Source organism: Prionailurus bengalensis, chromosome B1, assembly GCF_016509475.1.
Source record: "Prionailurus bengalensis isolate Pbe53 chromosome B1, Fcat_Pben_1.1_paternal_pri, whole genome shotgun sequence".
NCBI classification, from domain to species: domain Eukaryota; kingdom Metazoa; phylum Chordata; class Mammalia; order Carnivora; family Felidae; genus Prionailurus; species Prionailurus bengalensis.
The window spans coordinates 98,600,579-98,672,667 of record NC_057344.1 but is presented as its reverse complement, the minus strand read 5'-3'; positions in this window follow the sequence as shown (position 1 = coordinate 98,672,667).

Below are 72,089 nucleotides of genomic sequence, written 5' to 3'. Positions count from 1 at the left end.
GTTTCGCTGTCTCTCTTATGGGATTTGGGGTCTTTGTGGATAGGGAAAAATGGACTCATCTTGATGTTTTCAATGTTATTGAATAACCATATCAGCAAATGACTGGATTGGGGATTCTAATTTAAAAGTCCAAGACCCGGTGTTTCACTTTTAAATTCATATACATTGTAGTAAAGTTTCCAGCCATAAAACTCTTTCCAATAATGTATTTAAAACGATGAACCAAGAGATAAAATAATCTACAATTTACTTCCATAATATATATTCACTATGTAAAATATGAGCATTTTGTTCCTTTAACACGAAACACAAAATCATTTTAAAGGGTCATTTTGATAATGTTATAATGCTATGAGTTCTGACACATATAATATTCAAAAAATATTCAAAAACACAGATAACAGTATATCTACATAGTGCTACATTTAAAAATAAGATTTTATTTAGAACTCTTTTCCCTCAGCTCAAATCATTGTTTCTTTAACAAATTAGGTTGCTTAACAAATATATTTGTCTTAATTTCCAGGACAAAATCACAAATTACTAATGCAGAAAACTTCCCCTTTGTAAATGTCTATAAAGAAATAATGCTTTTCTTAATCACCTAGAAAACTGAGGTTTTAAAAAATGCATCATAGCATTTACAGATGGTAAAAAATTTAGATTTTCAAGACCATCTGTTGATGAAAACTTTAACTTGCTATTTGTTGGCAGTTGTTTCAGGATAAATCATTTCAATTTTGTAACTATTTTTAGCAAAGTAATTTCAAAAATTTAACTCATTTGAGATACTGCTATTAAGGGTTAATAGAACAAACATGAGAATATTATCCCAGTAGTCTTAGAACTGAAAAATGTTCTATGACAGAGTTCCATCTTAAATTTTTACTTTTTAGTAAGGATATTATAATTAAAAAAATTTTTTTTCCATGCCAAGGCTGTAACTATATCATGCCAAACTAACTATCTCAATAATTAATTCGAAAAGCTCAGAACTTAATTGGTGTCTTTTAAAAAATCAATATTTAACTTTAAATTAAAACAAACAGCAACAACAAAAAAGAAAACTAAGCACTCTGTAACCAAAGTTTGAAAATTCTTTTATATCCAACATTAGTATTTCCAAGGTTAAAGTATATTTAGTTTTACTTCAGTTTTATAAGATGACAAATCCTTTAGTGAATATGAATGGCTATTCGCTCACAAGTGACAGTCCACATTTTTAAAAAAAGTATAAAAAATTAAGTAATAAAAACATAAATAAATAAATATAAGTAAATAAATAAATATAAGTAAGTAAGTAAATAAATAAATAAATAAATTGCAATATTTTCCTTCACTTTTATCCTCCTGGCTTTACTACCTCTTTTGATATAATGAAACATCAAATGACATTGACATACAAAAAGTTGTTGGAAGCCATGTCTAAATACCAGTTGTCAGTACTGCATTTGGGCACTGAAAATTTGTGGGACCTTTGAAGTATCTTCTATTACCTATGTAAGACCAATATTGGCTTAGAGATGAGTCTGTTTCAGCATATACTATTCTTTATCCCTCCAAATTATTCTCACACTCACAATTTGAAGAAAATGAAAATGGAAAAATCATTAGGATTTATACCTTCTGAACTTTGAGATATGTAGCACTCTGATTAAAATCTATATAAATTTTCTGAGATGTAACTTTAAATATTAATCATGTAAACACAAGTTTTTACTGGGATTCTATACTAAGGTAGCAATGCAGTCATCTTTCCTATTGAAGGAAATATCTTTTTTTTGTAAAATTTTAATTACTTGCTAAATAATTAAGTAATTTCTTATTATTCAAGCAATTAGAAGTAATGAAATCATTTTCTCATTGTTACATACTTTATGTCTTCATAGCAGTGAATTATTTTTTAATTAAAAAACTACTTTCATTACCATTTTTATAAGAGGAGTTTCCTTTGCACCTATTTTCCACTCGTTTTCTGCCTTCTCTATGAAATCTTATCTGACCATGAACTTCAACCACACACAATTTTTTCTAAGACTCAATTCATTTCAAAATAATAACTTTCATGTCTTTTGAATCATAGATCCCTCTGAATTTATTTCATAACTGTTGTGCAAAAATGTTACGTGCTTTGTCGCCCCATTTTCCTTGTACTATGAAACTGGAAGCTCCTTAAGGCCATAGGCCACGTGGTAAATTTCATCACACTTTGCCTCAGCACCAGCACTGAACAATGTACAGAACAAGTAATTTAAAAATACTTTCTGAATTAACTTATGGTTTTGCTGTTTACTGCAACTAATTTTATGTCAGAAGAACAAGTGCGTGGGGCAGACAGTATTCAATGTCTAATAGGCATTGGCATAAGTGATCGTAACTCTGGCGCACATCACCCTGCCAGTCTAAAAGAAAACAGCTGGCCAAGAACCAACAAATTGAAATTCTCAGTATTTTTTCAAGGGTAAACCTAGGGTAAATTAAAGCTCTGAAGTCTACTAAAACAAGAATAACTAAAACATGTAATTTATACTTTTTTCTCCCTGTCAACTAAATAAGCATGGTTTTATAAGCATAGTTTAATCCAAAAAGCAGATGTAGTTTTTCCTTATGATACTGAATAGAGCCAACTGGCTTGCATAGCACTATTTCCCCCCTGTGGTTATTGGAAGTGGCAGGTTGAAAGAACTAAGAATTATAATTTCAGGACATGGCAATAGATGCAAAGAACTGAGTTCCAATCATTCAGAGGAAATAGAAAAAAAAAGTAGAGAAAGAATAAAAGACATTTAAGGGAAGGGTACTGACTTTTAAAAAAATGATGCGTTATGAAATAAGCAGTGACAATACCAAAAAGCAAGTATTATAAGTCTCTATATAGATCTTGAACATGTATGTAAAGGGCTCTTACATATTAAATAGCTCAATTTCCTTTCAACAAATTTGTTGGATGTTTGCTGTCATTTGATTAGCCTTTCTGATTATATATATATATATATATATATATATATATATATATATATTTATATCCCTTCCTCAAAGAACCCAAGAGATATCACATTTTTCTGGTATGATGGCTTGGGGGTCTATAGTTTTTGAGTGTATAGACTCTTCTGGATAGGCCTATGGATTTCAGCTCCTACATGGGTCAGATGACTTCCAACTCATTTCTGTATTCACACCACATAGGTTAGAGCCTGCTAGTCTTTAGCTACTTTTTGGCATTTTTATGTACAGCAATATAATATTCAGATGCGTCGAGTATATACTTTTGTAGTCAGAAAAACCTCATTCTGAGTCCAACAGTGACACATTTTAGCTGTATAACGTAGTGAAAGTGCATAAATTTTAAGACTCTTTTGGTCTTGAATTTTAATATTTAAGTTGAATTTATGTAAAGCACTTCACTTTATACCTGGCATTTATTAGACATTCAATAAATGGAATTATTATTTATAATAAACAAACCTAAGGGAATCTCAGAATTTGAACTTACAGTGAAGAAGGCTCATGAAATTCCAGTTTTATTCTGGGTCACAAAAGAAAGGTTTTAAAAGTCCTGGTAAATTGAGCATTCCAAGCTTCCTTTTGCTTACAAAGTCCAAAATCCCTAGAAAGAACCACACTGTGGCAGAGTCCTCGATAGGAATTTTCTACCTTGATTGGTGAGGAGCTAAACACCTCCTCACAAAGTTTGGATTATCAGTGAGAGGCTTACACACTTACAATTTACATCAACAGCTAGCTTTAATACAGAATGGGACAGTTTGGTTTCAGTTTAGGGATTCAGGATACCAGTAAGGAAAATGAAAATTTGAACATCTACTAAAGACCTTGTGACTGCAGGCAATAAACTGAGAATAAGCTGAAATGTTTCATAACTATTTCTCTCCTATGCATTGTGTTATATGTCAGGAATTCAACAGTGTTTAATAAGAAACACAGGGTATTTTTGTTGAAATTTGGTTCATTATGTAGCTAAATCTAGTATGGAATACATAATTATATTTAACTGTGGGTGCCAGAAATCACATGTTCTTTGTGCCTCGTAAGATCACAAATGTGCCAGAAGAGGAAAGCCAAAATACGGGACTCTTGTGTATATACTAGAGGCTTTCAAAAGACTCAGTGATAACCATGATAACAACAATTATAAGAGCAACCAAAATGTTGAGTGTTTATCATATATATGCCATGCACTGTTTTGTGTTCTTTACCTATATTAACTCATCTGTCATCACCAGAACTCTATAAATTAAGTCTTGTTATTTTCCTCATCATTCAGGGTTCTCTAGAGAAACAGAACCAATAGAGTATTTACAGAGATATATACGCATAAGAGATTTGTTACAAAAATGGACTCACGTGGTTATGGAGAAGCAGAAGTCCCATGATCTGCCTTCCATAAACTTGAGGACCAGGAAAGCCTGTTGTATAATTCAGTCCAGGTTCAAAGGCCTGAGAATGGGAAAGAGGAGGATAGATGTTATAAGTCCTGGTCTGAGTCTGAAAGCCTAAGAACTAGGAGTGCGAAAGTTCAAGGGCAGAAGACAACGGATGTCTCAGATCAAGCAGATTGAACAAATTAGCCCTTCCTCTGCTTGTTTGTTCTATTCAGCCTCTCGGCAGATTGGATGATGCTCACTTGTATCTTGCATTGGTGAAGGAGATCTGTACTTGGTCTACTGATCCAAAGGCTAATATCTTCTGGAAACACCCTCACAGACACACGCAAACATTTAAGATTTTACTGGCTATTATGGGCATCACTTAGTCCTGTCATGTTGACACCTGAAATTAACCATCATATTTTCCAAATTTTACATATGGATAAACTGAGGATTAGATAGGGTAAATAATTTCCTCAATTTTAACACTAGGTAAATAAATAATAAAAATAAATAATTTTGAAATTATTTTATAAACTTGAACACATCTTGGGGAATAGGAGTAGATAACTGGTCTAGTCTGTCTTGGGAGAAAAGCTTTGCTCTTGCTAAAATGAATTATATATTTAGTTATATTTAACATGATTTCATAGTTCATACTAAACTTTAATAGTTAATATCTGATAACTCTAGATTATTTTATTAATATTACATTTTGATTCTTTTGGATTACATGTTATATCATAAAAACAATGAATCTTTAAAAGTCTTCTTTTAATTATCTAAATTTTAGAGAGAGAAGAAATTTTGGCTTCTGGTAGCCTCTCAGTCATGCATTCAGGAAATGCAGATCACTAGAGAGATATACAACAGAGTATGTAATTTATGGAGACTGATGGATAGTACCCCTCCAAAAACGTCTTGGCTGAGGTCTAACTTAAGAATCCTTAAACATTTGCATCTCAACCTGGGACACAAGCAGGCTTTTCTCCCTAAAGTGGGGCCAGATTATTTCCCATTGCAGGATTTTTCTGATATCCCCATTTCTCACAATCTAGACTCAATTATTCATAGAACCCAGTGAGAGAAAGATGTTATCTTATCTCCACAATTTATATTTTCTTCTGTACGATCTATTTCTTCCCCTAATGATTGGCATGAAGAAAGTCCACTCTCTGTTGAGGAAACCCCAATTGCTACCTGTAGGTATATGACTTGCCCAGTGCTTCAACCAAAGAATCACATAGTTATCACACATAGATCCCATAATATTGTTTTTACATTAATATAATAAAATGTATAAGATTTTAAGAAAAACCAATTATGTTGAAATAGATAGGCTTATACTTTATGCTTTAAATAAATGTATATGACTATGGGTCCAATTAGAACCATATTTTCAAAGACGTTGCAGGGTAAACCGTATTTCAGGTTTTTGTGAAAATTTTAATATGTTAAAGGAAGCCAAAAAGATTGCTATTGTCACAGGTACTGCTACTAGTTTGGACATTAGATAAAATAGAGGTAAAATTGTTTTACCCAAAATTGTTCTACCTTTCCCTAGCATTTTACCTGCAAACACTCTGAGGGTGCTTGCAATCCAGGTTATCAACTCTAGTACAGAGATAAATAAGAGTGTCTAAGTGTCTACATATAAATCAGAGAATAACTGATGATACTGAGAGACAAAAAGTTTTTAGGAACAAGAAAGTCTTCTCAGTAATTTAAATTAGATAATGGCTACAGCATCTCAAAACCCTAAGGAAGCTTAATATTCATATATAAAGGTATAGTTGACCCTTGAACAACACAGATTTCAACTACCTGGGTCCACTTATACACAGATGTTTCTTCAATAAATCTATTAATACATTCTTTGCAAATCTGCAACAACTAGAAAAACCTTGAATACAACATAGCCTAGAAATATCAAAAAAATAAGAAAAAGGTATGCCATGAATTCATAACATATGTATGTAGGCTCCAGTCTATTTTATCATTAACTACAATACACACAAATCTATTATAAAATTTAAAATTTATCAAAACGTAAACATGCAAACACAGACTGTAGATGTTATCATTTGCAGTTGAGAGAAATGCAAACAAATGTAAAATGCAGTATTAAATCATAAAAGCATAAAATTAACTGTAGTACACACTGTACTACTGGAATAATTTCATAGCCACCCCCAGTTACTACTGCATTGAGCTCAAGTGTTGCAAGTGTCAGCTTAAAACAACACGTGACACTAATCTGCTCCACGTGAGCAATTCATCTCTCCAGTAAGTTGTGTATCACAGTAAAAAGGTATATCTTGTGATTCTTGCATATTTCCATCATGTTTAGTACAATTCAATAAATGTGGAGTAATACTGGGGACCCATATGATGTGCCACTAGTGATGTTGGACGTGCTCCCAAGAAGCAGAGAAACGTTGTAACATTATAAGAAAAAGAATGATGTAGTGTGTACCATAGATTAAGGTTTTCAGCTGTGTTTCTTGCCATTTTAAGATAAATGAATCCAGTGTAAGGATAATTGTTAAAATTAAAAAAAAAAGAAATTCATGAAACCATTGCCATAGTTACTCTAGCAGGTGAGAAAACCTTGTATTTTTGCAAAATACCCTCATATCTTATATTGAAATTGTAGTTTTTGTGTGGGTTCAGGATTACTATAAGAAAAATATACCTATGGACTCCAATATAATTTGAGAAAAACTGGAATGATTATAAGACAACTTAAAGCAAAGGGAAGGTGGAGGATCTAAAATTAGAGAATTTAATGCCAGCAAAGGATGGTTTGATAGTTTTAGAACGAGGTGTGGCTTATAAAATGTCAAGATAACAGAAAAAGCAACTTCTTCCCACCAATAGGCAGCAGGGAAGTTCCAAAACACCATTCTAAAAATCACTGAGGAGAAAGAATATATGCCTGAACAGGTTTTTAATGTAGATGAAAGTGTTCTATTTTGGAGAAAAATGTCACACAGGATAATTGTTAGGAAGAGAAGCAATCACCAGGAATTAAGGCCTGAAGGAACAGGCTAACTCTACTGTTTTGTGCAAATGCAGTCTGGCTTATGATCAGGATTTCCCTTATTTAGAAGGCTGCTAAACCCCAAACTTTGAAGGGAGAAGATAAGCAACACTTGCCAGTCTTTGCTGGTAAAAGAACCTGGGCAATGGCAACATTTTCTCTGGATTGGTTCTATTGATGCTTTGTAGCTGAAGTCAGCAAGTACCTTGTTAGTAAGGGACTGCATTTCAAAGTTGTTTTGATATTATACAATGCCCTTGGCCACCCCATGAGTTAAACATTAAAGAAGTCAAAGTGGTCTACTTCCCATGAAACACAACATTTCTGATTCATCCTCTATATCAGGGGTCACAATGACCTTTAAATTTCACTACAGATGACACCCATGAAAAGGATTGCCTAAGTTATGGAAGAGAACCCTAATAGAACATCATGAAAATCTGGCATTGAAGATGAGATTGTTCTTATAAAAAATAAATTAAAAAATAAAAACTGTGAAAGCCATCAAGCCCCAGACAATAAATTCTTGCTGGAGAAGACTGTGTCCAGATGTTGTGCATGACTTCACAGGATTTACATCAGAGCCAATCGAGGCTTGAAAGAGTGTAGATATGGCAAAAAAAGAAAAAAAAGTTGGAGGGTGAAGGGTTTCAATATATGAACCATGGAGAATTCAAGAGCTAATAGACACCACACCAGAGGAATTAACAGAAGACAGTCTGATGAAGATAAGCACTTCTCTGAACCAGTGGTGGACAATGAGGAAGATGTGGAAGAAACACTGGCAGAAAACAAATTGACATTAAACAATCTGGCAGAAGGGTTCCAATTATTCAAGACTTCCTTTATGACATGGACCCATCTGTGATTTGGCACTGATACCAAAACAAATGGTGAGAAAAGGGTTGGTACTGTATAGACACATTTTTGGATGAATGACAAAGCGGAAAACTCAGAAAGAAATTATGACGCATTTCCATAGTTACAGTGGGTGTACCTGCCTCTCCTGCCTCACCTTCCCCACCTCCACACCTTCTTCCTCTGCCACGCGTAAGACAGCAAGACCAACCCCTCCTCTTCCCCCTCCTCCTCCACCTACTCAATGTGAAGATGAGGAGGATGAAGATCTTTATGATGATTCACTTCCACTTGATGAATAGTAAATAATCATCACGACCTACATCACAGCATAAGTTAATAAATTTATCTGTTGGGCATGTGTGTGCTTTCATGTGAAAATGTAATAACTGTACAACCAGAACTGTGCCATCATGATCATCATCATTGGCTAAGTACTCATCACGTACAGCATTATGTGCAAGTTTTGTGTGGAAGGGGATAGTCTACCCTTATGTAGGCACAAGGTCAGCAATATTTACCACAAAATTAATAACATGTTAATTTTCCTACTGTTTTATAACTTTGCTTTCAAAGAATTACATTACCATACAATACGCCTCTCCCTCTCATAAATGGAAAAATTGTGTATCAGCCTGTCACCACAGGTAAACAGTTTTTTTAAATATGCAATAATGTTTCTAATACTGTATTATTAATATTATCATAATACTCTGTACCATAAAATTTTATGAGTTATTTGTTCGTGTATAGCCTAGGCTTCCATGAAGCAATCCTATTAGTTACACTAGGCTACCATAAAGCAATCATATTGCTGCTTCTTCATTATCAATGCATGAATTGTTACACCTGTAAATAAACATGAATTTCTTCTTCACGTTATCTTTTCATTTTGGATGTCTAGTGTGAGTAATACTGGTAACATCTACCATGTTTTCTATTATATAAGACAACATTGACATAAGGTACTGACAGTTTATCTTATAAACAGATGACATAAATTTACAATATCAATAAATACAGTACAGTACTCTACATGTATTTTCTCTTGCTTATGATTTTCTCGATAACATCTTTTCTCTAGTTTACCTTATTGGAAGAATATAGTACATAATATATACAACACACAAAATATGTGTTAATTGATTTTATATTATTGATCAGGATTCTAGTCAACAGGAGGTTATTAGTAGGTGAATTTCAGGTGAATCAAAAGTTATATGTGTATTTTTAATGGCATGAGTTGATGTCCCTAACCCCTGCATTGTTGAAGGGTCAACTGTATTTTAAGAGAGAGAGAAATCAAGAAAAATGAGATGTTTTATTTTGAAGCAGAAAGGAGTGGAAAGACTTGGGACATTATATTATGCACATGAAATTGAAACTCCATTGTAGAAAGGAACTAAGATCCACGGGGAAATTAAAAAAAAAACAATGGAAAACAAAAAATTGGTTGATGCAAACCAATTATACTGAAATATATGGGCCCCTAAAAGAGGGAGATTTAATCTTTTTTGAATCTCAGAGTGAATTTAACTGACATCTGGGTAACATAAACAATGTAGTGATGAACATCTTTGCATAAAACATTGTGTACATCTGTGTATGATAAAAGAATTTCTGGTTCAAAGAATATAGAGTACAGAAAAATGAATAGCATCATGATCATAAAGTCCTCTTGTTTAAGAAATACAAATACCTTTCAGACACTTGCCTTTATGTTCTCCTCACCACTGTATCTTCCAAAGTCTGCCTCTGGACCACTTTGATGGTTTCATTCCTAAAGCAGCCATATCTATTAACACAGCCGCTGAACCCACCACTAAAAGAGTTAAAACCTAACTGGCACTGAAAAACTGAAAATCAGCTGAGACTGAGAATTTAAAAAGTAACCTCAGTATTAACTACACTGGAAGAGCAGACACTTATAATACCAGTTTCAAAGTTAGTAGGAGACATTTTTTTTCTCCTAAGATGATGCAGCAGCTGTAACATGGCAAAACAGAGGCACCTGGGTGGCTCAGTTGGTTAAGCATCTGGCTTTGGCTCAGAGCACTATCTCATGGTTCATGAGTCAAGCCCCACATTGGGCTGTGTACTGACAGTACAGAGCCTACTACGGATTCTCTCTCTGCCTCTCTCTCTCTCTCTCTCTCTCAGAATAAATAAATAAACTTAAAAAAATGGCAAAACAACTGCCTGTAACTACTTTATTAACAGTGATGCTCCAAGACCCATTTTTTTTAGGTTTATTTATTTATTTGGAGGGGGAGAGGGGCAAAAGAGAGGGAGAGAGAGAATCCTAAGCAGGCTCCACATTGTCAGCATGGAGCCTGAAGCAGGGCATGATCCCATGAACCGTGAAATCATGATCTGAGCCCAAACCAAGAGTTGGATGCTTAACCAACTGAGCCACCCAAGTGTCCCAAAGACCCACTTTGTTATACCATCTGTCACTGGGGATACCAAATTGTTAAACCCTCACATCATGGCAGCAGCCATCTTTACTTTATCCCCCTTCTTCAGATCCTGTCACAGAAACAACTGACCTATGTTCTCCTTAACTCCTCCCCAGAATCACTCAGAAGGAATCCAAACAGTAGGAAAGATACTTTCCTCCTTCCTTTTGTTCAGTGTTATTCCATGGGTTCCCTGGAGTGTCCTCCTTCATTGAACAGAGTCAATAAATTTGAGTTTCTCAGATTTGTGCCCGGTGGATCTTTGGCATTAGTAGTTCCTTCAGATTATAGATTGTCATCAAGCACATTGATGCTTCCCACTAACTCAGACAATGACTACTAAGTCATGTAGTTCCCTCCCACAACAGACTCCTCCATTCCATCATTGCCTTATCCAGTTTTCATTCTCTACTACTGACCACTTACTTCCACTTATCTAAAACTCCTGTAACCACATTAGATTATTATTTTTTTTTATTTATTTTTGGGACAGAGAGAGACAGAGCATGAACGGGGGAGGGGCAGAGAGAGAGGGAGACACAGAATCGGAAACAGGCTCCAGGCTCCGAGCCATCAGCCCAGAGCCTGACGCGGGGCTCGAACTCACGGACCGCGAGATCGTGACCTGGCTGAAGTCGGATGCTTAACCGACTGCGCCACCCAGGCGCCCCAACATTAGATTATTAAAGACCGCTTGGCAAAGCCATTGCCTCTACTCTCTAATATAATGAGGGTCTTAGGTCTTTTCACTGTAAACCACTTTGAATTTCCTACTTGGCATCTAATCTTGAATATCTCATAAGCATCTAAAATTTAATAGGTCAAAATGTAAAGACTTGAGCTTCCAACTGGAACTTGCTGTTCATCCAGTCTTTCTCATTTTAGTTCTACACAATAGAGTTGGTCAAGCTAAACACTCAGTGCTCTCCTACAGCTCACCCGCTCTTCAGTAATTTCAATCCATCAACAAGTTCTGCCAACTCCAGCTGAAAAAGATCTTAAAGCATCCTCTACTCCCCAATTTCCCTGCATTGTCCAAGCCACCATTATTTCTCACCTGGCCTTCTTCAGTAGGTTCTCAAATGTATTTCCAATTTATTTTAGTTATTTAATATACGTATTTTTAATTTAAAAATATATTTATATCATTATTTTTAACCATATGAATTGTAAACCTCTTTTCCTCATGTTTCAATTATCATCTCTGTGCTTGATACTTTGTCAGATGCTACAGATATATGATCAGGTTGTATGCTTTCCCTATCCACAGGATTGTGGAGAAATCAGGGGTAAGAGTATGGGAAGACAAGGGGAATAACTGAGAAAAATGTGGAAATATATGTGAAAATATAGTAAGAATATTAATAAGGATACTTACGATGAAGTTAATGAAGCTCAAACTAAAGTGCTTCTCACATAACTCCATTTCAAAGCCCTGAGAGGGGATTCTAGAAATCTATTTGTATGGTCATGTTTTTGTAAAATGTGCAGAAGATATTTTACCGCAAATGTAAAGACCACTGTCTTTTTCCACTCAGACCTCCTTCAGACACACATCCTTTCATCTAAGGTAGTGGCCATAGACATTTTTGGGGATCTGGTAAAAGGAAGTTCAGCTGGAAATACATTTAGTTTGGTTAAGTGGGATATATTTTCGTGGTTCACAGTTATTTCAGTGTATGCTTATATTCTTGCAAGCCATTATGTAATAATAATGACTGCAAAGAATGTACTTCCCTTTCACTGTGCCAATTCACCCATAATCTTCATATAAAAATCAGGAGTAGAGATTGTATCACATACATCCTAAATTTTAGCCACTTAAATTTAAAATATATTTAATAAAAAGTTTTCCCACATTTAGATCATAAAAATTTATTTGACGTTACCAACAACAAATTGTAAAGTAGAAACTTTTCAAAATGCCAATGATAATAATTTTAAAAGAAATTCTTAGTTATTTTTTATTCTTATTATAGAATTTGTTTAAGATTATTGTCATATGAAGAGGCAATCAAAGAGGCTGAAACTTGATTGTTTAAAAAGTATCATAGACTTCTGACAGTTAATTATTCTATTATTTTTACAAATATTGTGATATTTATAGTATTCCATAGCCTTTAAATTTTTATTTTTTTCCAAATAACTGTGACTACACCTAATGAGACAAGTAATGGAGAGGGATGTAAGGAATCCAAACCATCGTTTTTAGAATGCATCTCAGAGAATTGTCAGAGGAAAGAGAGAAGTGAAAGAATCACTCACTTTGTGGGTGACAGAGAAGGAGATTGAGGAAGTTCTTACTTGATGATCTGAGAGAAATAGATAGCTATTTCTATTCACTAAAAATAGGAGGAGAACATAAAAGAAAAAATAATGGTGTGGCACTACACTGGAATGATAAATGCCTGGAGACTCAGATATATTACCAGTCAGAAGTGAGAAACCAGTTCTTTCCTATGTTTGCATGATATTTCTTTACAATTCTTATAAACTGTGGTGTTAGAGCCTATTAGTTATGGGTTAGAAAGGTGTTCATAAGAATTAAACAATGGCTAAAAGATTTTTAATTCAAGTCTTGGTGGTAGATAAGGAAAGGATATACCAAGCAAACAAAACAGGATTAATGAAGGCTATTCTATTAAAGAAATTTGGTCCTTCCATTGGTATCACCTCATATTTTACTTGGAAAAATTAGATAAATAAAATTACTTAAAATTTTATTTTTTTAATGAATAATGACTTTGGGCCAATATTTTATTTACTTTTTAGCATGATGAAATTTAATAGGATGTGATATTTTTCTAAGGAACCATAATTTGACTTTTGTTCCCATTAGCTCTGATCTTTTATTGAATTGTTGAAATATTATTTGAGTTTCTATTATAGTCACAAAAAGTGAAAATTGCCTTTCTGATGTCTTTAGTATCTAAAATTTATCAGAATTTTCCACTACATGCACAAAATAGACATGAATTTCAAAGCCAGCCTCCCTAGATCCAGATGTGAGAGTTAGTCTCTATACTATATGTAATAGATAACGATCAAGTCTGAATGAACAACAATGTCGAAGGAGGTGATACAGATCATGCTACAAGAACTGAAAATTCAAAATAATTGCTTTGTGTTTATTGTTATAATGATTTCCATTAACATTTATCTTATATTGAGTTTTATTGTTTCAAAATTTTTATGAACTTAAACTTTTTAATTAGTGAAAACGGTTTTGTCTTGCAAAATTGTTCCCAATTCTAAACTCTGATTATAAAAAAAAGTTAATATATCTTAAAATTCTTAAATTCTGATCAAGCAGGGAAAAAGACGTTCATGCTTAAGGAATTTAGCGATGCATGCATTGGATGAATGTAAACTAAGAGGACGCACAGTATATTCAACACCTTTGATTTTAGTTTGAAAGTGATGTTAAAGACAAACATAAATCTGTGTATTTTCTTGTTACATTTTCTGTTAGTTGTCTTATTAAGAGCATCTCCCATGATGTTAATTTTGTTTTTGAACAAATGTTAAATATTAGTTAATTTCCAGTATGTTGCTTTGGTGATGAAGCCTTTGCTGTTTGCTCTTTGACTATAGCTAAGCTGAAAGGGTTGTGTAGCTTTCTGATTATTCTTGATTTTATTTTCAAGTCTGCAGCTGGGAACAAAATCTTCCTCAAGAAGTATGATATATGGCTTGGTCAGGAATCAAAACACTTTGAAGTGGCTCCTGAGCCAGTGAAAGAAACCATCTGTCTGTGAAATATCTGTGAATGATGTCTGACAGTAAATATCAGGGAAGTGAGTGTTATATGGCAACAGATTGCCACACACGGTTATAGTACACACTAAAATTTCCTTCTCTGTGCACATTCATATGGACATTTAATTTCACTGATGAATAGCAGCCATTGCTTGGCAGATCTAACCCATCACCAAATCCTTTTTGGCATCTAGGTTGGGATGTCTGTTATTTAACCTCTTTAGAATGATCTAATGGGAGTGGACAAGAGGGAATGTGGAGAAATTAAGCCTGCTAGACCAGATTATTGAAGGAATTGTCCAAGTCAATAGCATCTCTAGAGGTCCATTCTTTTTGATCAATAGACTCCTTTACCTAATTCAGCCCCTACAATTGGTAATGATCAGGAGTGCTTCTTCATTTCCCGTTTTCTTTAATGAGATTAGAATTCCATAGCACCATTTGGGGAAAAAATCATTATGTTACTTTTAGACATAAATTCCACTAATATGTTTGTAAACTATCTTCTAGTTTTTAATCTATGTAAGTATATGTGTGTGTGTATATATATACATATATATAAAATACATATATTTATATACTGTATATATTATATTTAAATAAAAAGGCACAACTATATATGGGACAACTATTTTTAACTTTATCATGTAAGATGATGATATTACATGGAATATATTACACTATCATTATATTATTTAAAAATATAATTTTAATTCCTACAAACCATATATTCAGTATTTTACTTAACTATTCTTTTCCAGTTATTCAATATTATAAATAACATTTTATCAGATAAACTTTTGTATTATAGTCATCATATTATGAAAAATAATTTGACCTCTTTTTCAATTATTTTCTTAAAGTAAGATACTAGAAATCAATAAATTGGTATTTGGTAGGACTTTTAAAAATGTAATAAAATTAAATTTCTTATAGCAATGCATGAAATACTTTTATTTTATATCATCATGAAGTCTAATTGTATTTTAAATTTCAGCCAAATTATAAAGAAAATATTCATTGATATAACTTTCATTACTATGGATATTTTTGAGGCTGGTTAATCTTGGCTCCTTTAATTTCTTTTTTGGGTATTATTAAGTCTTCATCATTTATAAATATGTGTATCATATTATAAAATATGCAAAATTATACACACATGTGTAACTCACACACCAAATTTTTATTTTCTGGGCATTTTGTTCTGATTTATTGGTGTACCTTTAAATATTTATGTTGATAGCACATCATCTGTCAATTATATTTATATATTTTATTTTTTGAAATTTACCTTTTTTTATTTATATATTTTAATATTTGATGATATAAGTATCTCCTCAATATTCTTCTCTTACAAGATTATCTTGGCTAGTTTTGCCCATTATTTTTTCCAGATTTCTTTAAAATTAAATTTCATTTTTGTAAAACAGAAACCTTCAATCCATTAAAGGACATTAGGCTATTTCCAGTTTGGGGATATTATAAATATATCTACTATAAACATTCATGTATTAATTTTGAATGAGTATGTTTTCATTTCTTAGGTATGAATGCCTCAGAATTCAAATATTGGGTCATATGATGGTTGCATGTTTAGATTCTTTAAAGAAACTGTCAAATAGTTTCCCAGAATGATTGCAATATTTTATATTTTCACAGCAATATATGAGTAATATATTTTCTCTGCATCCTCACTGGAATTTGGAGTTGTAATGATTTTACTTTATTTTTTAAGTTTATTTATTTATTTAGAGGGAGAGAGGGAGAGAGAGAGAGAGCAAGCAGGGGAGGAGCAGAGAGAGAGGAAGAGAGAGAATCCCAACCAGTGCAGGGCTTAAACTCACAAACTGTGGAATCATGACCTGAGCCAAAACCAAGAGTCAGAGGCTTAACCAGATGAGCCACTTAGATGCCCCTGGAGTTGTCACTATTTTTTAAATGTAGCCATTCTTGTTAAGTTTATACAGTAAAGTAGTGATACCTCATGGTGGTTTTAATTTGAATTTTTCTGATAGCTAATGATGTTGAACATTTTTACATATGCTTATTTCCAATCTGTTATCCTCTGTGGTGAAAAGTTTCTTCATGTTTTGTCCATTTTCTAATTGGAATGCTTGGTTGTTTTAATGTATTTGAGATTTGAGAGCTGTTTTATATATTCTAGATAATAGTCCTTTGTCAGATATGTGATTTACAAACATTTTCTCCCAGAGCTCCCAGAAAAAGTTCGTTTTTTCATTCTATTTTTGATAAAGCCCAAAATATACCAAATTTTTCTTTTATAAATTAGGCTTTTAGTGTGAAGTCAAAGAACTGTCCCTTGCCCAAGATACCATAGACTCCACTATGTTTTTCTTGTTTAAAAAAGTACAGTTTTGGGAGGCACCTTGGTGACCAAGGGTGTACCTTAGGTACAGTTGGTTAAGCCTCCAACTCGAGTTCAGCTCAGGCCATGATCTCATGGTTCATGGGATGGAGCCCCGCATTGGGATCTGTGCTAACAGCAAGAAGCCTGCTTGAGATTCTCCCTCTCTCTCTGCCCCTCAAAATAAGTAAATAAACTTAAATAAAATAAAAAAGTAAATAAATTTAAAATTTACTCCTATGGCTCTTGACCTCCCTTATTGACATTTCCTTTTATATTTTCCCCACAGTACTTACAATTTATGAAAAATTATGTTATTAACTTATTTTGGATACTTGTCTGTCCTTCTGTGGTAATATAAACTTTTATTTACTATTAAATTCCTAGTTACTTAATATAATTTTCTTAGTACAGTATCAGATATAAAAAATAAAAATCTGCTGAATTAATAAATTGATGAAAGGATTTTCACTAGTCCTAACAAGTTAAGTCAATAGCAATTTTTAAAAATTTTCTACATATAAATCTCACAGCCATCTCATAGATGCTGGTCTTTCATCTAAGACTTGGGCATGGCTCTTAAAAGCCCTTCCTTCCTTCTTTATTCTTTATTGGAAAGTGCATTACCTCATAAAGATGAGTGCTGGCCTTATCATGTGCAATATTGATTGAATAAATGAACTTAGGAATTCTTAATGGATGATTAAATTACCGTCTCTTTATGAACTGCTGTATTGTCCGCTCTGGGTTTGGAGGGCAGAGAGCTGTAAAATGAAGCATTGTCATAAGGGACAACATATTTTATGATATGGTACATCAAGCACTCTTGATGCTTGAATTTAAATGTTCTCTGCCATTTAATTATTTCCAGTTGCTTATTTTGCAAATATCAGTGAAATACCTGGGAAAATATATAACATCTTCAAATACTAAACTATAGATACTTGTTTGCCTTTTTCTTCCAGGAAAATAAGCATTTGACATAGTCCAAAATATAGCAAGTATTATTATGTTTAAATCATGATTTTTCATTTTGTGTGTGTGTGTGTGTGTGCACGCACGCACATGTGTGCATGAGAGAGAGAGAGGAGAAAAAGAAATAAAAAAGGGAAAACCACCAATATATAATCAGCAATGTTCATGCAGTATGTAAATGAGAATCAAAAACTTGAATTCAACCAAAGTATAATGATTATTTTGCATGTTTATTGTCCATTATATTAATATTCTGGGGGTATAGTGTGGTTTTAAAAGAGGTGAGAGTCTCTTTTGCCTTTTATTACGTCAAAAACTAAATTACATAGACAATAAACTATTAAGTTTAATTTTATGCCATACTTTAAACCAAACATTTTTCTAAAACATTTTAATTTTCTTTAACTCCTTGTAACAATATATGAGATGGATACTTTACTATTCCTATCAACAGTAGCAAGGTCACCAAGCTGTCAAATTGAGGGACTTGGGTCGAACCCATGCAACCTGATCCCAGAGACCATGCTCTTGTCTACTATACTTTTTACACTATACTTTTTACACCCTAAAAAAATATTATCAAATGTAAATAACCAGCATCATTCTATTTTTTATTGATAATAAAATTAAGAATAATTTACTTAAGCTAACTTTATAGCAATAAGTTAAAGAGTCTTTTTTTCTACTTCAACTGTGGACATTCAGTCTGGTGCTGTGTGAGTGTGTTCACATGCACGCACATGCGCATGCACACAAATGCTCTACAATGAAGTAGAGAGTGATGAAGACCAGGAAAAATAGCATAAATAATTTAATCTAATATGATAAGAGTTCTTTGTATATTTTCCAAGATGTTTTATATTTACATAAATATAATAAAAAGATTTCTATGGGTAATCTTCAAATCTGGTTTTATCTTATTAGTTGTTGTCATGATCAGATATTTTATCACTTAAGTAAAGAATTCTGTCTATGATAAAAAGAAGCATTCAGTGTATTCATAGGGAAAACTAAATTCTATTTTGATATTCCAGCCATTGTTATATTTTAATATCAAGTGCCTACCATGTAAGTCATACATCATAGTGTTCTTGAGGTTTCTAAGACATCCAGCTAGCTCTGACAAAATACAATGCCTATAATTTTCACGGTGGTCATTTTACATAAGTTCATAGGAAGATCTTGTCATGGAAATGCATCTTCTATTTCTGTGTGCATTATTATGCAATATTTATATCCTGTCAAATCCAAAAGATATCTTCCCTTAATCTATCACATGTAAAACTGTGCTGTTTATTTAAAGTTCTTGTTTATGCCAATTGCTATTATGTCAACTGCTAAACTGGCCAATATTCCTACCTACTTGATTTTTTTCTGCTTATAAGAAAATGGTTTTCCCAAAAATTGACAGAATAAGCCAGTGAAAGTTATTCATGCTTTATATGTTTCAATATCATGTACATTCTCCTCACTTTAGTCTTCTATCATTCAAAGAAAGCATGATTTTGAGTATTTACATGTCACATGTCTTTATTGTTGAGACAAATAGTCAAATGAAGTATGACATACATATAATAATATTTATGTAGCAAACAAAATATACTTTATATCAATCCCTTTTCATCAAATTTTATTATAAATTGTATAAATTGTTCATTAGTTGTATAATCTAAATTCCAAGTATTGTTACTCAATATTTTTTCAAGATTCAAAAATCTCTGTAGAATGCTGCCATATTATAGGTAATTCAATATAGGTAAAACCCATGACACTAGGAACTTGATACATGTTATATGTGCCATATTTTCTGTCTCAGTACTTCACTGTCTCTAACCTTGTTTTAAAGAAGAATCTAGTCAGTTACAAAACACATACATTTACTAATGAGACACTAGAAAGAAACAAAAATTTAGGAACAAAAAGCAAAATACTAGTCCTGAAATAAAGTCAGGTTTATTTTTAGAGTTGTAGATGAAGGCCCTCACATAAGTGTTATAGTTCAAGTTTATATTCAATTCTGAGTTTCTTGGCAATCAATACAAAATACGGTTTCTTATATGGGGCTTCACATGGAAGATCATTAAGCGAACAGCAGCAAGCATATAGCAGCTGGAAGAATGCATTGAACATCACTACATTTTAGAGGTCTTCAATATAAAACACATAGTAACAACATCAACTTTCAGCATAGTAAAAATATATATATATATATATATATATGTAATATATTCATAAAGATATCAAGAGATAACTTGGTTATTGACATGGGAGTCATTCTCACTGGGGCATTTTTAAATTTGTAAAGGTTAGGGAGATGTTTACCTGTGTTTTACAGAAAGAATCTGGGGATGGCAGACATGCTTGAATATATACAACAGTCCTGCACTATAAAGAGTTATCTAGAAAGCTATTTGTGTTGCAAATGTTGGATATTCACCTAGATGGGAAATGTATTTATAAATATTTGAGCGTAGATGCTAACTCTATGTTACAGAAAAATGTATTTTTCACAATTTACTCTGTATAGAAGGTAACTACTATAAATCAACTGAAATTTTTATTTGTTTGATTTGAAAATGTATTGAGAATTACTTTTCCATTTTGGGAAAATCACATCCCCATGTCAAAAGTATCTGAATAGCCAACCTCAAATTTGCATCAGTGTGTTTCTATACCTGTCTCATGTGTCCTGGTTCCTGGTTCAGTGAGAAGGTACAAGTGCGAGTTTTCATTATCCCTCCAAGTCTAATCATGCCTACACATTTTCACACTGAAAAGTATTAATTGATTATGAATCACTTTTTATTTATCCTTTACATTAGCATACAGATTTATATAGGGTTTCTTTTTTGAAGTTTTATGTGAGAATAAAGTTACACTATCTACTAATTTATTTTCAGTAAAGTGTTTGTTACAAAATATTTGATGTAAAAAGTGAGGTTGTTCTGGAGACAACCTGGAGGAGACTTGTTCTGGTGAGCTTGAGAATCACAGAGTTAAGGTAACTTGGTAATATTATTCACTTTTATGATGCTTAGTTTAATATAAGTGCAGAATATACAATAAAGATGTAGGAAAGTGCACACCCTTCAAGTGATTTCCTGAAAGTATCATATCTTTCAGTTTTTTAATAAGATTTAGATAATTGATAATTCAAACAAATATTTTCTAATAAGCCTGTAAAGTTAAATTTTTTTTTTCAACGTTTATTTATTTTTGGGACAGAGAGAGACAGAGCATGAACGGGGGAGGGGCAGAGAGAGAGGGAGACACAGAATCGGAAACAGGCTCCAGGTTCCGAGCCATCAGCCCAGAGCCTGACGCGGGGCTCGAACTCACGGACCGTGAGATCATGACCTGGCTGAAGTCGGACGCTTAACCGACTGCGCCACCCAGGCGCCCCATAAGCCTGGAAAGTTATAATGTTCTCTCTTGCTATTGAGGAAAGCTTGATCTGATTCAACAATATTAGATTCCGCTCTATAAATGATAATAATCAAAACTACTGAAAAATGGCAAATGTGAAAATATGAAAATATAGTTACCAGAATTAGAATGTGAAGCTTAATTGAGATATTAATCATTGAAGAAGATTCAGTAAAATTGTATAATTTGATTTAAATTATTATTTCTTGTCTAATATTTCCCTTTTCCAGAATTTATATTTTTCCAATAAAATTATCTGATACACTGGAAATAAAATGACAAAGAATAATGGATAATTGTTAAGTGTATTTAGAGGAGGCAAGTTTTATTTCTGAAATTTTCAGCTCTTTTTATACAAACATAAATTTAAATCTTAAGAATTTATAATATCCTAGGAAATGATCCTAGGAGTGTCTCATTTCCAAGAAAATCATTTAGAAAATTATATTATAAGAACTGTTACAAATGCAAAACTATATATCTTCAATGTTCACTCACAATAGCACAAATCTAATTGTTCCTAAAAATAAATGTGCCATGTTTACTCTTTCAAAAATTTTTTTTCTCAGCTGTGGGCAGATATGGAGTTATCCACGTTCAATTTTATGGTTCATTGGAATGTTTGGTTACAAAATGAAAAGAAAGTATAAATCCTTGACATGGACATTCACAGATGTTTTCAATAAGCGTATTGACATTATAAATGATAATTAAATTTTCTTTGGAGGAAAGGTTTCCTGTGCTGCTATTATTATTGCTATTTCATAATGGTTATACTTAGATCCTAGGGTAAGAGCAGGTACCCAGTAGGGATTTCCAGCAATTGAGCCTTGCAGAAATAACTGGGTTTATTGTTTTATTTAATTTAATTTTTATTTTACTTTAAAATGTAAAGGCAAATACATATAGTATTTAATCATGTATCAAATGCTACTTTTTATTTTTCAAGCAATAAATGACTCCATTCTTGGATCAAATAATCAAATAACACTACGTACATTAAAAAAATTTTTATGTAAACTTTTTTTTTACATGAAGTTGGAAATCCCATTCAACCTCCATTCCCTAACTTCTAGTTCTCTTTTCCAGAAATAAACACATTGTTTACTTTGTTTTATAGCTTCCCACATCCTTCACTACACATAGAGCCACATACCCTTCACACATACAAGGGACACTACTATGTGTGATATTGTGAATAACAATTTCTAATGTAAATTTAAATTACGCTCTGAAAATTCCCAAGTTTATACATAAGGTATTGATTATATTTAAGTAATAGTAAAATTAGTTAATAAACTAAAATAGTGTTTTAGTGTTTCTAAAAATCAATATCATTAGTTTTTCCAAAATTATATTATTTAGAATCTTGCCAGAAAATGCAGGTGAAAGAATCTTGAGGTTCTCTTAATTATGGGAGTTGTTTGTGTATCCACAAGTCAGAGTGGAATGACATTTTAATACATGAGACATTGGGTAGAGTCTTCAAAAGAGTATTACTGTAGTAGTTAAGCCAAATTAGTCTTACATTAACAATTAATTTAAACCATCCCTAAAGAAGTTGTAAGACAAGTCTTAAAACAACCAAATTGATTCCAAGTAACTTAAATGCATATCAGAATAATCTAAAGAACATTTAAAGGGATACAACAAATTTCAGAAATCAACTATTTAAAATCACAATGCCTGGGGCTTGGCAAAAAATGACTAGAAATGAAGGAAGCAAGAAAATACAACATAGAAAAATGTAAAAAGAGTATAGTTGATGAAATTAGCATACAGGGATGTTAAAACAGCTACCATATACACTACATATATTAATGAGGTAGATGAAAATATGAATATTATGAGAAAAAAATTGTAAAAACAAAGACCTAAGTCAAAGTTCCAAAATAAAAAGCATAATTTCTGGAATACAAAGAATTAATGGAATAAATGCATACATTAAACTACAGAACATATTTCAGCAAAATGAAGAGAAGACTTTAAAATATAAAAAAAGAAATATAGATAACAGACCAAAAAATGTAATCCCAGATAGCAGTGGACAATATTGAACATTCTAAAACTTATTTGGAATCTCTAAAAGGAGAAGGAAGAACATAGAAAATATGCTTAATTAAGTGAATGACCAAAACCAAAAATCTTCAAATGAAATGAAAATTATAATCACATAGATTCAAATATTTCAATAAACTCCAATTAAAATAGCAACACCAACACCAACCCAGCAACAACTCAGATGGATTAAAGACTTGAACATAAGACCTGAAACCATAGAAGTCCTGGAAGAAAACATAGGTGATAAACCCCCTACCATAGGAGTGGAAAATATATAAGTGGAACTATATCAAATAAAAAGGTTCTTCACAGCAAAGGCAACCATCAACTAAATGAAAAGGCAACGTATCAAATGAGAGAAAATATTTGCAAACCATCTATTGGTTAAGGGGCTACTATCCAAAATATATAAAGAACTCATACAACTCAATACCAACTACTAATACTAATAATACTAGTAATAAACCATCCAATTAAAAATGGACAGGAGGGTGCCTGGTTAAGCATCCAACTTCGGCTCAGGTCATGATCTCATGGTTCCTGAGGTCAAGCCCTGCGTTGGGCTCTGAGCTGACAGCTCAGAACCCAGAGCCTGCTTTGGATTCTGTGTCTTACTCTCTCTTTGCCCCACCCCTGCTCATTCTCCCTCTCCCTCCCTTCCTCACCCCTTTCTCTCTCTCTCTCTCTCTCTCTCTCTCTCTCTCTCTCTCTCTCTCTCAAAAATAAATAAACTTTTTAAAAAAGTAAAAAATGGGCAGGAGATCTGAATAGATATTTTTCCAAAAAAGACATACAAATGGCCAACAGGTACATGAAAAGATCTCAACATCACTAATACAGGAAAATGTATATCAAAACCACAACAGCTATCATCTCACATCTGTTAGAATGGACATTTATCAAGAAGAAAAGAAATAACTAGTGTTGGTGAGCATTTAGAGAAAAGGGATCTTTGTTCACTGTTGGTGGGAATGTAAATTGGTGCAGCCACTATGGAAAACAGTACAGAGTTTCCTCAAAAAAATTAAAAATAGAACTACCACATAATCCAGCAATTCCACTTTTAGTCATTTATCTGAAGAAAATGAAAATGTGAACTCAAAAAGAGATATGCAACCCCATGTTCACTAGAACATTATTTACAATAGCCAAGATATGGAACCTATGGGTCCAATGAATGAATGAATAAGGAAAATTCACTCTCTCCCTCTCTCTCTCTCTCTCTCTCTCTCTCTCTCTCTCTCTCTCTCTCTCTCTTTCTCTCTCTCTCTCTCTCTCTCTCTCTCTCTCTCTCACACACACACACACACCAAATTGGAATATTATTCAGTCATAAAAATAAATAAAATCTTGCTATTTGCAAGAACATGGATGGACCTTGAGACATTATATTAAGGCAGACAGAAAAAGACAAATACCTTATGATCTCTCTCGTATGTGGAATAAGAAAGAAAGAAAGGAGAAAGAAAGAAAGAAAGAAAGAAAGAAAGAAAGAAAGAAAGAGAGGGAGGAAAGGGAAAGGAAGAGAGAAAAAATGGAGAAAGAAAGAAACAGCTCATAGATACAGATTCAGAGAATAGTAGATTGGTTGTAAGAGGCAGGGGATGGGGTATGAGAGAAATGGGTGAAGGAGGTCAAAAGGTTAAAAAACAAAGAGAAGCCCATGGAATTCCTAATGGAGTGCTCCTCTCCTGCCCCTCCCTCAACCCCAGGTAACCAAATAGAATCTTTAGGAATTAGGTCTGGAGGTCTACATTTAAAAAATCTTCAGGTGATAATGATGCATATTTTTATGAACAAATTCTAGAATTTTGGAGGCGCTGTACCTAGTGGGCCACAGGAAAAGGCTACACACACTCTGAATCTGGAGAGGCTGACAGAGTAAGGACCTCCTCTGGGCCTCTCTGAATGAGGTAGGTCTTTTGGAGTCTACATATGAGAATTCCTTCTTCTATGAGAAATGACAAAGCCTCCCCTCTTGGTTCTTTGAGAATAGTTGCAAATCTGTCCTGAGGGGAGAGACAGGAACAAAACAAGAAGAAGACTGTTTGGGATTTACCAAAGACTTGGCTGTGACAGAAATTTGGGGAAAGAATCTGGGGAATCTGGATTAGTTATGTTCTCTCTGTGCAAGATGATAAAACAAAAATAACTGGAATAGATGGAAGAAAAAGGAAGAGGAGGAGGGGAAGGGGAAGAGGAACAAGAAGGAGAAAGAAGAAGAAGACAGAAGAAGAAGGAGGAGGAGGTGGAGGAAGGAGGAGAAGGAAGGAGGAGAAGCAAGAGGAGGAAGAAGGAGAAGCAAGAGAAGGAAGGGGAGGAGGAGGAAGAGGATGAAGGAGGAGGGAGGAGGAGGAGGAGGAGAAGAAGAAGAAGAAGAAGAAGAAGAAGAAGAAGAAGAAGAAGAAGAAGAGGAGGAGGAGGAAGAGGAGGGGGAAGGGGAGGAGGAGGAAGAAGAAGAAAAGGGGAATAGGAAGAGGATGAAGAGAAACTACACTGTCACATCATAATCAAATTGCTTATAAACTATGATAAAGAGAAAATCTTAAAAGCAATCAGACAAAATAGCCCCATTATTTACAAGAACAAATATGTGGGGCAACCAGAATACATATATACTTCTGACAGTAATTTTAAATGCCACCACCATTTTGAGAAATGACTTAACAATTTCTTAAAATGTTAAATATGCAGCCTATGGGATACAGCCATTCAATACCCAGGTATTTACTCAAAAGAAAAGGAAGTATGTGTCTATACAGAAATTTGTACATGAAAGTTTATAGCAAATTAATTTCCAATACTTCACAAGTGGATACAATCTAAATATTCATAAATAGGTGAGTAAATACACCAGTTGTGGTTTACCATGTAATTAAATACTATTTTATAATGAAAGAGAATGGACTATTGATACATGCAGCAACAACAGTTCTTATGGTACATGCAAAAATTCAGACAAAAAATTATATATATATACAGTGTATGTGGGTCAAGGAAAGAACAGGGAGAACTTCTGAGGAGGATACATATTTTGATGTTTGTGGTAGTGTTTTTATGGCTGTAACACATAATGTCAAATCTTATCAAACTGTACACTTTAAATATGTGTTTATTATATATCAATTATACTGCAATAAAGCTACTTTAAAAAAATTTTAATGTTTACTTTTCAGAGAGAATGAGACAGAGAATGAGCAGGGGAGGGGCAGAGAGAGAGGCAGACACAGTATCCGAAGCAGGCTCCAGGCTCTAAGCTGTCAGCACAGAGCCCGACGCGGGGCTCGAACACATGAACCATAAGATCATGACCTGAGCTTAAGTCAGACACTTAACTGACTGAGCCACCCAGAAGCCCCTCAATTAAGTTACTTTTAAGTGTCATCAAATAGATTGCACCACAAAATTCAATAAGAATCCTTTACATTACATATATTGATAATACCAAGTGTTGGTGAGGATCTGAGCAGATCAAACCCTTGTACATTGCAGTTTGAAATGTCTCATGATACAGACACTTTGGAAAACGGTTTTGTAGTCTTTTAGAAATATAAACATGCACTTATTATAGGATCAAGCAATTGCACTCCTAAGTTTTACACAAGAGATATGAAACATTTCCTAATAGTTACCTAAAATGTCAACTTAATTGGGACAGATATTTGGTCAAACATCATTCCATGTGTGTCTGTGAGGGTGTTTTGGATGAGATTAACTTTTTAAAAAACGTTTATTTTTGAGAGAGAGAGAGAAAAAGAGTGCACATACTCGTGAGCAGGGGAGGGGCAGGTAGAGGGGGAGAGAATCCCAAGCAGGCCCCCTGCACTAACAACGCAGAGTCCTAGATGGGTTCCATCTCACCAAGAACAGTGAGATCATGACCTGTAGCAGAATCAAGAGTAGGCTGCTTAACTGACTGGGCCACCCAGGTACCCTTGGATGAGATTAACTTTTGCATCAGAAGAATCAGCAGATTGCCCTCTCTATTGTGGGTCACATTCATTCAACCAATTGATGGTCCAAATAGAATAAAAAGACTAAGACGGAATCTTTGAAGAGTTCTCTGATTGTTCTTCCCTATAGTCTTGACCTTACAGTGAGAATTGCAGTATAAAGAGCAGTCATAGCATCAATAACAATTTTATAAAACATTTTAATAATTTTAAATAAATTAATTTAATAATTTATTAAATAAATTAATAATTTTAAATAAAAACATTTATGGAATTGGTTGGTTGATCATGGTGTTCCTAGGAGCAAAATAGGTAGGAAGTATATTAAATTCTTCCTTGATTCGTACAAGCAGAAAAGTTCTAGGTCAAGTAAATAAAAGTTTAACCTAAATCATAATGACAGAGAATCATGGCCATTTCATCAATTACCAGATTTGAGCCAGCTCACTGACCCAAAACCTCTTGAATGAAGGAGAATCTGTGTTTTGAGAAAGGACCCTGATATAGTGCTAAAAATTTATATGGTTGATCTCTCTCCCAGCCTTCCATAAAGGAGCCTATATTCCTTTACCAGGGTAACTGCATTAGAGAGAAAACAATCATAATTTTAGGGGACTAGTGGACACTGGTTCTGAACTGTCACTGGTTCCAGGAAACCGAAAATGTCACTGTGGTCCACCAGTCAGAGCAGGGTCTTATAGTGGCCAAGTAACTCATGGAGTTTTAGCTAAGGTCCTGCTCACAGTGGGCCCAGTGAGTCCCTGAACCCATTCTGTAATTATTTTCCCAGTCCTGGAATGCATAACTTGAATAGATTATAGTCAGCTGGAAGAATCCCCATGTTAGTTCCCCAGGCTCTGAGTGAGAGCTGTAATGGTGGGAAAGGCCAAAAAGCCATTAGAATTCCCTCTACCTAGGAAAATAGTAAACCAAAAGAATAGCTAACTTCAGGAGGGATTACAGAGATTGGCGCCACCACCAAGGACTTGAAAGATACAGAGGTGGTGATTTCCACGACATTTCCATTAAACTCACCTATATGGCTTTGTAGAAGATAGATGGATCTTAGAGAATAACCATGGTGACACCAATGGTAACTGCTATACCAGGGTGTAATTTTATTGCTTGAGCAAATTAACACATCCTCCAGTTCCTAGTGTGTAGCTATTGATCTGGCGAGCAATATACCTTCACTGTGATTAATCAGGGAAATTAGTCATAATTTAGTTTGCAGAAATCTTAATTGTCTTTCACTTCCATAAGATATCATACTGGCCCATTAAACTGAAGGCATTATGCTGATTGAAACTAGGGAGCAAGAAGTAGCAGCTACTCCAGACTTATTGGTAAGACATTTGTGTGTCAGAGAGTGGAGAATAAAGTTGACAAAACCTCAGGGGACTTCTACCTCAATGAAACTTCTAGCAGTCCAGTAGCATGGGACATGTCGAGACACACCTTTGAAGGTAAATGATAAGTTTTTTCATACAGCCTCTACTACATACATAAAATGAAATAAAATGAAATAAAATTAAATTAAATTAAATTAAATTAAATTAAATTAAATTAAAAAGTGGCACAACACCTAGCAGGCTTCTTTGAGTCTGGGGGCCAAACATACTCCTCATCTGGATGTATCAGTCAGGCCCATTTACTGAGTAACCCAAAAAGCTGCTAGTTTTGAGTGGGGCCCAGAACAAGAGAAGGTTCTACAATAGGTCCACGCTGCTATACAAGCTGTTCTGATGCCAGGACAATGTGATCCAGCAGATCCAAGGGTGCTTGAAGTATCAGTGACAAATAGGAATGCTGTTTGGAGCCTTTGCAAGGGCCCTGTAGGTGAATTAGAGTGCATGCCCCTAGGATTTTGGAGCAAAGGTCTGCCATCCTCTGCTGATAACTATTCTCTTGAGAAATAGCTTTTGGCTTGCTACTAGGCCTTGTTAGACTAAATGCTTGAACATGAGCCACCAAGTTATAGATATAGATGATATAGACAGATATAGATATAGATTAGATGTGTGTATAGATAGATGATATAGGTATAGGTATATAGATCTATATAGATATAGATATATTGATATATAGATATGTATAATTGGTTCTGTTTCTCTGGAGAACTCTGACCAACACGCGCCATGTGTATGCCAATGTTCAAAGCAACATTATTTAAATTAGCTCAAAACTATTAACAATCAACCAGCCTATGAATAAACAAACTGTAGTTTATCACAGTGAGATACTACTCAGCAATTAAAAGGAATGGACTGTGAATACGTGCAACAGTCTTGATGAATCTCAAACACATGATGATCAGAGAAAGAAGCCAGACACAAAGGATTACATACTGTATAATTTCATTCATATGGTATTCTGGGAAAGGCAAGGCTATAATTAGAAATCAGATCAGTGGTGCCATGTGCTGGGTTTAGGGGAGTGGACTGACTATAGGGGATATAGTAGAACTATCACGGAATGATTAATTATCTTGATTCTGGTGGTAGTAACATAGTTACATGCCTTTGTCAAAACTCTTTGAATCATACATTTAAATGATAAGTTTTAAGGTATGTAAATGGTACTTCAATAAAGGTGAGTTTAAAAAACAAAAATGAACTTCAAAGAGCTGTTCCCAAATTTCACACAGAAAAGAACAAGAAAAGTTTCCAGTGTGAACTAGCCAAATAAAAAGTTTTTTTTAAAAATTATATTGTTAGGAAGCTTTAAAGAAATTGTCCATAAATTTTAGAGTGATTTACCAAAAAATATTCTCTATTTATGTACAGCTGCATTTTCCTCATTTTTAAGGATACTATTTAAAAGGGAAAAAAGGTACCTTTTTGAGTAAATGGCCAAAAATGAATTAGAATATATGAATAAAAGCTCATAGTTGTGGGAAGTGAAATTGATCAATGTGGTGCTCACTCAGCGCAGGTGATATCATCTTATGTAATCCAACTTCCTTACAAGTCAAATTCTGTAGGATGGGCAGAGCCAGTCTAAGGGGAAAAAAAAAAAGATTATTTGGTATGTACTTTGGCAGGATGTGGGAAGCATTCTAGAATAACACTATCTATAAAACTAGTTGGCAGTGTTTATAAGGAAAAATGTCTGCCATTTTAAATTATGTTATACATTTCTTTTAAAAATGCCTATAACAGAATGTAATACGGCTTGCCTTTCAGAAATTGCCCAACAGATGCTTTTTATTTATATTTTGTTCAAGTACAATATTTCATTCATTCTTAATTAAATGTTTATATGGCTCAAATTTAGGTTAACTTGAAATTATGTGTTTTATTTGAATCCTGAGAGCAGTCAATGCCCCATCCCATCATGGCAAAATGTAAAAGGCAAATTATTTCAAAATATTTTCTAGTGAAACAAACCTTTGTGTTTTGTGCAGAGCATTTTATTAGCACTTACTGAGTATTATGCTCAGCAATTAAAATTCTCTCTTTTGTGAGCATTATAAAGAACTGTAATGATTATTTTAAATCTGTCTTCAACAAAAGGTTACTTTAATATGTCATTTTGGACACTTAAACAATAAAAGTTCTAGAACTTTGGAGAACAGGTGTATACCATGAGGCAGAGTCAAACCGAATTTTCAAAACTTTTAACTCAGAAGGACTAATTTGAGGAAATTTAAGAAAACTCGGTTTTTTACGTTTTTTTTTTAATTTTATTTTTTATTTTTTAACATTTACATCCAAATTAGTTAGCATATACTGCAATAATGATTTCAGGAGTAAATTCCTTAGTGCCCCTTACCCATTTAGCCCATCCCCTCTCCCACAACCCCTCCAGTAACCCGCAGTTTGTTCTCCATATTTATGAGTCTCTTCTGTTTTGTCCCCCCTCCCTGTTTTTATATTATTTTTGTTTCCCTTCCCTTATGTTCATCTGTTTCGTCTATGGCCATACCACCCTGAACGCACCCGATCTCGTCTGAAAACTCATTTTTTTTTAAGTTTCATGGCAATGTCATTATATGGCATTCTTATAAATAGCTTCTCTGAGAATTTGAGATAATTTGGAGGAGAAGTAAATAAAAGCAAATAGTGGAGGGAAAATAAATAAAAATAAATAATAAATTTGCTGAGGAAATTTAAATTCTTAAAGTGAACCCTCAGAGTCTAACCAGACAGTATATAGTATTTTGATTCTAGTAACTTTTGTTGGAAGGTATTTCTTTCTGTAGATCTCTCTGAGCAACCAGGATATATATATATATATATATATATATATATATATATATATATATGGTGTTTCAAGGAGGGGGGAAAAAGGAAATATATAGCGAGTATTATAATCATCTTCTTGTTAGAAGTGGAAACGGCTTTTCTTTTCTGTTTCAAATATAAGCAAATCACACTGGAACACAATAAAAGAATGACAAACATCAGTATCATTAAGCATGTGTGGGCCATGCTCAATCCCACAGTTCAGAAAAGCGATACATCACCTATGTGATGTCACCCTAATAAGAAAAGACAACTTTTAAATTAACATTCACATGACGTTATTAAATATTTCCTTTTATGTGAATAGATCTGTCATTACAGTCTTTACTCAGCTTCACACAGAATGTTACTGTAATTATCTGAATAACATTTAGAAAATATTTACATCTTGGGGCGCCTGGGTGGCTCAGTCCATTGAGCTTCCGACTTCCGCTCAGGTCATGATCTCATGTGCTGTGAGTTCAAGCCCCGTGTCGGGCTCTGTGCTGACAGCTCAGAGCCTGGAGCCTGCTTCAGATTCTGTGTCTCCCTCTCTCTCTGACTCTCCCCCATTCATGCTCTGTCTGTCTCTGTCTCAAAAATAAACATTAAAAAAATTTTAATAAAAAATAGAAAACATTTACATCTTGATCTCGATGTCCTGATGGATAAAGATATTATAATTGATTGGAAACAAAGAAAATAATCTACTCTTTCTCTCCCTATCTCCCTTTTTATCTCCCTATCTTGTATACATATATGTGTATGTAAGTGTATGTGTGTGCCACAGAAACATACAAGCTAACTAGAATTTAAACAAAATCTTAAAAAGAAAAAAAAAAGGGAGAAAAGAAAAATACATCATTCTTTTTAAAAAATTTTTTAATGTTTATTTATTTATTTTTTGAGAGAGACAGCAAGCCAGGAAGGGGCAGAGAGAGAGAGAGAGAGAGAGAGAGAAATCCCAAGCAGGCTCTGTGCTTTCAGCACAGAGCAAGATATGGGGCTCAAACTCACAGACCATGAGATAATGACCTGAGCCAAAACCGAGTCAACGCTTAACCAACTGAGCCACACAAATGTCCCCAAAATATATCATTCTTGAAAAAAATAAACATACAAGCTAATAACTTGCATGAAAAAAGAGATTTTTAACAAGAGAAGGGGGGGGCCCATTGTAAAGTTGGTTATTAAAGGGCAAACCTTTCACAGCTCTGTGGGGCAAGGAGTAAGCTACATATGTTGCTGAAGTAGTAAAGCAAAGTATAACACACAAGATCAGAAGGATCTGATGCTAAGCATAATTAGGGCGATAACCTATTATAAACATCATCTGTAGAACCAGGACAATAACAGACAAAAACAATGAAAGTAGAATGCATACTCCCTTGACAGTCAGAAGATATCAAAATGGATTCATATTGGGTTTGGCAATTATTCTCATACAATGATTCTTCAGTCTTTGTTGACAATTTAGAGTCTATCATTCAAAACAAAATAAAAAAAACAAAAAAACCAAAATGCTATGCTGTGAGGGTATTTTGTTGTTGTTATCAGTATTAAATAGAAGCACATAAAATTTCTTCTCAGCAAAATTGCTTCTTACATTGATATAATGGTTGAAAGATATCATAGCAAAAATTGGACCAGGTAACTGTGTGATAAGGTTTCTACTGATTATAAAAAAAGAGAGAACTTTGATAGTAATTTAGAGAGAGGTTGACTAGAAAAACTACACCCCAAGAAATGTTGAACTTTTGTTATAGATCTAGATACTGTGCCAAAAATAATGCAACCTCTTTTTTCCCCTCAAGATAATGACCAAAAAAAAAAAAAATTCTGAGCCATTCTTTTTATTTCTTTAACTATGGGTCATTCTGTCATATTACAGGGGTAGTTTCTTAACTATTCATAAATACCAAACATTATTTACCCAACTCATTATTCTTCTTAAAACAATATTTCCTTTAAAAATATGTAATTAATTATTACCATTTTTGTCTTCTTTGGGCTTCTGAAACTAGAATAATCCAAATATCATCTAATTAGAGATTGGAAAAGTCTTTATTCAAGATGGTATGCATTGTCTTTATGGTCTTCTTTTAACATTAACAGTTTCTGATTTTTTTTTTCTTAATGAGAAACTTTAATCCATAAATAACCGACCCAACTTAAAAAATAGATAATAATTTTTAAGTAGTATAAATTACCTACTTAAAATTATCTCATGCATTCTAGTTTCTTATCATTGAAGGAAAAATAAAACATATAAAAAAAATAACACCGCAAGAAAAAAGAAGTAGAACAATTGAACAGGTCCTGGGATTACCAGAAGGTAACATTTAGGAAAATAATGTTTTCCAGACAGAACAGTAGCCTACTGCCATTTGGAAAAGAGGAAAGAAAGGAAAAACACTTGTAAGATATGGCAGTATGCACAAAAACATCAAGAATGGTAGTATCATGTTGGGTGTTTTTCTGATTAGTTATTGTTATACAACAAATGAGTTCGAAATTCAGAGACTTAGCACAATGATAATTATTTTACTTTCTCCCAAGGCTTCTGTGGGAAGGGCTTGGCTGGAATCACTGGCTCAGGGTCTCTCACATGGTAGCTGTCAGATGGAAGCTGGATCTGGGACAGTAGAAGGGGATGTGGAGGAACAGGGACTTCCCAAGCACATCTTTCTCTTCCTGAGCTCTCATTCAGAGCTTCCCCATGCAGCCTCTCTGTGGAGGCTCATTTGGACTTTTTCACATTGCAAACGTGCAGGGCCATCAGACTCCTCACATAGTAACTCAGAACTCCAGTGCAAGTATGATGGTGAACAATGTGGTAGATGTATGTCCTTTTATGATTTGCACTCAGAATTCATCTCTCATCATTCCCTCTGCACTGTAGTGGTGGAAATGGTCACAAAACCCACCAAGTTCCAATGGTCAACCTCATATTGTAAGAAGAGCATGTGGGATGGCAGGTTATCTTTGGAAAAGACAACTTTATTAAAAATGTGTTAATGTTTTGTTTTATTGAAAACTGATGTCAATTTATAAAATATTTTACTTTGATCTAAAGTAATCCAAGAAGAAATGAAAAAAATCCAAGTAGAAAAAAGAATATGTCAGGACACCTGAGTGGCTCAGTCCATCAAGCATCTGACTCTCGTTTTTGGCTCGGGTCATGATCTCACTACATCAGGCTCTGTGCTGACAGTGTGGAACCTGCTTGGGATTCTCTCTCTCTCCCTCTCTCTCTGCCCCTCCCATGTCTCTCTCTCTCAAAATAAGTAAGTAAACTTAAAAAAAAAGAATATGTCAAAGAACCAAAAGCATGTCATAATGAACTTTATAAAAGTCAAGAATACCAACAGACCTCTTGGGCATTAGCATGCCTTAACTAGTAGTTTCATATTTTCATTTGACATTCTCCCTTCAAAAATTATGATAACTACCAATTGTTGCAGAAATTGTACATTGTTGATACAGGATAAATTTTTACACAATTCTCACTGTGTTCACTGCTTCCTTCTGAAGTAAATAATCCCCAATGTTTATAAAATAAGAAAAAAGAGTAGGGAAGTGGGGTCAGGTAATTGTGAATCCCTAATTGTCATTTTGGAAATGACAAAAATTGGATTAAAATTTAGATAGTTCTGGCTGTAAAGAATAACACCTACTCCAGGGTTACCAAAATGTGTTATGGAGAAATGATTTTAGGTGGTACGTAGACACCTACTCTAATAATATTGACTCAGAGAACCTGAAAACGATTTGCTTTTTATTTCTTTTTCTATTCTTCTGGGTTAGTCAAGAAAGGAGGCACAGTTTGGAAAAACCCTGATTTGGATACCTAATACTTGGTAATTCTCCTTCTGGTAAAGAAATAGAAGACCTCATGCTAGAGCTTTGGTAGGCAACAATATCTATAAAAGATTTCTATTTCTTTCATTTTTATTTTATTTACTTTTAGCTATATCAGTAGGCTTCTTTTTACGCATAAAGAATGCATTACAACTTTCAGCTCTCAAACAAGTCAACTTAAAGGAAAATAGTAAGTGGCAGTGAAGGGGGTATGTACACAAGTGAAACGAGCGAAGTGTACGAGTGAACGAGTACTTCAGCAGTCACCTGACTGAAGTACTGGCTACCCGACTGCCTTACATACAAAGCGAAGGGGGGATCTACTATTAGAAAACAGTCTTAAAGCATTTCCAAACATTCACATTTTTTTGCCAAATATCATTTTATAGTTTCACTTAACCCTCTATCCTAGATTTTGCACACTTAAGTGTCTCCCATTGTGTTTCCTCTTTAACAACAACAAATGCAGCATTTACCCTGCAGCCAAGAGACAGATGGATAGAATCTTCTTGGACTGCCAATATAATCATAGTGAATAGTGGTCTCCACAATGAATGCCAGGAAATACAGAAATCAAGTAGCATGCATATACTTCTCTCATTTGGCAAGCTCCCTAAAATCAGACACCATCACGAATTTAGCAGTCATGGAATTGGGAGAAAAAAGAGGAGCATAAAAAAAAGGGAGGGGGGAGGAAAAAAATGTGATTGTTCCTGTCTATGATGCCTAGTCTATAAAATAATAATAATAATAATAATAGTAATAGTAATTGTGCATTTAAAAAAACAAATAATTCGTATCATTTGTTTGCCAAGGAAATAGTTGGCTTGGTTAAAGTGCTGGCTACCCCTTCTTATAATAATTACTTTTACTTGTCCCTTCTGAAAATAATTGCTTGATATATTAATTTTAGAAATTAACAAGGATTATAGTAGTATATGTCCCAAAGTGTCATATTGATTTTAAGAATAATTGACATATAAGTGAGTCTTCATTGAAAAGTGGTTAATTGAAATAAGCTCTAAATTCCACAAATATGAACATCAGTTTTGGATGTTCACAACCATAAAATGCTCCAAGCTTTCATAATTACCACTACTGTATGGGCAATCTACTCTTTCCAGAGCCCCTATGTATTTAGAAGATGGAAAGTTGGAAATTATCTGCTTGAGATCAAGGTCAGATTGACAATTTATTGAAATCTTTTGTTATGTTACAAAGTTAAGCACCAGATCTTAAATTTGTTGTAAATTCCTCCAGTTCTACTTTAAAACAATAATAATGATAAAGTACATAAATGTTATAAAAATATAAACCAACTACTTATCACTGTGGCAAAAATTATTTCAGGGAAATTAATGGATGGTTCTAAGTAAAAGTTCTTCACTATCTGAGTTCACAGTAAGCATATTTATACTTTATCCTACCTCACTCCCATAGCAGAAAACATATGAGATATCAAACATCTAATGTTAAAGGAATTTAAATATTCTAAAAATACATATATACAAGATACACTGTACATATTTCACATGGAACATTTATAGAATACTGCTCATCCCAAATGTTCACAGGTAATCATTGTGAGACAGTCCTTAATATATAGAACATAGGTGGTCAATAAATTATTTTCCTAAACCTTGTGAATGACTTAAAGAAAATCTACCGTGAAAGTCCAGATGGCTCAGCAGATTGGCAATTTATGAGCTAACTTTAATCTCTCTCTGGACACAATGACTAAAGGTCATTGTCATCTGCCATCTGCCATGTGGCATGTGAATAATGAAGTGGTGGGCTTAGTCTTGTTACCATAGACAGGTGCCTACCATAGAAGAAATGAGCCTCATTCCAATTGGAAATAATTTATTTATATCTCCAAATAAAAACCTTTGATAAATGGTGAAAGCTGTGTCTCCTGACCAAAGTTGAAAAAAATCTCCACGTTAAATTTAACAGAAAGTGAGGGACTAACGAAAGCGATTTCTAAACTTTATATCTTGAAAGAGGATATCTATTTCCTCACATATTTTCATGTCACAGAGTCCTTACATCTCCAAAATATGAAGTTATTATTCACCTTTCAAACTTCTCATTGTGTACATTTTGCAAAGTCATGTATAGGCACCAGATTTATATTTAGAAAACAAGGTATTAATAATATTTGTGGCATAATATATTTTACTTTAAATTTTAAAATTTTATTTCAAATATATATGTATGTAAGTAATTAAGATTTTTAAAAATATGTATGATTTTTTTAAAAGGAATGAATGCATGCTTGAGAATGAAAGGGAGAGAAGGAAAGAGATTTGGTGGAAAAATTTTTATAAATATAATCTTATTACCAAAACTTGAAAAATGCAAGTATTTAAATATATTTGCTAACATGTGAGTTTTTATGCTATAGTTTAGGACAATAACCCTAAATATCAATTATTGGAAAGAATCTGGCTAATATTTGAAAAACATGTTGAGTATAAAATGTGTGGTTAGGATGTCTTTCTTTGTCTGTTATTTATTTTTCCTTGAACCCAGAGTGATTAAAGTTTGCATGCACTGAGGCATCTTTGCTCCATTGATATCCTGCCAAAAGTGGGTTCTGGTGATTCTGGAGAAGATCTTAAGGGATACAGAATCATGGTACTGAAATAACTTTGAACCACAGAGCTATGAAATTATTTACTTGCAATCTTTCTGATTATGTAATGGTGAAATTCATTAGTGTCCCTCTAAGCATGTGCTAATCTCCTCTTTTAAGAGAACAGCAGGCCACAAGTTATGACATTCTTTTAAAAGAACAGACGCCAAAAGTTACAATGTTGACAAGAAAATTAATCCAGTTAAAATTTAATAATATTGTATTTTTATCTTATTTTTATTTCCACAGCTACTTCGTTTAGTTTCTTAAATTTTTATTTAAATTCCAGCTAGTTAACAGTGTAATGTTAGTTTTAAGTGTACAATACAGTGATTCAATACTTCCATACAATGCCCAGTACGCATGACAAGTGCCCTCCTTAATCCCCATCACCCATTTAACCCATCCCCTTGCCTACCTCCCCTCCAGAAACCTTTAGTTTGTTCTTTATAGTTTAGAGTCTGTTCCTTTGGTTTTCCCTCTGTTTTTATTTCCTTTTGTTCATTTGTGTTTTTTTTCTTAAATTCCACATATGAGTGAAGTTGTATGGTATCTGTCTTTCTTTGACTTAATTTGCTTAGCATAATAGGAAATTTTAATTCCTTTTTATGTCTGAGTAATATTCTATTATATATGTATACATACACACATGTGTGCGCATGTGCACACATACACCTCTTCTTTATCCATTCATCAGGCGATGGACATTTGGGCTGCTTCCCTATGTTAGCTATTGTAGATAGTGCTGCTATAAACATTGGGGTGTGTGTATTCCTTTGAATCATCATTTTTGTATTCTTTGAGTAAATATCTAGTAGTGCAATTGCTAGATCATAGGAGAGTTGCACTGCTGATAGGAATGCGAACTGGTACAGTCACTGTGGAAAACAGTATGGAGGTTCCTCGAAAAGTTAAAAATAGAACTACTCCACAGCTACTTTTAATTGATCATATACGTCTTATAGATTTCTCACTTACTGTTATAATTTTTTTATTTATAACTTTAAATGTACTTTTAATTTAATTTAATAAATTAATTTAATTTAAAATTATAACTTTTAAATGTATTCAGTTTAAAGTAAATCAGTGCTACTCAGATATGGGAAAAATCAATAAAGAGGACAATGTTTTAAGATTGTATACATAGTATACTAATTTGTTTTGTTATGTATTTATGAAATATTATATTATTTTACGATTCAATTATGTACAAAATATTGTAATAAATATATTTGTAATTATATAGCCTTTGCTAGTTCTCTACTGCCTTTTCCTCACTCAGCTTTAGCTTCTTAACGGATTTGTTGAAACAATAGAATCTATTTTAATCCTAGGCAGATGATCCGTTCGTATTCCAGACTAATTCTGAGATCTCTGTAACTAGATTTGTGCTACTTTTCCACTATTAACCTGATAACCTAGTCTAAGAAACGAATGTTTAACTTGTTCCTACAACCTCAATTCTTAACTTTTGCCTTAGTGATAGGCACAGGTTTTTGTTTGTTTGTTTATTTCATTCATTATAAATGAGTTAAGGTCTGAGTTCCCTGATTAATGTCATGGCTCTGAGCATTTGGTAATCTACTCTGAAGATTCCTGTTACCTTCTGACAAAATATTCTGATACAGATAATCTCCCTATCTATGAATTTTGAAATATTGCACTTTTCTGAATGCCCTCTCTCTGCTGGTGTTGGAACATTCTTCATATAACTAGTGAGACTCCTAATATTGGTTGTTTTCTTTAGCTTACAACCCTTTGGATATCATCATATTCTTCCTAAAAGAAGAGTTTCTAGACCCATACTAGTTTCCCTATTTTCTACAATTGGGAGGTCCCATACTCACTACCTTTTATTTCTGTCACTTGAGTGAACTTCTTGGTATTTTCAGTTATAAAACAGGCAATAAATGCTATCCTTGAAAGTATAAAGTATTTTATTATTTACTTTATTCACATACATTCACATTATATTAAATTTCAAAATGTATGTACAGAGACCTAATTTGAAGAATATAGACCAGCGTAATATGATAGAAAGAGAGTGGAAAGATAGGGAGAAATTGACTTGACTAGGATGGTCTTTACACGCAGACCTTGTTTTATTGTGTTTTATTATTCTTCACAGATACTGTGTTTGTTTTTTACAACAAATAGAAGTTTTGTGACAATCCTGTCTCAAGCAACTCTATCAGCACCATTTCTCCAACAGCATTTTCTCACTTCACGTCTGTGTCACATTTTAGCAATTATAGCAATATTTCAAACTTTTAAATTATTACTATATTTGTATATTGTTATATATTATATTGCACTTCATTATATTATATATTATATATTTCAGTAATATATATTACATTCATTATTATTATTATTATTGTATGTGTGATCAGTGATTATGACTCACTGAAAGCTCAAATGATGGTTATCATTTTTTAGCAATAAGGTGTTTCTAAATTAAGGTATATACACTGGTTTTTTACAGTACGAGATAGTGTGAATGTAACTTTTATATGTTCTGGGAAACCAAAAGATTTGTTTGACTTGGTTTTTGTTTACAGTGGTCTGGAATGGAAACTGCAATATGTCTGATGTATTGCCCATACTTTTTCAGACACTGAAGAACTTCATGGAAAACAGGTTTCATATATATTCAGATAGGTGTTACCAAATTTTTGTTGCAGGCAGAAAAAGTTATTTGACATTTTGCCAAATAAAAAGCAAGTAAAATGAGGACTCTGCATATTAAATATCTGTAATCTAATAGGGTTATTAAGACATGTAAGTATAAAGAGATCAACATCATAAGATGACCAACTAATTATTTATACGCATATATATTTACACTCACAAATGCACAACCTAAGGTAAAAAAAAAAAAGTTAAAAGTAAAGTGGTACGTAAAAAGGCTAAGGTAGGGGACACCTGAGGGGCTCAGTTGGTTTGTGGTATAGTCCCCTCCCTAAGGAATGTGGTGAAAAACCCCAAGACAAGGGAATGCAACCTGTCTCTGTGAGCACATGTGACATCCCTCGCAGCTCTGTAACATAAGACCACCCAATCAGACCAGATGTCTGTATGTTACCACATATGGGAGACAAAGCAGTAAAACTATATAAAAGCTCCTCCCCACTGCGGTAGGGGCTCAGTTTTGGGGTACAAACCCACTGAGCCTATGCCATATGAATAAAGTTGCTTCCTGGACAATAGAACCTCGGTGTCATGACTCTGTGCAAACCTCAGTCCTGTTACATTACATGGGGGCTCAACAGGGGGCCAGAGATGGTCTTTCACCTCCCTTGTCACAGGGGTATGAACCTGGGGCACCGAGAGAGGTGACCTTGCTTGGTGCCAGTGGACCACTGATCCATAAGAGACTAGCCCCTTATGGACCGTGGGGGGCAAGGGCCCCGGATGCACAAAGGAATCCAGTGAGGCCCAGGAAATGACTCAGGGAGTGATGCCTGTCCAACTGATAAGAACTCAGGTTCGTTTTGGTAGACCTACCCCTAAGAGGCAGAAGGGGAGCCTGATCACCACCTAGGGTTGCCCTAGTAGTTCCATAAGGAATAAGGAATGAGGGGCGCCTGGGTGGCGCAGTCGGTTAAGCGTCCGACTTCAGCCAGGTCACGATCTCGCGGTCCGTGAGTTCGAGCCCCGCGTCAGGCTCTGTCTGGGCTGATGGCTCAGAGCCTGGAGCCTGTTTCCGATTCTGTGTCTCCCTCTCTCTCTGCCCCTCCCCTGTTCATGCTCTGTCTCTCTCTGTCCCAAAAATAAATAAACGTTGGAAAGGAATAAGGAATGAAACCACAACTCTAAGGCACTAGGCACTTGGTGGCAGGTTGGTGTCGCTGTGTGACTGTGTGTGAATGAGACGGCAGAAAGCTTTCGACCTGACCAAGGGCTGAAGCCAGTGCCAGGTCCCAATTTGCAGTTCTGTGGTGACCTCATATGGCTTAAGGCAGCATTAGACTTCCTTGGGAGTCTGCAGGAAATTATATTGAATCTGCCAATGCTAAGAGGTGCCTGAAATATTTCCGAGAGGGGAGCGGCTGGAAAAGGATGGAGCGAGGGTACATCCTCTCCAAATTAGCCCCTCCCTTCCCCCTTTTCCTCTTTTGCACATGAAAGTTGTCCATTAATGGGAGAAAATGGGTGGAAGGCAGAGTAAACCAACTCCCCTAGAGTGTATGTTGAGGAATTTCAAAAAGGGGTATTCAGGAGACTATGGTGTAAAATTAACTCCAAGAAAACTCTGGACATTCTGTGAAATTGATTGGCAATTATTTGGGGTAGGCTGGCCCTCCAAGGGCTCACTTGACAAGAAACTAGTTGGCCAAGTGTTCAGGGTCGTTGTGGGGGATCCAGGCCACCCTGACTAATTTCCTTGCATTGAGTGTTGGCAAGACCTGGTCCTATCCTGGCCTCCTTGGCTAAAAGTCTGTATTGAAGAGAACTGTGAAGTTACGATGGCTGGTGTTACGGCTTCTTCCAAATGCTAGCCCCAAACTGATAAACCCATACTGTTGGGAGAACCTGAAGAAACTCCAACACCATATGCCCAACTGTACTTTTCACTGCCACGTGCCTCCAGCTGCCCCTGGCTGCAGAAACCCCACCAACGCCTGACCTTAGTCCTGAGACCTGACCACCTCTAGAACCACCGGTCTCTCCGGATGTGACCGGCTTGCCCAGACCGCTCCTCTTGGAAGGCAACTAGAATGATCAGGCCAGCAGAGGTAGTCCCTCCCTGCAGCCACCCCAGGGAGACCTACAGATGCCACTGAGAGAAACTAGGGGACCCGTCTATTATGATCCGGAAGGCCAGATCCAAGAAGGCTGGCATGTTTTGGTGTACCTATCATTTACCACTAAGGACCTCCTAAATTAGAAGGACCATATGCCCTCCTGTATGTAGAAGCCCAAGGCTGTTATTTAACTAATGCAGTCCATAATTCAAACCCATAAACCTACCTGGAGGGACAGCTGCCAATTCCTCCTGACCCTCTTTGACACAGAAGAGCATCACTGAATTACCCAGGTAGCCCTAAAATGGTTATAGAAGATTGCCCCCGCTGGGAGGCTAGACACCCAGGCTTATGCTCAGGTTTACTTTCCTGGGGAGGACCCCAAATGGTACCCAAATGACTCAAGTGTCGATGGAGGGCTCACAAGGACTGATTGGTATCAAGAAGCCCTTCTAAATGGCATGAAGGAAGAGGGGGAAAGGGACATAAATATGAGTAAAATGTCAGAAGTGCTCCAGAGTCTCGAAGAGAGCCCAAACCAATTCTCTGAGAGACTATGTGAGGCATTTTGTTCTACACCCCTTTTGATCCAGAGGTGCCCATTAAGTAGCGGATGGTCAATGAGGCTTCATAGGTCAGACCCAAGGGGACATCCAGGGCAAGCTGCAAAATCCAGAGGGTTTTGCGAGCATGAATGCCAGTCAGTTGCTGAAAGTAGCAACTCAGGTGTTTGTCAACTGTGACCAGGAGACACGGGGGAAAGAATGCCAGTAGATGCAGAAAAAGGCAGACTTGTTAGTTGCTGCCCTGGTGAAGTGGTCAGAATGCTCCTAGAAAGGTGCCCTGCAGGGATGGGGCCAGGGACAAAAAGGGGAATGGTGGGGAAAAGGGTCTTACCCTGGACCAAAGTTAGGATGGAACCAGTGTGCTTACTGTCATCAGGAGGGCCACTGGAAAAAGGAGTGCCCCCAGCAGTCATATAATTCTCAGAGCAAGGCCCCAAGCAGAATGAGGCCATGTGGTACAGGGCCGGTACCAACCAGCCTTATGGGGCCTCCGTGAGGCTTTGACCTGTCCCAGAGGCAGCACGAACTCAGCCCAGAGAGAAAACAGGCTGTTTATTATATCCCAGTCCCGTCGACCCAACATCAGGTTCGGGAGTTTCTCGGGGCCACAGGTTTCTGTAGAATTGGGATAGCTAACTTTTCAGTTCTGGCGAAACCCCTCTATGAAGCTACAAAGTGGGGACAGCAGGAGCCCCTGGTGTGCATATTGGTACAGCAGAAGGCCTTTGAGGAAATAAAGTGAGCCCTCACTAATGCTCCAGGTTTGGGGCTACCAGACATGACCAAGCCTTTCTTCTGTATGTCCATTAGTGCACTGGCATTGTGGTGGGAGTCCTAACCCAGTTGTTGGGGTCATGGCATCTCCAGGTGGCATATTTCTCCAAGCACCTTTACTCTGTTGCCCAAAGCTGGCCACCCTGCCTAAGGGGAACTTGCAGCCACAGTCCTCTTAGTGTCTGAGGCTGACAAGTTAACTATGGGACAAGAATTAACAGACACAGTTCCACATTCAGTATTGACATTAATAGAATACAAGAGACAAATACTGGCTAACCAACACCAAGATGGTCAGATATCAGGGAATACTATGTGAAAACCCACACATTCACCTAGAAGTAGCATCAACCCTAAACCCCACAACCTCTGTTGGGCGGGGCCAGCCAGACCATGACTGCATTAAAGTCATGGATGAGGTGTTCTCCAGCCAACCAGATGTAAGGAACCAGCCCCTCAAGGACCCTGACACTGAGTATTTCACTGACAGGAGCAGTTTTGTAAAAGAGGAAGAACACCATGCAGAGTACTCCATGGTGACCCTGAATTCTGTCATTGAAGCCAAACCCCTGCCAAAGGGAACTTTGGCACAAAAGGCAGAGAGCTCATAGCACTAACCTGAGCTCTCCAACTGGTGGAAGGGATATGTGTTAATATATATACACAAACTCAAAGTATGCCTTCACCACCTTCCTTGTACATGTGGCTTTATGTAAAGAGAAGGGTCTAACTCAGGAAGAAAAGACATAAAGTATGGTAAGGAAATCCTTGAACTCTTAGATGCTGTGTAGGCTCCTAAAAGAGTGGCAGCCGTGTATTATCAGGGACATCAAAGGGGAGACACCACGGCTGCACGGGGAAACCATAAGGCAAACCGAGAGGCAAAGCTTGCAGCCTACAAAGGATCAGCAGAATCAGCAGCTTTAACTGCCGCACCGTTCCTTAGTCCACTGGCAGAATGGGACCCTAATTACTCACAACATGAGAGTACCTGCTTTAAGACTGGAAATGGAAGCTACCTCCAAGGTGGATGGCGGAAATTTGAAGACAGATGAATAGCAATCCCTAAGGCCCTGTGTCCAGCTTTTGTCAAGCAGTTACATCAAGAAACCCATATTGGCCATACAGCTTTCAAACCTACATTAAGCCAACATTTCTACATCCCTCAAGTCTCCAGCATAGCTCAAGCAGTATGCGAGCAATGTAAAACCTGTGCCTGGAATAATCCACATCCAGGACGCAAGGCCGCCTCTTGGGTGCAGAGTGTCAGGAGAGACCCATTTGAAAATGAGCTCCCCCGGGTCAGAGATTGGAAATATCTGTTGGTCTTTGTGTGCACTTTCTCAGGCTGGGCAGCAGAGTTCCCTACTTGCACAGAAAAGGCACATGAGGTGGCTCTGACTTCTAAAAGAAATCATTCCTCAATCTGGGATCCCTATCACTATGGGATCAGATAATGTGTCAGCCTTTGTGGCTGAGATGGCGCAGTTGGTGACAAACAGGTTAAAGATCACCTGGAAGTTACCAATGGCATACAGACCCCAGAGCCCGGTGAAGGTGGAACGAATGAACTGAACCCTGAAGCTGCAGTTAAGTAAACTATGTCAGGGAACCCACCTATACTGGGACCAGGTGTTGCCAATAGCCTTGTTAAGAATCAGGTGTAGTCCCACTAGGCAGATGGGATTCTCCCCTTATGAAATCTTTTATGTGTGCCTTACCCCCATTATTAAGGTCATAAGGGGGGATCTAAATGAGATAGGCAATCGAACCCTAAGGCAACAGATGTGGGCCCTCAGCTCTATCCTAACCACCTTACACTGCTGGGTTAGGGAGCGATTGCCTGTAAGTCTGACCACAGACCCTCACCCATTTAAACCAGGAGATGCTGTATTGGTGAAGGAATGGAACATTCAACCCCTAAAGCCCCTCTGAAGGGGCCCATTTACTCCTATTTTGTCCACCCCTACTACAGTAAAGCCGAGGTGGGTCCCTGGATTCAGTAGAGCAGAGTGAAACCGGCATCTCAAAACTGGGAGTGCATTCCTGATCTACAACGCCATGCAAGCTGACCATACAGAAGAAGCAATCTGCAACTCCAGAGGTTCTGGGAGACTGCAGCCCTGCTTTAGGTACTCTGGAAACTGACTAAGCTATGCACGGCAGAAGCTTGAGGAATCCACGGTCTGGTGAAACAAATAGACTGTCCTTATTTTCTATATCTCTTCCCTTACTGTGATTCACAGTCACCTCTTGTTTCTCACTGTTATTGTAATTCTTGCTCTACTTTTCACCATAGGATTGGCAGAGGCTTCCCAGGCCGGCTGGGAGTGTGGTGAGAGCTTCTGTTAAGCACTCACCTTCCTTTTGTGGATAGGATGCTTCGTTGTAATTGGCTGCTTCTAATCTGCACCCCTTCTGTAGACCTAAATTCCTCAACATCATACAACCCATGTATTCGCATAACCAGGTCAGGTCAGGTTATCACTTGGACCTTACTATACCATACCCACTTCTCATGCCAGGCAAAAGTCCTGGGGACCTGCAGACACAATAAAACCACCTATTCTATCTGCCAACAGGAGAGTCATTATTCTGTTTTGACCCTCAGTACTCCCCAGCTGACGAATGGTTGGAGGTCCGACACTCCTAGGAAGAGGGGAAATTAATCAGCCAAACCCAGGTTACTAATTCCCACCTGCCAGTATAGGTACTTTTTAATGTGTGTGCAGCTATTAACAAAAACCCTTTTTGGGTTATAAATTGCAGGAGTCTATCATGGGAATGAGAATACAGGCTTAATGACAAGTATATGTATGAACAGGGCTCGCCCCAGTCCATATGTTACAGTAGCCACTGGGCTTACCGCCCCTATTGAAGCTGTATCTCCTGGGCCACTTGGAAAGGAAAAGATAAGGTGGCACTCCTCTGAAAGGGGGCTGCAACCTCCAGCTATAAATTAGGAGCCCGTAACCCCCTTAGTTTTACTATCTTTAATCCAGGAAACCCAAAATAGGAAAATGGCCACACACACATGCGCACACACACACACACACACACACACACACACACATATACTTGTTATGTATGTGGGGGAACCAACATGGAGGATCAATGGCCATGGGAAGCTAGAGAATTAATTCCCACAAACCTTGTAATGGAAAAGAATACCCCAGTTCAACTACTGGGGTTTGACTCCTCAAAACCTCAATTATTGGGAAAAACTGCCTTGCCCAATGAGGAAAAAAGTTCACCATCCATGTTGGAAACTTAGGGTGCCTAGGCCAAAGGTTTTATAACTCAACCACCCAGGAAATCCAATGGTGGGGGTCCCCAGATCACCTTGAGCCATATCCCCTCCCCTTATCTAATTTCTCTCATCTCTGAGAGGCCTGGGACAATGTCAACACAGGCATTGAATGGCGGGCCCCAGGTGGACTATACTGGATATGTGGAAGGACAGCCTAAGCAGTATTTCCGTCAGGCTGGTCAGGGTCATGTGTGCTGGGAACTATTTGTCCATCCTTCTTCCTGCTCCCACTTGACAGAGAGGACATTTGGGAGTCCAAGTGTATGGGGACAGAAATACCCAAAGGAAAAGATGTGCCCTACAAATTGGCAATTGGAAAGATGATGAATGGCCTCCTGAGCATATAATCCAATATTATGGCCCTACCACCTGGGCAGAGGATGGGTCCTGGGGCTACCACACTCCCATTTACATGCTAAACCACATAATCAGACTGCAAGAAGCTGTAGAAATTATAACCAATGAAACTCCCAGAGCTCTGAACATAGTAGCCAAGCAGAAAACCAAAATATGCAATACTATCTATCTTAGAGTACTTGCTTGCTTCTGAGGGAGGAGTTTGTGAAAAGTTTAACCTGAGCAACTGCTGCCTACAGGTAGATGATAAAGGAAAAGCTATTGAAGAGATCACAGATCAAATGAAAAGGTTGCCTCATGTCCCAGTCCACACCTGGAAAGGTTGGAACCCTGGGAAGTTATTCAGAGGATGGTTTTCAACTCTTAGGGGACTCAAAGCCCTCATGGGAATTATCCTCTTGATTTTGGGAGCTTGCTTAATCCTACCTTGCCTAGATCCCCTGGTTATATAGTCGGTCTCCAGCCTCATTAAGGCAATGGTCAAAAGGAAAATGGCCATCCATGCACATGATTATATTATGGAAATATAAACCTCTAAACCAAGATGATGCTCTTTGACCCAAAATAGGGGGCATCTGACATGAAAGGGGGGGAATGTGGTAGAGTCCCCTTCCTAAGGAATGTGGTGAAAAACCCCAAGACAAGGGAAGGCAACCTGGCTCTATGTGCACACGTGACATCCCTAATGACTCTATAACATATGACCACCAAATCAGACCATATGTCTGTATGTTACCATGTATGGGAGACAAAGAACTAAAAATTGTATGAAAGAATACATATCACTGCTCTCAGGGCTCCGTTTTGGGGTACGAACCCACTGAGCCTATGCCAGCGTTAGTGAAGCTACTTCCTGGAAAGAAAAGCCTCAGTGTCATGACTGTCTGTGCAAGCCTCGGTCAGTTACAGGTTAAGTGTTGGACTTCAGCTCAGGTCATGATCTCACAGTTCATGAGTTCAAGCCCAGTGTCGGGCTCTGTGCTGACAGCTCAGAGCCTGGAGCCTGATTCGGAGTCTGTGTCTCCCTCTCTCTCTCTGGCCCTCCCTCACTTGCTCTCTCTCTCTCTCTCTCTCTCAAAAATAAATAAACGTTAAAAAATTAAAAAAAAAACAAAAATACTAAGGTGGTACAGAGGAAGAGGATACATCCTACAAGACAGAGAAAGAAACTCTTCATGTACAGATCAGTTTTAAATGGCAGAAACACAACATCAAAAAAGCAAGGATAATGAGAATACACAGGAGATAATTACCAAAGGTCCAGAAAAATAAAAGCATAATTCCTGTCCAGAAAGTCTTCTGTAAGCCATTTGGATAGAAAAAGAAAAAAATAAATGTTGGAATGTGTGAATTAAGCAAAGCAAAGTAGACCTCATATGTTAGTGCTTAGAATCAGTGGGGCAATATGTCTACTACATGTACATTAATTTTAGATACATATAAAACTGGACACACACTGAGATGATCTGATGACTCAAATTATTTAGAGACATTTTCTCAGTATATAAAGTCTATAAAACATGCATTAAAATACCAAATATCTAATTTTAGAAAATATAACTTAATGCTGTCCCTTATATAAACATATTAAAAGGAAAAGTTGGAGAAATCTTGCTTAGCAAACCAGTGTGCAAATACATTTCAGGTGTTTAAAAACCTCCAAGAGTCAGTAGCTACATATATAAAGCTGTCTTGCATTACTTTTATGTGATTATTTTAAGGAAATAAAAGTTGGAGAATGATATGCAATGGAAAAATGCATTGTTCTTGCCCAAGTCTGGCAATGAAAGATCCTAACCAGTATTTGTTCTAAGACTGTGTGAAAGAGTACTGGAACAGAAGGAAAACAATACCCTTAGGATTGTTTAACAAATATATCCAGGCAATCTCAGTGACGTTAGTAGTTTTCAGGGAAATCAAATTGTGCTTTTTAAGAATAGTAAGACATTAAGTAACCATTAAGTATCTATAGAGAACTATTCTTACCTATTGGGTAGTAAAGGATAAAACTAAACCTATGTTTGAAATATTACAGTTTAATTGAATAGGGACAAAAATTAGGACATTTTAATTCTCTGTGGTTTATCTAAATGGGAATATTAATTCTATGGTTCATATACTGCTAAAAAAAAAAAAAGGGGCAGGAAATTAGAATTACTGAACGCTCCCAGAGTGATATAGCCCACTTTTCTTAAAGAAAGTAAACTGTAGTAGCTTTTATTCCTTGAAAACTGTATTATTTTCAAGAAAAATTTCAATAAATGCTAGGATCACCTTAGTTAAATAACCTGGCAAGCAAAGGCTTTTTTTGAGGGGATGGGTGCATAAAAGCAACAATCACAGCCACCACCATGAAAAACTTTTTATAAAGTATTCAGACTCAAGCACCTACATTTGCAACAGCTTTACATTTGAAACAAAACATTAAAAATATTTGTGTATGCATCCATTTATTCAATAAATATCAAGTACCTAGACAGGCTTGCAGTATTATAGGGACTGAAGATTAAATGGTAAGAAGACAGCGCCCTCTGCAGTTATAGGGCTAATGTACGAAGACAGATAAGAAATAGGCAAACAGGGCCACCTGCGTGGCTCCATTGGTTAAGCATCCAACTCTTAATCCTCTCAATCTAAGCTCAGGTCCTGAGCTCAGGATTCCTGATATAGAGACTGGAGTCAGGCCCTCCGCTGTCAGGGCAGAGCCTGATTGGGATTCTCTCTCTCCCTCCCTCTCTGCCCCTCCTCTGGTCTCCCTCTCTCTCAAAACAAGTAAATAAAACTTCAAAAAAAGAAATAAGGAAACAAATACATAATTTCAGGCACTGACATACCTTCTTTGCATACAATAAAACATATTCAAATGGAATGATGGGGATAGAGAGAGAACTACCTCCTGACAGATAAACTGGTTGCAGAGAACATTATTAAGGATGTAGGGAATGGAGTTATCACAGAGAAATTCTGAGAAAAGAAAGCTCTGGGTTGAAAGAAGCACAAATACCAAAGTGAGAGCTAGAGAGGAGCCTGGAGTGCCCAAGAAACACAAAGTATTCATTCCTCCATGGCTGAAGTGCAGTGAGAAGGTAAAGAATCTCATGAGTCTGAAAAGGTAGGCAGACCCAGCTGTAGGCCTCACTATGGAATTTAGACTTCATTCTATAAACTATAGGAAGGTGGGATGAGACATCTAACTACCACATATCTATGTACTTTACACTTCACAGTGAGAGACTACATAACCATACAAAGGCTAAAGGGATGCTTTTATTTTATTTTATTTTACTTTACTTTATTATTTTATTTATTATTATTATTTTTTTTTTTTTTGCAGGGGAGTAGTAGAGAGAGAGGAAAAGACAGAATCCCAAGCAGGCTCCTCCCTGTCAGTGCAAAGCCCTAGGTGGGGCTCAATCTCACAAACTGCAAGTTCATGACCTGAGCCAAAACCCAGAGTCAGATGCTTAACTGACTGAGCCACCCAGGAGCCCCTTAAGGGAATACAGTTAAGTCTCTCTGGCAGCTAAATACAGTCATGAAATAAGTTTGCACCAATGGAATATAAGCAGATGCATCAACTGGTAGTCCAAGTAGCCTTCCTTTAAAAACCAGATGTTTTGTGACTCCAGTTCCTTTTTTTTTCTAAGTTTCTTTTTCTTTCCTGCTGGCTGGAATGCAGATGTGATGACTAGAGCTGAAGAAGCCATCTTTGACCATGAAATGATCTGGAAGATTTGGAAGTCAGATCCATGTTATAATAAGATAGAGCAAAAGAGTATCCTGAGGGCCTTGTGAGAGTAGAGTCACAATTCAGTGTGGATCCCCCCTTACCTTTCTATGATTATCTAAGATAAAAATAAAATGTTCTCTTATTTAGGCTACTGATATCATGAGCATTTTTCACGCATAGGCAAACCGAATCTTAAATGATTTTTCTTGATCGAATTTTATACAGACAAGCAGATGATTTCTATGTCTACCAGAACAGTAAAATGCCATATAGTTTGAATGAAGCCTTGTGCCAAGAATGACATAATATGTGCCAATATCTCCTTCTCACAAAGTTAGGTGCTATTCCACTTATTTGGGACTTGGGGGAAAAATGATAGAGAACTCTTTTTACCTCTCAAAGCCAACACACATCTAGGAGACCAAATGGATTCATGTTGAAAAGATTGGAATAGAGTGAGAGAGGGAGAGAGTTTCTTTGGATTCTGTGACACTCTGCTGTAAGTTGTGGTTATAGTTGCTAATTGACTAATACTTCCAAGTTGATGAAAATTACGCTGTCCTTCCACAGACGGCGGGAGAAAAGTATGTATGTTTCTTGGGAAAACAAGCCAGTCCACTGTTGTATTTAAATTTATTAAACTGGAAGGGTAATGAGACCCCAAAAGGAAGGTACAGTCTGTGTGGCCTGAAGTCACTGTCTACCCAGATCTTAACCTTTTTATGTTCAGGGAACAAACGGAAGGAGGAATCAGAGGGATTGTAATTAGACTTTCTCAGTAAGGACATTTCTGAGGAACTTAGAAAGTACTCTACTAAAGAGTAAAATCTACATCTAGCCATAAGAGCACTTAGAACAGGTCACAGTGTTGTCAGTAAAGTGAGGCTTTTCCTGCTTATTGCTTCAGATCTCAATCAGTCTGGTTGGGGATGGGGAGAGGAGAGGACGAAGAGCCACCGAAGGCAAAACAGAGAAGATGCCTTCCGGTACCATGCAGCTGCTTGTAGCGTGTAGCCAACCCAGGGTAAGAGAGAAAAAAAGATGCTTATTTATTTACTTATTTTTAATGTTTATTATTTTTTAGAGAAAGAGACAGACAGAGCATGAGCAGGGGAGGAGCAGAGAGAGAGAGAGAGGGAGACACAAAATCCAAAGCAGGCCCCAACCTCTGCGATTAAGGGCACCTGGGTGGCTCCCTAGGTTCAGCTTCTGACTTTGGCTCAAGTTGTGATCTCACGGTTTGGTTTGTGGGTTGGAGCCCCACTTCGGGTTTTGTGCTGACAGCTCAGAGCCTGAAGCCTGCTTTGGATTCTGTCTCCCTCTCCCTCTGTCCCTCCTCTGCTCGCTCTCGCGCTCTCTCTCGCGCTCTCTCTCTCTCTCTCTGTCTCTCAAAAAAAAAAACATAAAAAAAAGAATTCTTGTGACTAAAACTGACATTCTCTCATCTAAATGTGACCAAACAATATGAAACCTAATTTATTCATTCAAGATATAAGACAGATCTAGTTGGAAGAAGAATTTTAAGAACAAGGTATCTTGGCATGTGCCATGTGTATGGTGGAGGGGGGATGGTGTCTATGTGTCCATATGTTTGGAAAAGGGAAGAACTGTTTCGTTTTGTTTTGTTTTCCACTTGTACCCTATTGACTTCAGCTCTTTCAGCACATAAACAACCTGATTTTTAAAAGCACACATTCACTGCTTGGACTGCAGGGTCGTATCAATAAAAGCTGCGAGACAATTGCAAATAGTTCATAGAAGTGACTAGAGGACTTTGAACTTGAAAGACAGGCCAAGATGGAGGGAAGTTAATAAATTCAGTGTGTATTTTGGTGAGGGTACACAAAAAGATTTCTGAGCACAGTGATTTTATAGCAGTCTGTCTCACCATCTCTGGTGCAGTTTCCCTTGGGGCCACACTCAAACCACCCATCCCCTTTTTCATTTTTTTCAGTCATATTAATATAGAGAGGAATTGCATATTTCCCAGTTTATTACACATTAATTCCTGTGGATCCTAGCACCTTGGTCACACCCTTTTTCCAAAGTGATTCTTGGACATGAATTTCTTATCATACATTTAAACAGTCACAGGTAGGTTTTTCTTCAGATGATTTTGATGACCATTTTCCTAACAGTTGAGAAAATCAGTTCATAGCTACGACAAGAAGAGTGAATAAAAAATTATATTGCCTCTATTCACTATCATATGGAGAAACTTATTAATGGATAAAATGTGAAAACAGATAATCCTCATAATTTGCTATGGTACATGTTACATGGAACAAAGTTTTGTTTTTTGTTTTTTTTTTTTAGTTTTTTTAATGTTTATTTATTTTTGAGAGAGAGAGAAAGAGAGACAGAGAACAAGTGGGGGAGGAGCAGAGGCAGAATCTGAAGGAGGCTCCAGGCTCTGAGCTGTCAGCACAGAACCATGAGATCATGACCTGAGCTGATTCAGATGCTTAACTGACAGCCAAACAGGCACCCCGAACAAATTTATTTTTGAAGAAAATTATTGTCCAGAATTTATAAAGCAGTTTTGTTTTCACAATGTGATTCTGGAAAACACTATTCTGCAGTAAAAAACTATAATCCAAAATCGACTAAAAAACAAAAACAAAAACCCTGAGCTATCAAAAGCTGGGAAGTAAGGTACAGGACAACTTCCAACTTTATTCTAAACTAACAAAACACCCAAGTTATTTTTTTTAATAATAGTCAATATCTTTGGATAACCGTTTTCATAGCATATGCAAAGCTGTTCAACATTTTAGTTTTCATCTCAAGGACATGTGAGCCAACTGTTATGTATGATGTATCTCGTAGGGATTTTGAGACTAGCATGACTTATGTTCATAATATTTGGATGTTCTGTATTTTTCTTGGACTTATCTACACATTTGTGTCAGTGCCAGTAAGAGAAAGGAACAGAAAAAAAGAATTTGCTCCTTATCCTTACATGTTTAAAGCTATAATTGTTCTTGTTCTTTGCTTTCTTGTTGCAGGACAGAATGTCTATTTTTTCCATTGAGTGAACTAGGTGTATCTACAACTTAACAATGTCAGTATAATCTGAAGAATATATACCTGATGGCAGCACCACGACACAAAGAACATGCTGCTTTTGACTGACAACGGAAAGAAGCTAACAAACCATTCTTTTGTCTAGACACTCTCTTCCTCCCAAACTTCAGAAATAAACAAATTCAAGACTTGCAGCTGCATTGGCATTACATACAGACAAGATGGTAAACAAAACTTGACTTTCTTCCTGTTAGAGTAGGTGCAGATACTGAAACCCATGTTTCCTATGTTGCATACACCACATTTCATCTGCCAGAGGAGAGGCCTAAAGGACAGTGTGCTTATGCCTCTCTGTGTTATGTGGACAATTGCCACATATTTCTACAGAATTATATTCTCCCCTATTCATCACAGATACAGTCACCAAAGTTATTGTTTTAATTCACCAATATTACACCAGGAGCCTGCCTAGAATCAAGACTGCTTTGTTTTTCTGACATCACTCTATTTGGGATGAATGAATAAACAAATTGAATTAGAATAAAATTCTACCTGTCTTTGTAGAATATATGTATTTTCTCTCTCTCTGGATGGATGGATGTATATATACATATAGATACAAATATAGATTATAGAATATTGATATAAATTATATATATATTATAAATTTGCCAATAAGGCAAATTGAAAATATGCTATTCTAACTTTTCATTCCATTGTTAATTTAAAGATATTTCCCTATACCTTTTAGCATTATTGCCCACAATCTTAGTAAATAACGCTTGTTGGCATAAGACTAACTACGAATAGGGGTGCCTGAGTGGCTCAGTCAGTTAAGTGTCTGACTTCAGCTCAGGTCATGATCTCAGTTTGTGAGTTTGAGCCCTGTGTTGGGCTCTGTGCTGACAGCTCAGAGCCTGGAGCCTGCTTCTGACTCTGTGTCTCCTCTCTGCCCCTGCCCCACTTGTGCTCTATCTCTAATAAACAAATAAAACTAAAAAAAAAAAAAAGACTAACTGGGAATAAAAGCACATGGTCAGTCACATGATAAGTGGTTCCAATTTTAAAGAGAAATTTTACGAAAGAAGAAATTTAATTTGAAGTGCACATATGCACATGATAGATGTTTCTAATATGTAACCTCTAGTATTTTTATGTTTTATGAGATATTTATTAATATATTTATTTAATGGTCAGATGCATCCATTTGATTATTGAGATGATGCTTTTTGTTCCCATGTCACACACTCTTTGCATCACCATGTGCTTCAGCTATAGGGACAGCAGGCAATTCTGAATGTGTCAACAGCACCTCTTCTCCAGTATGCTCTGTGGTTGCCTGCTTTTCTGCATTGGGGCTTTCTCCAAAAGTAAAGCACACTCATCCTTCCAGTGGCTAGAACCCCAAAAGGCAGTGTGACAGAGGGACCTAATACCTCTGAGGATGATTTTCAATTTTTGAGGGATGATGTAACCCAGTAGATAAATGCTCCAGTCTATTCTTACTATGGACAATGAAGAAAAACATTTTGTATATTTCTCAGTAAGTTCCCCCAGAGTCAAGAACTTGCATGTAGCCTATAAAGTGACATTGACAACAGACCTTTCATCTGGCTTTTCGTCCTTCCTCCTGTCTCACTCCCTCAATTCCCTCACCTACTTCTCTGATTACCTTTCAGACAATACACTATTACTCACGTCATTCTTCTTCTTAGGCTCTGCATTTGTGAATCCCAAAATAGGACAGTTACCAGTGAAAGAATATGCTACACAGAACAAAGTAAAATGCTCATCTCATAATAACCCACTTAATTTTGTATCAGTAAATTATGATACATCTCATCAATGCATATTAGCACTTTGACAGTCCTAAATTGCACTTGAGAATCTAATAAAATATATAGACCTTCTACAAAGGAAAATTTAAGGAACTCATTAATCAGGAAATCCCATACACAGTCTGAATTCCATAAACCTCAGATTCAGAACTTCTGCACCTCTTCAAAATTTTTTAAAATAAACTTTTAGTTATTCATTCTTGTCTGCTTCATTTTGCAGGTAAATCCTGGGCAAAATGTCAAAAGTCACATTTTTGGGGAAACATGGGTATAAGGAGCACACTATGCTGTCCTTTGTGGACAAGGCCACAAAGATAGTCTCTCTTTCCCTATACTTTCCATATTCCCCAACTATTTATTGGCAACGTGAGTATTTCATAACCATTTCAAAGATAGTTTGATACAATATCTTCTAGAGATTGCAAGGCCCATCAATGAGTAGAAAAGAGAGTTAATCAAAGGTGTTGTGCCTCCCTTCCTATCAAAAGCTGTGAGTCAAAACCTTCTTTGCTTTTTTTTTTCCCTTCAAATTCCTCTGGAAGGTTGAGGAAAATAAGAGATTTCTTAACAAGGATATTTCTGTGCTGTCAGGGTATCATTCTACAAAGAAATTTTATTTTAACTTTTACTAAAAAAAGAACACTTCCCTCCTCAACCCTGAAGATTGCTTACAGCCAAGAATCATAAACCATTACCTTACCTAACTTCTGCTACCATATTTTAGTGAAAGGACAATATTTTTCTAAAAAAATTTACTTGGTCCTGGGTAAAGACAAACACTATTTTCTCATAGTCAAGATGTGGAAATTATAAAATATAATGGCTCTGTAATAGCCGCAAACCATTTGATGTGTCATCATAACTGAAATTTCAGAAATTAAGACACATGACAATGTTTATCTTCCAAACACTTAGATTATGCTGTTCCTAATAAAATTATTCTCATAAAATTCATATTAAGAACTTCTGCACTCAATTATTTTTATAATTTTTTTCAAAATAGAATTTTGGTTGTGGATTCTTGTTTGCTTCATTTTCTGCTGTGTAGGCAAATCCTACACATTACAAAATAAAATGTATGCAGGAAATAGTTGGTGTGAGAGGTTTGGGATTGTACAGGCTGCAGATGACTGTTATTCCAGACTGAACCACCCAAGATTGGTAAAATACATTACTGAGAAGAGTAGGAATCCTCCAGAGATCTCCATCCATGTGAGTAGGGTGAAAGATGACCCAAAAGGTGGGGAAAGTTAAAATGGTAGAAAATTATTTAGGAGTGATTCAGAGTTGAAGATAAAGAAGCAAAGCTAAGAACGTAGAGCTATGGGAACTTTAATAAAGCACATAAAAAAAGAAATTATTTTACTATACAATTATTTATTTTAATTAAATGAAACCTTTGGTTAATATTTGATGAAGCTATAGAGCCAAATGCAAATTATTTTGTTAAATAAAGAGGTTAAATATTAGAAGGGAGAATAGTTTAAAGTGAATCAAGGGATTAGATATCAGATGGAAGAATAGCCCGTGCCACAATTTTCCTTCCACTGATTCCTCTTGGGAGAGGTCACCATCCTGTATAGGAACATGCCCAGGGGTTTTAGACAGTGATAATCATTGATATACTGCTTACAAGAAACACATTAATGGGGCGTCTGGGTGGCTCAGTCAGTTAAGTGTCTGACTCTTGATTTCTGTTCAGGTCATGATCTCAGGGTGCATTAGATGGAGCCCCATCTCGTGCTCCCCACTGACAGTGCAGAACCTGCTTGGTATTCTCTCTCTGCCCCTGCCCCCACTGTGCTCTCTTTCTCTCTCAAAATAAGTACATTACATTAAACACACACACACACACACACACACACACACACACACACACATCAGTTTATGCCCAGAAGTCTTTTAATGGATGCAAAATATCTTAACTTTACTTTTAATTTTTACTTACAGGAAACCTGAGAGAAAAAAAAGTGAATAAAATTTATACTACAGCACGCTTAATTAAAATGTGCTCCCTTTGAAATCCACCGTATTTGAAATCAAAGGTTGGAGTAAAAGTCATGCAGACAGTATGAGAGTAGCATGTATCTGAACAGTTGTAAATATGGTGTACCACAGGGAGTGTAAAAACTTCAATTTTTCAATTGTGCTTAAGGTTAATCTAATACTTTGATTTTTAAATTTGAGATTTCGTGGATCACTCAAGGAATTTACATCTTCAGACTGCTTTTAATTTTGTCAGATCAGGATGTACGTTAAAATCATTCAATCAATCATTTAATCAGTTGAATTAAGTAAATACTTAACAGATACCATTATTTCATTAAAAAGGAGTATTTTTAGGGCTACCTGGGTAATTCAGTCAGTTAAGTGTCCAACTCTTGTTTTCGGCTCAGGTCATGTTCTCACAGTTGTGAGACTGAGCCCCATGTCAGGCTCCACACTGGGCATGAATAAATAAAATTTTAAAAAGGGAGATTTTTAACCATTGTCACATTGATGTGTGTGTCCACCCATGTATGTGTGTGTGTATATACACTAAAAGTTAGTCTTGAAAATTTACCTTAAAAATCACTACATTATTATTTTCCATATTTGTCATACAGTGGATAAAAAGAATCATCATAGATTAACACCTGTCCTCAAACTGAAATTTAGTAATCATTGTATGAGCTGAAGTTCTTTCTCAACTTATGAAATCAAATCATCTTCTTTGGTATTTCAACGTCTAGCCATCAGGGATTACAAAAACTTGAACTCAAGATAGGCCCTCCTCACTGAAGAAGAGTGAAGAGCAAGAAGTCATGCTGCATTGAGTAGTTTGAAAATTTAAGTCAACTTGCTCCCAAGTTTTAAATTCAGTAGGTGAAAAATAACTCAGATAAGTCTGGAATAAGGAAAACCTTATATTATATTGTAAGTTTTTATTATACAGGAATGAATAACAATGAGGTGGGAGAAGTACAGGTAGATATATACTCAGAACTATTACCATTTTGAATACTAGCCAAAACTATTTTCCTTACAGATGTTTCTATAAGAATTTTCTCTAAGTACTCTAATTTTAAGAAATACTGTAATACATTTTCTTTTTATACTCATCTCTGAAGAGTTCATTTATCCGTGTATATTAGCACATTTCTCTGATGCTTTTCTTTCATGCCATGTGATTTCTGAAGAATAAAATCACCTAATAATGAACTCCATTTCATACATCTATAAACTCTCTCCGATGCATAACAAATGGACCCTTCGTATAGCAAATCTTGAACATAAGGGATATTGTTATGATAGGTTTCCTGTGGTTGTTTTATCCTCTGTACTCCATACATATCATTTTTAAAGGATTCAAATTACTTTAAATAATAGAGGTATTGGCTGTTCATAAAGAAATCAAACACACTTAGCTGCTATTTTCAAGTTTATTTTATTATTTTACAGCTCATATTTCTTTTTATGCAGAGTAGCTCGTGCCAAAAATTTCAAAAGCACTTTTGGCAGATACGTAAATACTTTGGGGAACAAATATCCAATTAATAAATTTTGGCAGATAGTCTTTGGATCAGCTTGAGAAAAGAAGGATATTTTAATATCCTTGACCAGTTCATTACTACTGACATAGTTCTGCCCACACATGGCAAATACTCCAGGTTTCGTTTTAGCGGGTGTAACTAGGGAAATCAGTCCACTACCAAAGCCTAAATGTCCAGATAACATGAAAGTGGTTTCCTCTATGTCAACCATTCTACCTCTTTCTAAAAATAAGTTAAATGAATTTATGTTCACTTACTTTTCTCTGAGTAATGTTTTATTTTTAATTATATATTACAGTAGAAAATGAAAAATTATTTCAGTTGCTATGGTCTCACACGAGAGAGGCAGCCAAGGACAGGAACCTGACATTTGTTTTCAGAGCACTGTTTCTCTTCACAACCCTGCTTTTTGGTTTCATAAATCTGTTCAAAGCAGGGACTGTTAACTGACTGTGAGGTACTCAGAGAAAAAGCAATGGCTAATATTTATGAGCTGAATCAAGGCCACCGAGTCCAATTGTTTCCTCTCATGGAGGAAATGATGAGACCTGGAACAATTTCTGAAATGGAAAAACCAAACTTAACCTTTTCAATGAAGGGATGTAATGATGAAAGAAAAAGAAGAAAGAAAGAAAGAAAGAAAGAAAGAAAGAAAGAAAGAAAGAAAGAAAGAAAGAAAGAAAGAAAGAAAGAAAAAAGAAAGAAAAAGAAAAGACAAGAAAAGAAAAAGAATTTCATGCCAAAACTTAATTCACAACGCAAGTTTCCATTATTGAAAATAACTTTTAAAACTGAGAGACTATTTTAAAATTCATACTGAACTTTTTGCATAGATGCCCACTTTATAGAAAGCATCTATCATAATTTCAGTTTGCTATTGTTTTGCCTTTCTGCTGCATGAAGAGCTTCTGAATTCTATACCCAGATGTTGTTTTCCAATATTATTAGAAATCATTACTTTGAGTGTTCCTGGCTACCTTTAAGACGAAGAGAGAACCAGACACTATGATATAGAGTAGTGAGGTTCTCCAGAAGCCTCTTGTGCTTGTATCTTCAGTAGACCATCAAATCTGAGCAGCCTTCTGGTCCATCTACTTCACTAAGACTACAGAAGGCCCTCCTCATTAAATCTTGATCCTTTAAACCATAATGACTGTACTTGAGGACAGTGCATAGGCAAAACTCTTCTTTCTAGAATCCACTATGGTAATGGGACTTTTATTTGTTTCTTCCTAATTTACAACCACATCTAAAACATCACTTGTATATTTTAGGTTCTAATGCTTCTTACATTGTAAGATGTTTCTTGAGATTGTGGAAATGCATATGTATGTATATATGTATATATGTATGTATGTATATATATATAGTATATGTATATGTAATATATATTACATATATGTATATATAATATATGTAATATATATTATATATATACATACAACACACACACGCGTGCACATATACATACATGCACACCTATATTACATACAGTGTGTATATAAAGTGAGTTCATTTTTGTTTGTATACATTCATACATGTAGTCACACACATTTCATCAGTCAAATAATCTCATATGTTCTTTCTTCTAAGGTTATAATGTTATTGATTTAGAATCTAATTAGTCTTTGATTAAACAAATATTGAGGTCTTTCTTTCCCTTGTATCAGTCCCTTTTTAAAGCAGCTTTATTGAAGTCTAATTCACATTCCCTAAAATTCACCTGTTTTAAGTGTAAAATGAAATTATTTCTAATGAATTTACATAGTTGGGCAAAAATCATCACAGTCCAGTTTTTTAATGTTTTCATCCCCTGAAACATCTCTTCTGCCCATCTGCAGTCCACCCCAGACCTAGGCAACTTCTTTTCAACTCAGTATGTCTTTTTTGAACATTTTATATAAGTGAAATTGTACATGTGGGATCTTTTACACTTGGCTTCTTTAACTTAGCAGTTTTACCAGGCTCATCAATGTGGTAATATGTACCGGTAATGCACTCTTTTCTATTGCTAAGTCGTATTCCACTTTATGGACATAGCCCATTTTGTTTATATTTTTACGACCTGATTGACATTTGGGTTGGTTCCAACATCAGGCTCTTATGAATGATGATGCTATGAACATTAATATACATGTCCTTATGTGGACATATGGTTTCATTTCACTTACGTATATACCTAGGAATGAAATTGCTGGGTCATATGGTAAATTTTACTTTTTTAAGAAACTGTCAAACAGTTTTCCAAAATCAATGTACCATTTTACATTCCCACAAGAAATGTATGAGAATTCCAATTTTAATGCATCCCCACCAACGCTTTTTGCTTTTTACGTCATCATGATTATAGCCATGCTACTTAGCGTGAAGTGGTACTTTGTGATTTTGAGAGGCACTTCCCTAATGATTAATTTTGAAATGCAATTCCCAAATGTTGAGCATCTGTTCATGTGCTTATTGCCCATTCATTTACCTTCTTTAGTGAAATATCTATTCAAATCTCAGCCACTGTTTTACATTAAGGGATATAATACAGAACAAAATAAATGCCCCATCCTCACAAAGCTCTCATCCTAATAGTAGAGAAACAGACATCAAAAACATATAACTATGTCAAACAGTGTGTGACATAAACAGTTATGTGATATGCAAAGGGAAACAATGCAATGGGCATAGAGTGTACCAGACTATGTATGCAGTAATTTGAATATGATTTATAAGGAAATTATCAATGATAACTAAATTACAGAAGGTCTTGAAGAAAGTGAGGAAGGGACCCATATGTACTTATAGTGCATAGATGTATTTGGTTTCTCGTTTGCATTAAAACAGTATCATACTGTTATTTAAAGGATAGGTTGAGGGGTGCCTGGCTGGCTCAGTATGCAATTCTTGATCTCAGGGGTCTTGAGTTCGAGCCCACATTTGACATAGACATTAGTTTTAAAAAAGTAAAAGGAGCATAGCTCGAGCTGTTGATAGAAATATTTTTTTAAATGTTTATGTATTTACTTAGAGAAATGGAGCACACGTGCAAGCAGGGAGAAAGCAGAGAGACCCAAGCAGCTCCACTTTCAGGGAGGAGACCGACTCAGGGCTCCATCTCATGACCATGAGATCATGACCTGAGCTGCTATCAAGAGTCTGACGCTTAACCGATTGAGACACCCAGGCATCCCTAGAAATATTAATGATATTTATGAGTTTGGATTTTTGGTGCTTTTTATAATCACTTCAAAAACTGCACATAGCAAATTATTATAATATTTATGTAATCTATATTATATTGTTAATGAAGTGATTGAATTTTCCCAAGTTACTGCCACTGTGTGTATGTTGTTTTTTAATTCTGTGTCATGGAAATATGATAGTTTGCATTCTAATAGTTAGAAATACATGCCTTATACTAGCAGAAGTGATCTGTTCTCACTAAAATAGCTACAAACACCTCACTTATCATCTACCACAGTGTCTAACAAAAGGCATCTTGGATAACACAGGAAGACACAGAGGTTCTGTTTAGATAATATTAGAGCACCAGACAGATACTTTGTTCTTTATTAAAAATATATCAAGTTCATCAAAAATATATCAACTTTGGGACATACTAAGGAACCCATTGTGTTCTATGATAAAAGCTCAGAACTAGAATTGTACTTAGAATAAGTGGATAAGCCAAAAAAAAAATCATGTAGGTTAATAAGAAGACACTAGACACTCCATCTCTACAGAAGCAACATGGTTCCTACATAGGAGACTAAACTCTGGACCAGAAATAGCCCTACTTCATTATCCCCACTCAATAAGAGTTACCTACAGTACTGTCAATATGGCATTTAATTCTTGAAATCCAATCATCTCTCTTCTACTTGCTAATTGAGATTTTCAGGTTTGTTTTTTTGGTTGTTGTTTTTGTTTTATTTTATTCTTTTTGGGAAGGGTATGCTCATAAAGAAGAAAATGCATCCCATGACATGATGACTATGTGGTCACTTGACCTCTGGACAGATGCTGGCATCTGCCTCTGTGTCAGGAGGCAACTTCCAGCACATGCCAACTCTCTGGTTCTCATTTTCTTTTCCCTTAGGACTCTCCAGATGGTATCAGTGACTAGGAATGCTGCATGAATCTTTGCCGCTTGTTTTGGCCATTACTGTCTAAAACAAAAGGATCTGGTTAAAATTAGACATACACAAAAGCTACGCCCATGCAAAAGAAATTTTGGAGTTGCAGCCACCAAAAGCATTACCAAGACTGAGCATCATATTTCAAGGATAAGAGGGACGAGAATAGCAGGAAGAGAGGGGGGATGTGCTTAATTTTTAATTAGTAAGGCTAGGAAAGTATTGAAGTAGGCTAAAGTGGCAGTAAAATCTATCACAGACCAAAATAAAATTGGACAATAATTCTGAAACACATAGGTGTTTTACAGAGAATACCATTGAAAAATACAGGCATGGTCGCTGGCCTAATAAAGCATATAACCCAGTATGTAAGACAGGCAATAAAGAATCCAAGAAAAGAAACCATTTTAATGCTAGCTCTGTTACTTCCTCTGATGGTAACAACTGGGTAATATAAAAAGTAATAGCCAAAGCCATCTAGATTAAACTATGGAGTCAGGAAAATCTTGAGTCATGGACTACGTAACAATAGGGTTTAAAGGTGAAGAGTCAGGGTGATTATCCAATGCAGAAGGTACTAAGGTTTTCAGGAATAAAAACACTTGAATTATGTAAGGACTGAAAAAAAACCATCAGGCTGATGCAGGGAAAGCATAGACAGAGACTACAAATGAGCACTGAGGATTAAATAATGGCTGGATCATGCACAAATAATTAGCTAGTGGGAGGTATTTGGGATTTTAATTCAAATTCAAAAAGAAGTAGTTGAATAATTTTAAGCTAGGGCTAACATGACCTTCTATGCCTTTAACCAAGATCATTCTAGTTGGTGGGTAAGGAGTTCCTTAGATAGAGGCAAGGACAGTCATGACAAGGACATTTGGAGGCTCGCACAATAGCTCAGAGGAGAGAGGACAATGATGTGAACTGGGGGGAAAGCAGCAAAAATGGAAAACAATGAGAGGATTTGATACATGTTCTGGAAAATAATTCAACAATAGTTGGAAATGAATAATGGAGTAGAAGATAGGCAATAGGAAGTGACATTTCCAGGTTCCTGGTTCACAACATAGATGTCAATTACTGAAATGGGGAAGTCTAGAGGAATACTAGGTCAGAAGGGGAAGATCAAGAGTGCCATTGGGGCATCTGAATTTTGAAATGTCTGTTAGTCATCAAAATTGGTATGTCAAGTTACCATTTAGACATAAGAGTGGAGGAAAAAATCAGGAAAAAATCAGAGCGGGGCGGATAATAACTGGAAAGTTTTCAGATGTAGATTACATTTTTAAGACATGGGAATTGATATGTTTGTTTTGAATTAGGGTGTGTAAAGAGTAAAGACCTGCAAATATCCAAAAATTTTAAAGGATGGAAAAAGGGAGAAAAATGAAAGAGGAAAATGAAAACAAATTAAAAATATAAAAGAAAAAATAAGAAAAATGGTGTCATATGAGGCAATAAAACAGAGTCTTCACAAAGAGAGGGGCAGAGAACTTTTCAAATACTTGTGAAAGTTTAGAGTAAACAGAGAATGAAAAGTTCCACATTGGATTCAGTAATGTTGGACTTCACTGGTGTTTTAATAAGTAAGCAAAAGCAAGTAGCTTAAGCAGAGAAGTTTATGAGTTAAATGTGGTGGTAACAGGAAAGATACAATTAGAAAGAGTTTCTGAAGAATGAAAGGTAATTAGTCATTTCAAAATGTTGATAGAAATGACCCAATAGAGAATATGCAGATAAAAATCCAGAAACAAACAAACAAACAAACAAACATATTTTGGTTAGAGGAGGTTGGTCTGGCATTTAACTGGTCTAGGCTATATCTAGAAATGTTTTGCTCAGATTGAATCTCCAGGTTGGGTCAAGAAAGGAAGAAAGATAATGGGACTGGCATGGTACAACTGACAAAGTATGGACAATATTAGCCCATGGTTTAACTTATGTCACATAATGGAACTGCTTCAAATATCATTATTTTACTTAGTCCTACCTGATTATAGAAAATTTAAAAATCTTTAAAACATGAAAAGGTGATTGTATTTTTTTGTGTGTGCAGAGATACCAGGTAAGAATAAAAGTTGGGAAATGCTGCCTGGCTCTGTAGACATGTTAAAGGGAAAGAATATCAGAGGGTGAAAGATAGACGCGGCAAAGGAAGAGTACAGGTCAAATCAAGGGCTTTGGAGAACACAAAAGGGTTGGGCAGTAAATTTGCGCATGGCAGGATCCCTGTATCACGAGTGAGCATTCAGTCTTCCTGCTTTAACCACACAACCTGGCAGTCTTTCTATCTTTATCCTGAGCTTCCACAAGGTCTATAATTCTCTGCTTCAATATACTAAAAAAAAGTATATAAAACTAAAATGTGAATTCAACATTTTCCCCCATTATTACAAAGGCTTCACCAAACTTTGAGATGTAACAATAGGTTACATAATAGATTATGGTGTTTTTAGAGATTTTGTGGTTGTAGGACACTTAAGAAAATTAAAGAGAATCCTGTGCTTTCAGAAATGGTTAAATTTGGAGCAATATCTTTTGGGAAACAAATTTGTCATAACAGTATGTTCAAGGATGTAAGGATGGACCTCTTTTAAAAATAATAATGAAACTATAATCAGTGATGGAAGGTCTTGAATCACCTGCTGACTCAAATGATGGACTAAGGTTCTTGAGAATGGAAACCTCACAGAATGCTTTTTCCCATGAGGTTTCCAGTAGGCTTTGGTTTGTGCCTGGGTTGGAATTACAGTACAAAAGCCTTTTCTGTGGTGGCTCCACTCTGTCTTTTTTGGATACAGCCAATACCAGGAAATGGACTGAGATGAAGAAAAATAGTGGGGTTTTGTTGTTGTTGTTGTTTTTGGTTTTGGTTTTGGTTTGTTTCCCCACTGAAAATCTAGCAAAAAAAAAAAAAAAAAAAAGAAAGAAAAGAAAAAGAAAAAAAGAAAAAGAAAAAAAAAGAAGAAGAAGAAGAAGAAGACTGTTCTGTCTCAGATGAGAGTTTACAAAGGTTAAGTGAGTTTGTGTGCTCTAAATAGTTCTACAATAGTAAGTTTTTAAATTAAGAAATAAAATGAAATACTGCTTGCCCAATAGCAGACTCAAGAACTCATCAGAATTTGTAGTTGACAAAACTCTGGAACCTTGCCCTAGACTCAGCTATGGGGGATTTTGGACCTTCGGACTGCTATTTGTATATTAATGTGTAGACAGAGGTAATATAGAAGTGTTAATGGAGTTTTCTATGGGACCTAACTTAGGGTAATGAGACAGACTAGGCTTCTCAACATCAAGGAATCCAGAAACATCTCCTATTCGCTAAAATGTGCAATTCTGCTTTTTCAAAATGAGGAGAAAATTGAGTTTACTTTCTGTGGTCTGAAGCCCTCCCACTTTGTTCTGGGACCCCAGAAGCAGGAAACTTATAGCCTAAAAGTGTCTGTGGCACTCTTTGGACACCCAAGGAGAGTAAATCTGCTTAGAAAGTGATATTAAAATTGCAATTACAAAGCCATTTTGCAAATAAGTTCTGAGTTTATGTCCCCAGGCAAGTTTAAAGAGGTCACAATGTTGCTTTAGGTGTTGGGTTTTGGATAAGAGGTAAAATTTGAGGTCCCTTTGCTTTCGTTTTTTTAAGACAAATAAGGTCAGCTCCTGGCTTTCTAACCACAATCAGTTTCATATTAAATTCCTTCCTGAACTTTCACCTTCTGACAAAGACATGCTCTGAAATGGTCTGAATCATAATCCATATTGGAAACAGTTTGCACATTTTGAACGTTAATTTCTCTACAATTTCAACATTTTTATTTCTTTAGGTTTTTGCCATCTAGTACACCTCTTCCAATAGATATGTCATGCCTATATTTTATATTATGCGTTGACATATTTACTATTAATAGCATATAATATTGATTTTTATTTGAGCTTATTTTTCTGCACTTTTCAATTTCCTAGTTTTATTGGGTAAAATTATGGTATTTTAGCTAAACTAATATTTGTGTACACACATATACATACACTCATACATGAAATTGAAATCTTAAGAAATCTTTACTCACAAAATTTTGTCTCGACTTCCTAAGATAAAATGCTCAATATAAGCTCAGATTGGAAGGCACTTTAAGAAAACAGAAGCAAAATATGAATAGCTAGATAAGCCAATCTTCTAAACATTTCACTTTCGTTAGGTGCATAGGAAGATCCTATTCTCATTTAGCAAAGCTTTTTTCAAGCAAAATAAATCTAAAATTTTAAAGGCACAGTATATGTATAGAAACAAGGTAGGAATTTCCTTACAGAAAATGGGAGGGAAGAAGGAGCTAGCTGTATGATCAAGAGACTATATGAGATTAAGTGCCAGTAAATCTGGGTATGTGTTCCTGCTTCACTCCCATATAATAAGTCACTTATAGTCATGTGAAAAAAGAATCTTAAACATAAAATGGAGAATTTTGGACAAGATCATATCACATATCTATTCCAAGCCTAAATAATATCTTACTCTTAGCAACAACAAATACTGATTTATTTGTTGTTATCTTGTTTAGGTTCTTTTTTTTTCTTTCTCTTGCATCATAAATGTGTTTGGTTTTGCTTGTACACATTCTTGACAAACTTGCATTGCTCTTGAATATATATCTTAATTTACATTGGTGGCAGTATAATTATCTCTCCTTTATTTTTCTATTCAGTACTCTGTTTTTCAGATCCAGCCATGTGTACATCTGATGTTCTGCTCTTAACTGCTATATACATAGTATTTCACAATTTGAATTTGGTACATCTTACGTACTCATTTTCCCGATTATGAACACTCAAACTTCCCCCTAACTCTTCATCCTCACAAGCATTTCTTCAGTATGCAAACTTGACCACTTTATAAACATCTGTGAACATTTCACTTATGGGATGGGATATCTGGGCTAGGCATGGAGTATATCCATAATTTGAGATATTAGTGCTATGGTTTTGTCCAGAATTACTCAAGCCAGAATATACTCTCATTGGCCATATGTGAGTTTCTATTATCCCACATCCTCACCAATATTGGTATTAGCCAACTTTCTAATTTTTGACAAACAGTATAAAGTGAAAGCCTTTATTTAAATTTACATTCCTCTAATTGCCAATGGGTCTGAACACCATTTCATGTTGAACACCATTTTATTGTATTATCTTTCATAATACATACATACATATCTGATCCATTTGGAATCTACCATACACATGGTGATATATTAATTACAAATCTTTCCAATAATTTCAACTTGAAATAGTTTACCATGATTAGTTTAAATGCATGAGTAGACTATTTCAATAATACTACTTCAAAGGATATTCTTTTTCTTGTCCTTTATTTATAGCAGTTATATGGTGAAAAATATTTTCACTATAAACTCATCTTTTTCAGGGATGTCAGGTACTTGCTTTAGTAAGAGTCATGCAGTAGAGAAGAAAGGCCCTAATCTATCTGGGCACAGTGACTTTAAACAACCCAGAGGCAATGCAACATAGGCAGAGAGCCTTTATATCCCTTAGACCCTGAATTACCCATCTTTGCTGCCACTATCCACCAGACAACCCTACTGCTCAGGGGTCTACTTCAAACCCTCAGGAGAAACAACAGCACATTCTAAAATAGAGTAGAAAAGGAAACACTTACATATGACTTATATTGCCTATTTTCACCAACTCCCCCAGCAGGGCATAATTTTCTGGTATAATCATGGTAACAATGGTCTAGCAGCATGTGGACATTGGCCTGGAAGCCTGATAATGATCACTGATTTCTATGCCTAAGAGACAGGTGATAATTGCCCCAGGGCAATTCAGGACAGTTCTGCAGGAACAGAACACAGAAAGCTTTTTTGCTACTCCTGCTTATTATCTTCCTGCTGCCCTCAATTCCTCTCTGCCCAAGTTTGTAGCCACCTTCCTCTGAAAAATACCAGTTTAAGATTGCCTTTATTCTGCCCAGGTGCTTCTCAGCTACATCATGAACTACAATATCTGACATTTATATGCTGTTCTGAATTCTACAGGGCACACTACTTCACTATTTCTTGTATATTAACTCATTTTATTTTTACAGCAATAAGTGTGGTAGTTGTACAGATAGTTTTATTCCTAGCTTTATAAATGAAGACACAGAAACTTGAAAATGTACAGAAGGTCATATATAGACATAAAAATTAGGACTTTTGGAATTCCTGCGTGGTTAAGTCAGTTAAGTGTCTGACTCTTGATTTTGGCTTAGGTCATGATCTCACGGTTCTTGAGATCAAGCCCCACATTGGACTCCACATGGATCCCCTGCTTGGGATTCTCTCTCTCTCTCTCTCTCTCTCTCTCTCTCTCTCTCTCTGCCCCTCTCCACTGTGTACACATGCACACTCTCACTCTCTCTCAAAATAAATAAATAAACATTAAAAATATTAGGCCTTTTGATTCTGCTGTTGTTTTAGCTATTATTATTGTTAATGATCTTATTCTGCATTATTTGTCTAGATATCATTTTATGATTAAAATATTATAGTATACATAAGAATGTACTCAACATGTTAACCTATGAGTTATTTTGAATATACTTATTCTAATAGATGTGGGAAAGAGACAACCTTGAAGAATTGCCAGATATGCACAAGTGGATGAGAGAGTAGAGGATAAACAAGACAGTAGTAGAGACTGATGTTTCACATATCATTAATCATATTCACATAATCATTGACTAACCCACTCTTCATACCCAGCAATTACAGTCTGACCGTAAATTTTAAATCAAAGATCTTTTGTAGTGAATAACATATGTATTCCCATACATGTATGTATATATTCCAGTATATAACACATATTTTTCTAATGTAATAAAATTGTGATATATATTCTATTATGAAAGCCATAGCTCCAAGATTTCCTTAAATACATAATCCTTTCAGGCTGCATGCATTTCCATATATTGCTTGTTTCACTATATTTCAATGCATGCTGTGTTAAAATAATGTGTTAAAAATCACAGTCTTTAAATTTTGTGTTTTGTTTTGTAGTTTTAATATGCAAATTCAGCAGTAGAAATACTTTTTATATTATAAAGAACAATTTGTGTATATTTTGTATAAGTTTTCATTAAGTTCTACATAATTTTATTTTTCTATCTCTTTCCTTCCTTCCTCCTTTTCTGCCTTTCTTTTGGTCTGCCTTGCTACATACTACTGATGTATCTATCTACTGCTTATATATTTCATATATAAACAAATGATTTTTAGCATCTATTATTGAAAGCCTATGCTTATATTTAGTCCAAACCAAATGTGTTGGAGTGTGAAAAAATGTTATCACTGTTTTTTTTTTTTTGGCATTGTTTTTGATTACAGAAATTAACTCAAGACAAAGCTAGTTTTCCATGCTGAATTTTTAAAACAAATTTGATACAGTACCAGAATTTAAGAAAGGAGGACATGTCTGATTAAGACTATTCATACCTATCATAGCTTTGACAAAGATAGCCCTTTTAGGATGAAAATTTCTATGCTTGGTCTCAACCAAGAGTATTACCAAAAATGAAGACATTTGTAGTTCAGCTGTCATTATGTTACCAGTGCACAAACATGAAGAACACAATATTTAACAGGGTTTCGTTATTCTCACCTTTTTCTACTGCTACGTTTTAACATACATTTGAACACTGGTTGGAGGAAATGCCCCTGTAAGTCTTTAGTAATACTCTGTGTGGCTTTTCAGACCAATAATATTGCACTGACTTGAGAAACATTTGCTAAGAGTTGGTATTTGCTAACAAGTTTTGCAGATTTGACTGATGTGTTTATAAATACCTAATGTTGGGGCGCCTGGGTGGCTCAGTCAGTTAAGAGTCTGACTTCAGCTCAGGTCATGATCTCACAGTTCGTGAGTTCGAGCCCCACGTCAGGCTCTGTGCTGATAGCTCAGAGCCTGGAGCCTGCTTCACATTCTGTGTCTCCCTCTCTCTCTACCCCTTCCCTCCTCATGCTCTGTCTCTCTCTGTCTCAAAAATAAATAAACATTAAAAAAAATTATAAATACGTAATG